Consider the following 72,089-nt stretch of genomic DNA (forward strand, 5'->3'; position numbering starts at 1 on the left):
TAAAATACAACATTAAGTGACGGTAGAAGTGTTGAATTTCAAAATGGCTAAAACTGAACAGTAAAAAATTGAAAATTTCTCTTCATACATCAAATTACATTTTTCATCTATTTGGAAAAATCAAATGGCAATTTTTATAATGACCTGCAAACATTTAATGTGGATAGGAAAGAAGGACTAAACAGAGTTTGAAATATAAAGAATAAATTTGATTGCAGAGGTTGATTACTAATGCTAGTCAAAGAAATGCATGTTATACGATATTAAGTAGCTGCAACTGCTCAGGAAACCTGTATTACTGTGACAATGAAAAATTTAATGTAAAGCTCTGCATAGCACAATCAAAGAATATATGAGATCTAATTTCTGCCTTTCTTTATTCAGACAAATCTAGAAATATTTTGTTTCATTGATAGGTAAAGTATAGCATAGAAAACAATACTAAATATGGTAATGTGCACCTTCTCCAGCTATGATAATTTGCCACTGCTTTTGTAAATTCTGAATTCTTTAGAAGCAGTGTGTTCAGCTTTTCCATATTTTATCCAGCTGAATGAAGGGGGTACTTCAATAGATTGGAAAACAAGACACTAAAAACTAAAGTCCAGATTTTTAAAGAACTTTTTGTATATGTTATTTCAATAATTTAAACAGAATTGGGCATATAATAAAAGCCTGAAGCAATTGATAACATTGGGCACACGGAAAGCCAGGCTAATTTAAAAAAAAAAAATTATGTAGATTTATCTTTATGTTAGGTGAACATACAGGGCTGTTTAGCTGTATCATCTTGCCATAGTCATTTCTATCATGGTATCTATTAGACATTCACTCTTACTTGTTTAATTTGATGAATAATAAAGACAGTTCATGTAATGGATCAGTCCTTCATTCAATTGCAAGTTTTGGTATAAGCACACAAACACATTTGCTACAGTTTAAGGAGGTTTGGTGATGGGTTCTGTTTGGGGTTTTTTTCATATTCTACAATTGTCTGTCTTGGTGCTCTGAGAAACACCTCTTTGTATCTCACCTTGAGAATACATCAGCTAATTCTTTTTCCCTACTAGTTCCTCTTGAAAGCAGAGTTCTGTGAAAAAAAAAATATTCTGGAGAGGGCAGAAATAGTAAAATCCCAATTTTCCATAATATTCTGAACTATTTTATCTGTCTTTACTCCTACAGACTGGAAAACAGTGTGAGGATAAGACCATCGCCTTTCTGAATTTCTGTTGTCGTACCATTCTTTGTCCCAGTTCTCAACTTAGTCACGAGGTGGCACTAGAGCTCAAAGTTTTGTAAACACCATGGGGAAACTGAGTCTGCCTTCTGCTACACTCCAGCCAATTCATTATTCGTTTTGCCAGGGTAAAGCCAAAAGGGTCAGAAAACCATTTACAGTGAAAGAGAACTGGAAGAATCTGTTCAGCTCATGCAGGAGATGGCTGACCAGAAAGCAATAATAAGTTAAATGTGACAAATCTAGTGCATTTTATCAAAGAGTAGTGACTTAGTGTTATTTGAGGCAATGGTTTTCCAACACTTTCTAATTGATTTCAAAATCACTATTCCTTAAGAAACCTTTTTCTGATGAAAATTCAGGGTAATTCCTTAGTTTACATGGTTACTTTGAAGTTACGACCTCACGGAGTATTTTTCTGCTTATAGACTACAAGTGTATAATGGTGAAAAAAACCCCTCATATTTCAATCTTATTTTTGCTTTTCTTGTGATCCCTTGGTCCTCTCCTCAGCCACCAACTTTCATGAATTTCCCTATGGCCTTTTTTGTAACGTATTTACTGACATTTCCTTTCCTCTTGATTTCATCACTTACCTCCTCTTCATCAGCTTTAAGTGGCTGGATGACCGTTCCCGTTAAGTGAATGAGTCACTATTCCTCACAACTCTGAATGCAATAATCCCCACCCTGCTCAGACTCTAGTATATGATTTCCAATAATATCATATCTGTCTTTAAAACATGACAGGCTACTTTCCTCCTATCCCACAATGACACTTAGTTAAAGTTGTCTTCATTTTTGTAAGTTGCTACCAAAATACTTTCCCCAACTCTGAAGAGGCATTATAAAATTCATTAAAATAATAAAAAATAATATAAAATTCTTTGTGTTTCATTAAAATTGTGGTGAAAATTCCACCACTTTGACTATGCCCAAGCAAACTTTCCTTTGGAGAGCCTGAGTAAGCACCAAGCAGATCTTTTCAGAACTTTACTGTGGTAGACTTTTTTGTTCAATTTTGACAAGTTTAGAAAAATACTTAAAAATACCTATCTTTTTATTATTTTATCTCTCTTATTTTTCCAAATACTGGTGATTAATTTCCAATGTTTATTTGGAAAACAGCTGCAGGGAATATGTAAACATCCTTCTTTGGTACAAATCTGTGGACTCTTCCCATGCCTGCAGCTCAGCATAGAGAAAGGCATGCTGTTGAATGGAGTCCTTAGGGACTTTGATTTCAAACTTATTTGCAGTGATTTTATGTGACATTTTATCCTTTGATGCAAAAAGATCAGTGCAAACAAGACCTGAACAAGCTTTACTTACTTGTCTTCTGTGGCAATTCAGCTTTTCTTAACAATATTCTGACCAGAGTCAGACTACTTAGACCTTCACTTTCATTTTGCTGCTGATGCTTCTATTAATTTGCATAAGAAAAAAAAAGACCATTTCTACTGGTCCATTTAATTTTGTGTCTCTCCCCTTTACTGTTGCAGCATTGTCCTTTAGGACAAGGATTGCCCTTTCTTAATGCCATGAAATCACCTTTCCACTTGGGTGTCAGCATAACAGAAAAACTTTTTTTTTAACTTTAGAAACATCCCTCACCTCTGCTCAGATCATCATGGGGCTTTCTGACAGTGAAATAGATGGTGCAATCACTCTGTTTCACAAGATTTAACCTCAGTCCTATTTTTTGCATTACAAAACTTTCTGGATTGTTGGTCATTGTTTCAAACAATAGTTGGTTGCATATTTCCCATGAAAATAACAAATTGTAATAAATATATCGTAACACTGAAAACACTTGTGAAATAGCCATATGAGCAGAATTTTTAAAAAAGCTTCTTGTTTTTTTTTGTCGTGTATGGAAGTAGTTCCCTCATCATACAGAAATGTGGGCCTCTCAGACAGGAATGCATTCCTAGGGAGTTTTAGCTGGCTTGCTGCAGTAGTAAAATTATGACTTCTTGATACACCATTACACAGACCAACCCTTCCTCTTCAAAGCAAGCAGCATTTGTAGAAATAGACACAAATAAAATACAATCAAAATGCAACTCCTCTTGCCTCCAGCAAAGATGCATACATACAATACTCTAAAATAGAGTGAAATGTCTTAAAATGAGGAGAGTTGCTTATAATGCAACAATGTAATAGTTTCCTTTGTTGTATGGTCCTGCAAAATTCCAATTAGATAACAACTGTTTTTCTATTAATAGTATGATTATACCACCTCCTTCTCTACTCAAAATGAAAATTCTAATTGATCACTTGTTCACATTTTGAATAGTTAAGCTGGGCTGTCACAAAGAACATGCTGCTGCTGACACCCTCTTGAACTCAGCCAGAAAAAAACTCCTTCAAATAAATTTAAATTTTAAATCATTACTTCAGCCTTAATTAGTAGTTTTTAAAGCTTGTTATACCTTTTTTTAAACTAATTTTTGGTGGATATACCTCTAGAAAATATTCTAGCTTATGATGATGAAATCAGATTCTTTCCTTTTGCATAGCTGTAGCACCTCTCAATTTCACAAGGACTGAAATGTTGAAACAAGAGTTTCACCACTAGGCCTAATAATATATTGATTACCAGTTAATGAGTTATGAGCCATTTCTCTAAGGGTCCAGACAGCAATACAGATAGCATCCATTCATTCAAGTTTCTTAAACTGTATTTGGTTGTTACCTATGTCTAAGAGGTTGTTACAGTATGTATGCCTTATATACCTGTTGGTAACAGTGTTCCTCAGGACTCAGGTTTGTGGCCAGTACATCTTTATTGATGGTCTTGACATGGGGATTCAGTGCATGCTCAGTAAATTTGCAGTTGATTACAAGTTGGATGAGAGTGTTTGAGGGTATGAGGGCTCTGCAGAGAGACCTGGACAGACTTGATCAGCTGAGGACAGCTGCAAGAGGTTCAACAAGGCAAAGTGCCAGGTCCTGCACATGGGTTGCAGCAAGCCCATGCAGCGCTACAGGTTTAGGGAGTAGTGTTTTGAGATCTGTTCGACACAAAGGAACTTGGCATGCTGTTTGACAGCCAGCTGAACATGAGCCAGCAGTGTGTCCAGGTGGCCAAGAAGGCCAATGGCATCTTGGCCTGTTGGGTTTGACAGTGGGTCTACCAGTCCCCTGACTCCTGAACCAATCAATCTTGAGCAATTTAAAGTGTACCCTTGAGACAGAGGAAGGCAAGTAGGCAAAGTAAGAGATAAACAAGTTAGAGGATGTATCAACCACAGAACAGGATGTGTAGAAATAGCAGTATGTGCAAACCTTGCAGCCAGTGATATGTTTGTATCTATGCTTGAAGGAATTGAATAAACAATTGTGAATAGACTCTATGTTGTAGTAAGGATATAAAAAGAAACCTGTAACCCAGAATAAAGGCTTTTAGTACTGTTGCAACTTTGATTTGCTTTTGCTTTCTTGGCTGTCACGACCGCCAGCGTTGGCCTGTATCAAGAACAGCATAGCCAGCAGGACCAGGCCAGTGATCATCGTCCTGTACTCAGCACTGGAGAGGCCACACCTCAAGTGCTGTTTTCAGTTTTGGGCTACTCGCTTTAAAAAGGACACTGAAGTGCCAGAGCATGTCCAGCGAAGGGCAGCAAGGCTCATGAAGGGTCTAGAAAACATGTCTTAGGAGGAATGACTTGAGGGACCTGGGTTTCTGTAGTCTCAAGAAGAGGAGGCTCAAGGAGGGTCTTATCACTCTCTACCTGAAAGGAGGTTGTAGTGGAGTGGGGCCAGTCTTTTCTACTGCACCTGCAGTGAGAGGACAAGAGGAAATGGTCTTAAGCTGGGAGAAGGGAGATTCAGATTAGGTATTAGAAAAAAAATTCCCTATTGGTGTGGTGAGGCATTGGAATAGGTTCTCCAGAAGTCAGCATCCATGAATGTGTTCAAGTTGTGGTATCTGGTTCTGGCACTGGGTGATATGGCTTAGAGGTTTAGGGGTTACTGTGATGCGGCTGGGAGGAGAGTTGGACTGGTCTATCTTGTAGGCCTCTTCCACCTTTGATGTTCTATATTTATATATATACATATATATTCATATATGTACAATCAAACACATGTTATTATCATCACAAATTCAAAAGGAAAGTACAGCTGCATCTACTCATTTCCTTCCATGCATTTTCTTTAGTGAGAAGAGGCTAGGGGATTCTGGTAAGAATCGAGATACCGTCCTTATTTCATATTCAGGAAATTTAGGACTTCCAATCACAAACAACTTTTGCAACTCTATATAAATTGAAGAATTGGGTAACTGCATTCTCTTGACACCTGCTCCTGAAGAAAATGAACCTTTTGCTAATGCCACACTCAAAAAGAACACGAAGGTTTGGTTTTGTTTTCCCTGAAACTTGTAATTTGATCAAATGGATCCTTCAGTTCTTGATCTCTGTGCATGCATCTGTTTGGTTTTCCCATTTAATTCATGACTACTATGTTTTTATTTCTTAAACTTCTCTCTCTCTTCCACTTGCCCTGTAAGGACAATTAGGAAGACCCATGAAATAAATTGTGGGTAGAATGAGAACTATAGATTTTGGAAAATAATTGGGGTAGATCAAAACTAAGCCCTATGGAAGGCATATGTTAATTTTCTCTCCAGCTCTAGCAGTGCTAATGTTTCTTCTAAAATAAGACTCCTCCTTTTTCAGAAATCTTGTTCTGTTGTCCTTTGTGATGCCAATATGAATTTCAGAGGGCCTGCAAGTGAGTAATCAGAGGCCATCATAACAAATATCAACAGTTGTTGGGATACAAATAGATTATGACACTTCACAGACAAGAAGAAATTACAGTAAGAAGCCATAGGATCTGTCTTCATTCAACATCTGATGTTTTGACATACCAGTGATCAGCAAGATAAGCTAATGGACCTGCAAAACACTGTTGATAACCTCTTTTTAATGGTTTTGTTCAGCTCCCTAATTAGCTGTCCTTACAGATAAAATCCAAATTTACCCTCCTCCCCAGACCCTATATATACTGAAGTTTGATTCTGTTTGTTCACAGCTTACCAAGTCCATGTACTAATCATTCATTGCTATGTGATAGAAAAATTAGCTGTTATAAACAGTGTTTTCATGTAGTGAAGTACCCAAAGGTAATGTTTAATTCCACCAGTGCACCTGAGACCTATAATTAACTCATTTGTACAGCATCTGGCACAACCAGGAGCTTGTCCAAGCATGACATTTGTACAAAATACAGGTAGTAAGGAGTAGTTTTTTCACTTCAGCAATAACATTAAAAATTTACCCAGCTCATAGTAAAAAGGATGAAAGTCCTGCATGGGTCTCAACAACCCCTCAGAGAGATGGGGTTGTTGAGACGAGGTTCTTGTTAATAGATCCTTTGGGGTGGATTAGAGTGAAACAACACTGAGGGACCAATGTTTTCAAATCTATCTATCTATCTATCTATCTATCTATCTATCTATCTATCTATATATATTTACATATAGGTATAGATAGATATACATAGATATACATATATATATGCATACTTTTATATGTGTGTGTGTGTGTGTGTATAATATGGCAGGTTTATTTTAGAATAATTTGGTTGCAAAGGAAAGGAGGTATGTAGCAGATTTAGTTATTATTTGTAGAAATATAGCAATTCCAAAGCATAAAGATAAAACTTAAGAAAAAATATAAAGAGAATAAAGAATTGAAGGGTAAGAGTAGATAGTGAAGAGGAAGGAGATTACCACCTGTGGATCCAGACTTCATTGACAGAATTTAGATGTACACTGTTTTAAGTGATGGCTGCAGTCTTAATTCATTGGAGCTAGGGGAAACCGGCACAGTATAGAATTGAATTGTTTCATATATGTTCATGTTCAGGTGAGAACGACCAGGTGCCTTCCCTGGGGGAGCAGTTTTACACCGTTTGATGCAACTCTGGATTATGCACAGTGTCCTGGTGGAAGACCCCAGAAATAAGTCTGGGAGCACTTCAGGGAGGTTTTGATGGTTTATGATCCCTTCTGAGACATGACCACTGTTTCTCATTCTATTGTAGTTAAGACATTTATGCCCCATCAGAAGAGAGCAATGCCTTCAGGCCTACATGTTGAATGCCCTGATACCTGCCCCAGGGGGAAAGTTTACGCCTTGAGCCAGTTGTGTGAGGGAGGACAATACCAGATAAAAACATTATCCTACTTTGCAGGATCTGCTCCTTATTGGTTTTTTCCTGTATATGTTTCAAAAACAGCTTGTTGCTGAGCAAGTTCAGTTTCTCATTGTCATCCCTGGCAGGTTTTGTTTGCTGCTCCTTCAGCTACCAGCAGGTGACCCAGAGGGGAGTTGGAGGCGTGGCTTTCTCGTTAGCAAGAGAGTGAGAGGCTTTAAAGAGAGGGAAGGGAGCTGCTTGGCTCATTCCCTGGCAGGCTTTGTTTGCTGCTCCTTCAGCTACCAGCGGGTGACTCAGAGGGGAGTTGGAGGCGTGGCTTGCTTGTTAGCAGGAGAGTGAGAAGGCTTTAAAAACATCTCTAGGGAGCGCGGCGAACAGGAGCGGGCAAACAGGGGCGTGGCACGTCAGTGAGGCGTGGCACGGCCGTTCGCACAGGCAGGGCGAACAGGCAGGGCAGAAGCCTAGGTATTTCTGTGGCCCCTTTTTTTTTTTTCTGTCTGTTTGTTTGTTTCCCTTTTCTACCTTTCCCCACAGCTCAAGGCAGTCATGCCTCCCAAAAAAATGAAAGCTGTTGCTCCTGTTACCAGTAGAGGGGTGTCAATACAGACAGAACCCTCTAAGAAGGATGCAGCCACTCGGGCCTCTGACTACATAGACTATTTGAGCCTGGACCTACTACAGAGGACAGTGTGAGAAGCACCTGCATACAATGTGAGCAGGTGAACGATTTGCTGGGTGTGGTGGCAGAGCTAAAGGAAGAGGTGGATAGGCTCAGAAACATAAGGGAGAGTGAAAGGGAAATTGACTGGTGGAGTCACACCCTTTCCACTCCTAAGGAAGCCCAGCAGGAGGTGGTGAAGCCCAGCCCCTCCTGCCATCAGGCAGACAGAACGGACCATATGGATGGGGACGAATGGAAACAGGTGCCTGGTCGTAGAGGCAAAAACCCCCCCTCTTGACCCCTTTCACCTGCCAGGGTGCCCTTAAAAAACAGGCATATAGCCCTGGACTCAGACAGTCTGTTGGAGGACAGTCAGGAGGAAGACCTATCTACAAGGTCGTCTGGTTCCCCCCGGTCTACCAGACGGGTTACAACTACAGGTAAGAGGAAAAAGAGAAGGGTTGTTGTAATCGGTGACTCCCTTTTGAGGGGAACTGAGGGCCCTCTATGTCGGCCAGACCCATCCCACAGGGAAGTTTGCTGCCTTCCTGGGGCCGGGGTGAGGGATATTACCAAAAGACTTCCTAAACTTATCCAACCCTCAGACTATTACCCGCTGTTGGTGTCTTGGTTTGAGATAAGCAACTACCAACCTCCCCCAAGCACAGAGAGAAAAGCCCCCCTCCTAACACCAGGGAAAGGGAGGAAAAGAGAGGGGAAAGAAAAAAAACATTTCAAACCACGTTTATACTAAAACTACATATATTTTTCACAGAAAGAAAGAGACAATTAGAAGACAGTGCAAATATACACTCACACAAGTCTGCAACAACAAGTTCCCCACCTCAACTTCTTAACAAACACACAAATTCTACTGTCTTAACTACACATTACTTAAGAAAACACTTATTCTCCAGGGAGACAAACTCAAGCAGAAAGGAGAGACCCAGAACAACACAATTTACTTTCCTGAGATACCCTGTGAGCCAGTCCTCTCTATCCCCCCTGGGACAGCATCGTGTGTCCTCCCAAGAGGAGGGCTGAGAAGCGACTGCCTTAACCACTCCCACACTGGTTCCTACTTCCCTGGAGATGATGTCATAATGTGGTATGGAATACAAAATTACTGGCTAGAAGAGGTCAGCTGTTAGCTCAGCCCAGCTCAAGTCACCTGACAGCTTTGGCCTAGTCCACACTTCAGAGCCCAAATCTAGGTCCACCTAGGTGAACCCATAACAGTTGGTTGTCCAGGTTGGAAGTAATGACATTAATAAAAGGAGTACCAGAGTAATTAAAAAAGATTTCAAGGCACTGACCTGATCTCTTCATGGGACAGGAGCACAGGTAGTAATTGCCTCAGTTCCTGTGCTAGCTGGGATGAATGAGGAGAGGTTTAGGAAAGCCCAGCTTACCAATAGGTGGCTTAGGGGATGGTGGTATCATCAAAATTTTGGGTTTTTTGATCGTGGGGCAAACTCCATGTTGCCCAGTCTCGTCAAAGCAGATGGGCTTCATTTATCTAGGAAGGGCAAAAGAACTGTAGCCCATAAGTTGGCAGGGTTGGTTAGGAAGGCTTTAAACTAGGTTTGAAGGGGGAAGGGATGGCAACTGGGCTCTCCAGAGATAAGCCTAAGGGCATAGAGCCCGAGTTGAGAATGAAAGCAATGGCCCAGCTGAAGTGCAGGTACACCAATGCACGCAATATGGGAAACAAACAAGAAGAGCTGGAAGCCATAGTGCAACAGGAAAACTGTGACATAGTTGCTGTCACAGAAACGTGGTGGGGTGACTCACACGACTGGAGTGCTGCTATGGGAGGCTACGAGCTCTTCAGAAAGGACAGGCAGGAAAGGAGAGGTGGAGGGGTGACTTTATATTTTAGAGAGTCTCTTGACGCTGTTGAAGTTGAGGTCAGCAGTGACACGGTTGAGTGCCTGTGGGCCAGAATCAGGGGCAAGCCCAAAAAGGCTGACACCCTTGTGGGTGTCTGTTACAGACCGCCCAGTCAGGATGATGAAGGGGATGAATTATTCTACAAGCAGCTGGCGGATGTCTCAAAATCTCCAGCCCTTGTTCTTGTGGGTGACTTCAACCTGCCAGATATCTGCTGGGAGCTTCATACTGCAGAGAAGAGGCAGTCAAGGAGATTCCTGGAGTGTATGGAGGACAATTTCCTTCATCAACTGGTAAATGAGCCTACCAGGGGGAAGGCCCTGCTAGACCTACTGTTTACAAACAGAGAGGGGCTGGTAGATGATGTAGTGGTTGGAGGCCGCCTCTGGCATAGTGACCATGAAATAATAGAATTTTCAGTCTTCAGGGATGTAAGGAGAGCCACCATTAAAACCTCTTCTCTGGACTTCCGGAGTGCAGATTTTGGCCTATTCAAAAAACTGATTCAGAGCATACCCTGGGAAAAAACCCTTAAAGGCAAGGGGGTCCAGGAGGGATGGACATGTTTTAAGAAGGAAATTTTGAGTGCACAGTAACAGGCTATACCAGTGTGCCGAAAAGCCAGCCGGAGGGGAAGACGGCCAGCTTGGTTAAATAGGGAGATTCTGAAAGAAATCAGGGATAAAAAGAAAGTTTACAGACTATGGAAAAAAGGGCTGGCTACTTACGAAGAATTTACAGATAGAGCTAGGTCATGCAGAAAAAAGATCAGGGAAAGAAAAGTGGAATTTGAACTAAATTTGGCTAATTCAGTTAGGGATAACAAAAAGCCCTTTTATAAATACATTAATAACAAAAGGAGGGGCAAGGAAAACCTCCATTCTCTGTTGGACTTGGAGGGAAATATAGTTAAGGAAGATGAGGAGAAGGCTGAGGTACTTAACACCTACTTTGCCTCAGTTTTCACCAGTAAGACAGGTGGCCCTCAAGACAACTGGCCTCTGGAGCTGGTAGACAGGGAGAGGGAGCTGAATAGCCCTCTTGTATTCTAGAAGGATATAGTTACTGACTTACTGAGCCAGCTGGATCCTAACAAGTCTATGGAACCAGACGGGATCCATCCCAGGGTGATGAAGGAGCTGGCAGAAGAGCTTGCCAAACCACTCTCCATCATCTTCTAACAGTCCTGGCTCTCTGGGGAGGTCCCAGATGATTGGAGGTTGGCGAATGTCACCCCAATCCACAAAAAGGGCTGCAAGCAGAACCCTGGCAACTACAGGCCTGTCAGCCTGACCTCCGTGCCTGGCAGGGTTATGGAGCAGTTCCTCCTGAGTGCAATCACACAGCACCTTCAGGGTGGACAAGGGATTAGACCCAGCTAGCATGGGTTTAGGAGGGGCAGGTCCTGTCTGACCAACCTGATCTCTTTTTATGATCAAGTGACCCACCTGGTGGATGAGGGGAAGGCTGTGGATGTGGTCTATCTGGACTTCAGCAAGGCCTTTGACACTGTCTCCCATAATATACTCCTGGAAAAGCTGGTAGCCCATGGCCTGGACAAGTGTACCCTCTCCTTGATTAAGAGCTGGCTGTAGGGTCGGGCCCAGAGAGTGCTGGTGAATGGAGCTGCATCCAGCTGGCGGCCAGTCACCAGTGGTGTTCCCCAGGGGTCTGTGTTGGGTCCAGTGCTGTTTAACATCTTTATTGATGATTTAGATGAGGAGATTGAGACCATCATCAGCAAATTTGCTGATGACACCAAGTTAGGAGGGAGTGTCGACCTGCTGGAAGGCAGGAGGGCTCTGCAGAGGAATCTGGATAGACTTGAGAGATGGGCTGATTCCAATGGGATGAAGTTCAATAAGGCCAAGTGCCGGGTCCTGCACCTTGGCCACACAACCCCCCTGCAGCGCTACAGGCTGGACACAGAGTGGCTGGAGAGCAGCCAGGCGGAAAGGGATCTTGGGGTACTAATTGACAGGAAGCTCAACATGAGCCAACAGTGTGCCCAGGCGGCAAAGAAGGCCAATGGGATCCTGGCCTGTATCAAAAATAGTGTGGTCAGCAGAACCAGGGAAGTGATCCTTCCCCTGTACTTTGCGTTGGTGAGGCCATACCTTGAGTATTGTGTTCAGTTCTGGGCCCCTCAGTTCAGAAAGGATATTGAGGTGCTGGAGTGGGTCCAGAGAAGAGCAACAAGGCTGGTGAAGGGACTGGAGCACAAGCCCTATGGGGAGAGGCTGAGGGAGCTGGGGTTGTTTAGCCTGGAGAAGAGGAGGCTCAGAGATGACCTCATCACTGTCTAGAACTACCTGAAGGGAAGTTATAGCCAGGTGGGGGCTGGTCTCTTCTCCCAGGCACTCAGCAATAGGACATGGGGGCACAGGCTTAAGCTCTGCCACGGGAAATTTAAGTTGGAGATCAGAAAACAATTCTTTCCAGAGAGAGTAATCAGGCATTGGAATGGGCTGCCCGGATAGGTGGTGGATTCACCATCCCTGGAGATTTTAAAACGCAGATTGGACGTGGCACTGAGTGCCATGATCTAGTAAATGGACTAGAGTTGGACCAAGGGTTGGACTCGATGATCTTGGAGGTCTTTTCCAACCCAATCGATTCTATGATTCTGTGATTGTATGATCTTCTGGTGGTGTATGATCTGCCTGCACCTGGCTGTTCTTATGCAGACCAGAGGTTTTGTCACCACATATCCAAAACCTCTCCTCCTCCCTTTTGGCTGGCAGGTGCAAAACTGGCCTCAGTAAAGCACCTGCTGCTTTTGCAAATGGACAATTGTTTGCATCATTAACTGGGAACATTTCAGTCTCTCACAATGAGCTATGAAGAATTTTTCTTTGTTTTTTCTTTTTTTCCCAGTGTACAAAACACAAGTTTATTTACTCCTCAATTTAAATGAGAAAGAACAAGACAGAGATAGTGTTGGCTTTTTTATATTGTTAATTTTTTAACAGGTTATTCTTAGGTTTTTTTCTTGTACCTGGTTTACATAAACCCTAGTTGAATTTAACTGAAAAGGTACAAATGCAGCTATATTGTGTGATATTGCTACATTCTTTAATTCAATTGTTTACTGATTTTTCTCTCACTTGAAGTGAAATGCAGAATTGTAATGAAGGACATACAAAGTTCCATGTGGGTTAATTATATTTTTAAAAGTTTATTTGCTTAGAATAAATGAAAACTTTACAATTTTCACAAATAAGAAATAGAAATTTGAGGGCATTCTCTGGATAAATGATGAAACAAGAGATATTAATGCAATGCAGGATAAGGATACTGAAAAAAGTACATTCTGGGTTATGTTTGCAACATAATACATATGGACTAAGAAACATTCCACAGAAACCTCACTGTATAAAGGCTGTCTTTTATATAGACAGGCAAATACAAAAACCTTCAGTGCATTTCAGGAACATGAAACTTAGTTATCACCTCCACATAAAGCCACCAGGATGTTTTCATAATTGCCTTTGAGTTCATCCTGTTAATTTAAGCACACCCCCACCCCCACCCCCAGATGTTAGAATACAGGTCATAATTGAAATAAATTTCAATAAGCATTCAATATACATTTGCTAAACATCAGCACTTCACCTAACTAAATGAATCCCTTGATAGCACATGTGTTAACCACAGACTGAGCTGCAACCAAGTACCCTCAGTGAATTTATTTATAGGACCTAGAAATAAACGCATGCATTTCTAGAATGGTGCAGATATAGACAAAGCCAGAAGGTTTAATTGTGTAAATAAAGAGGAGAAGTAGAAGATTTCTATCCATCCAAGAACTTAAGCTTTTCTTTCCTAAAGTGAAAATTTCTTCCTTGACCAGAGATGTCCAATGGTTGTTAATAATAAAACACTATCCACATGGTGTTTAGAAGATCTCAAACAAAGTATATTAGTACAGCAATAATATATTTAACATGGGATTGCTTATTCAGCTTGATAAAAATGGATAATGTTCATTAAGTATGCAGTGTAATTACCACATGCTTTGTTTTCTCTAATTTGAATCTACTTTTCAGAGACATATGAAATGTTCATTGTAGCCAAGCTATGCCTCAAGACATTTGAATGGAATTGCCACTTTGGAACATGATGAGGTGATGTAATAGCATACCAAATTACAGATCACACGTACTCATGGAGGAGGAGTAAAAATCATATTTGGCACCTAACTGAAAAAGTAAGAGACACCAATAGAAATCAAAAAGACATTTTGATACATGTGAGGAGTACATTTCTACTCCAATCAAGACTTTTTACACTACTAGGTAGATGTTCTAGCTTTATTCAAGTCTCTAACTGGTTAAATTTTCTAGAAAATATATTGGGTAGTTAGACTCATTTGAGAAAATAATTTTGTAAGTTAACTCATTTACTTAGGTCACTTGGAAAGTCAGACAAATAAATATTAGTAGAAGTTAACATGCATTTGCAGGAGTATCTCAAATGTCAAAAACCAATAGCCAGTTTTGTCAAGTATCTCCCATAGAGCTGTCAGGGAAATTATTTCCACTCTCCTGCCAGGGTACTCTTCATGTCTGCCTAAATACAGGAACTTGGGGATACTGTAATCCCCATTCAGCTCTTGGCTTATACTGTAAAATGATATCCTGAGATATGTATCATTACTGAAAAATTAATATAGCTTTTTTTGACAAGAACATTAACCCAGAAAAGGAATTAGTTCTACCAGCATGTGGACCATTGGAAATATGGGTTACTCAGCTACAATGAGATACTCAGTTTAAAATACTGACTGAAGAGCAGAAATGTTAACAAATCTTTACCGGACTTCAAAAATAATTTGGTTGTTTTGCATTTCATACATCACCAGAGAGAAAACCTACCATAATGGCTTGGTGGAGAGAGATGCCATACATCCTCTTGTAATAGCCTTTTATCTCATTCATATCCACTTCATGGCGTGAAACCATGATTCTGATGAGGTCTTTGTGCTGTGTCCCAACACCCTGTTAAAATTAAAAAAAAAAGAAAAATAAAGGGGATGGGGGGGCGGGGCAAGGGGAGGGAAGAAAAATAATACTACTTATGTCATTGAAATATCTGTAATCAAGTTCTGTGTGTTAATCCATTAGACTTCTTTGTGGGTGAACAGATCCTACGTTCTTTTCCTTTAATCATAATGTGGACCTCTCATATCTGCCTTCTGTTCCCTATGAGCACAATTCACTTCTGACAGGTTACCTCAACCCAAAATTTTTTTTACACATTTCTTCTGTTTTCTGAAAGCAGGTATCTTCATTACAGTGTTTGCTAGACACCGGAGACAACCTAGACTTCACTGTGGGTTTGGTTTTTTTTTTTCAATAGTGCAATAATCTGTATTTTCATAATGTTTCACTCAATTTTCAACTACTGCTCCTAAACAAGTCACAGGACTTATGGCAATATCTGCACAGTAGACTCTTTTATGATCTCCAGCTGCCTCACTCAACCTAACTGAATCTCACTCAACTCACTTCCAAACTTGCCAGAAGAATCATTAGGGTCTCATCAAATATTAGGCTTTCACAAGATTCTTGCTCTATAATTGTTCTCCTATTTCTTTTCACTCATATTTTTGTGGTTTCATAAGAAAAGTTTCAGTTAGCTATCTGTTACTGTTGACAGTGGATGGGCAGATAGCCTCCTGAACACACTGTAGCACACAGGTAACTCCTCCTATGGAAAGTCTCTCAGGCTTCCAAGGAAGCAACAGTAGGAGTGAGCAAAATACACTGAATTTCCTTCATCAGTCTTTTTCTACCACACAAGGGGCTTAGAGAGCTCTAGGTAGCTTGCTATTTTTCAGCTTATAAAGCACCTCATGTTTACAAAGAGAAGTACTTTCTTTAGGTTACTTTCATCGCCAAATGGAGATTTTCAGCAAAGAAAGCTGGCTTGCTTGTGGAACACTTCACTGTAATGAAGCAGTGAGATAATGTCACTTTTGCTGTAAAACTAAAAAGTAACAAGAGACAAAAGTCTGGCAAGAGAACACTTTAAAACCAGTTTCATAGTTCCTACCAGCAAATCCCCTTTATGTAGTTCTTTGTTACCTGTCTTGAAAATATAGAAGAAGAAGCAGTTTCTTTCCTCTGTCTATTCAGAAAGCAATTCAGTCAGGGAAAAATAGTTACTATAAAGACAAAATTGTTCTCCCTAGTTTACTGCCACAAAATCGAGGATGGTGTTGCAGTTCCCAAGAAGAAAAAGATGAAAGCGTTTATGTCTTTTACATCAAAGCTGGAGGTTTGATCTGATGTTTTGCAAACAATGTTATCATAAGTACTTGCCTTTCACTTTTGATATTAAGAGGAATCAGATGGGAACCATTCTTTTATTCAAAATACGCTTGATAAAAAGTATCCTGTGATATATAAGCTGAGAACAAGATGGGTGTCTGGCTCCTGAATCCATCCCTGGTCCATTAGTAAGAGCGAGCCTTTGTCTCACCTTATTGTTCATGAAGAACGGTCACAAGCTTATTATGAATATTTTATTGAACACAGCCTCAGAAGGAAATTAGTTATATTTTTAATAATCATATTTGTTTTCATGAAACTTGGATAAGATTGGGTTTGGTTGAAGACAGGTCTAAAAACTATTGCACTTTTGATACAAATTTTGCTTGTTCTGATAAGTCTTTTTGGCATATTGACTTCTTATAAAGGTTTTTCTATTTGACAACTCATCTGTTCCTCTTAAAGGACCTTTTCACATATCCGGAGAGATATGTCTACTCATTCATCAGCTTTAACTACTTTTAGAGAAGTCAATTAAATCACTATGATTGGATTAGAATTTTTTTCATTTAGGAGGTTTCTCAATGAAGGAGATTAAGTTCAGAAGATTTTTCAATCAGCGCAAGTATGGCAAAAGTAGAAGTTAAATTTTCAGTCAGTAGATACGGCATGTTGCAATCTACAAAACTACTTACCAAGGGCAGTGAGGCAGTTCTCAATGTCACCTTTCAGCTCCAAAACCAGTACCTTGTTCATGTCATGCTTGCTGTATTTGCGATTCTTCTGAAAGACTGAATAAGGGAAGAAAACACAGTGAATAGAAATGAAAATACAATATTGTCCCTGTGTTGCCTCTGGTTTATTCTGTTCCCACTGCTGCAGTAGAGGACTATTCTTATTTCATCTTTTTCATTTTCTTCAGGCAGCATAGTGTTAAAGAACAGTGCTACTGCATGGAGTGTTGGAGTCAGCATACAGAAGGGGATTTGTTAGGATAGAAGGGCTCATGTTCCCATTGAGGTGTTACACTGACTACCAGAGCCTGTGACACTGTGTGATAGCCCTCTATCTAGGGCAAATTGGCTGAGGAACAAAACTATGTGAGGAGCATTCAGAACTTATGCCACATTGATTGCTTGGCTAGCCATTTGACGCTCCATGGTAACAGCCTAGATGATATTGCTCATCTCTAACATGGAAAGAACAGCCAAGTTGCCAACTGCACCCTTAGTCAGCAAGAATGCTTCCAGCTACAAAGATCTTTGTAGCAGACAGAGTCACATCTTGATAATCTATATCCTCTCTGAATTCATGAGCAAGCCAAGAAGCACAAAGTTTCATTCAACATACCACTTCGAAGATGTGGGTAGCTTCTTGTAGTAAGAACATTAATAAACACATTAATATCTGTTCCTTTCCTTTTCTCTCCTGCTTCATACAAGGCCTGTCATAAAGAAAATAGTAAAGTCAACATCAGAATAGTAAAAATCAAATCTCAAACTGCACTGCTGAGGATCATTGCTTGTCAGCAATGAATCCCAGTCCCTGACACAATCTATAGTAAAACTCTACCCTACCTCAGACTAACTCTAGCTCTGTCAAGTAATACCTCCTACTTCACTTATAATAGTACCTAGAGAAAACATTGCAGCTAGAAAACCTATTTTCAGACAGCTTACAATCACCATCTAGCTCTTCTAGATATACTACCTTCTTGAATGAAGTTATTTTTCAGTTATCATGATATGATAGCATTCTGTATGGGAGTTTAGGACTAGTAGGCTTTCCTAGGACCAACAAAATTAACTCTGCTATTAACTGGTCCAGTGTGCAGGAGAAGCCTATGCACCAAGTACTCCTTGTCTTTCCAGGAGTGGCTATTACTTCCAGTAAAGTAAGAAACAAGCCATCTTCTTCATTTTCCTCACCTTCTCAAAGCTTTCAAAAAGTAATTATTAAAGACCTTTAAACAGCACAAAAAGATCCAACAACAACCTACATCAAGATAAATAGTACCGAACTTGAGCTTAGACAGAATACTGATTTACTTTCCATATCTGGGGAGATGACAGAAGTAAACTCCTAATATAGCAGGAATAAAAGCAATTTTTCTCAATGACCTTTTTTCAGCTGATTAAAAAAAAAAACAGTTTAAAATCTATCTACATTTAAATTCCTACCATTATGTCAGACTTTATAGGTGAAAACTAAGGAAAGACTGTGAAGTTTTACAAAGATTTTAACAAAAATACTTCTACTAATGGTAGAAGAAATAAGGAAAAGAACAGATGTTTATTTTAGAATTATTGAGAAAATTGCTGTGAGGTTTACCCAATAATCTTGAAAGGTTTATCACTGTAAAGTAATAGCTATAGCTAACACACTGCAGAGTTGTTCTAGTTACAGTGGTCAGGACCAGTTTAGCACTTTCTGGTGTAACTAAAACTGTGTATTCTACAACCTCTATGTCATTTCTCATGCACTGTAAATAATAGATTGTTGACAGCAGCTACCTAGGGCACACCTGACATCTCAGGCTACAAGCTGGGTATTAGAGAACCAGAGAAGTGTTTCTGTTTTCACATCAATGACTCAGCCATGATAAGGCCCCTTCAGGAAGACATCAGCACCATCAAACCCAGCCAAAGGCATCATCTCTGGTAATGGGCCAGCAAAGATTCAAAAAATATTTGAAACTCCCCACCCTGAGGGGGATACGAGGCATTCCCATCTGAACCTGAGCATATATAATCTTTGGGGTTGGGGACTTCTGGTACCACTTGTCAAGACATGAGAAGGACCAAAACCTCAACAGGATTGCAACTGTCACTCTCAGCCAGACTGAGACCATCATCCTCACCAACAGGATTCTTTTCCTTTTCCTTTTCCTTTTCCTTTTCCTTTTCCTTTTCCTTTTCCTTTTCCTTTTCCTTTTCCTTTTCCTTTTCCTTTTCCTTTTCCTTTTCCTTTTCCTTTTCCTTTTCCTTTTCCTTTTCCTTTTCCTTTTCCTTTTCCTTTTCCTTTTCCTTTTCCTTTTCCTTTTCCTTTTCCTTTTTCCTTTTCCTCTCCTCTCCTCTCCTCTCCTCTCCTCTCCTCTCCTCTCCTCTCCTCTCCTCTCCTCTCCTCTCCTCTCCTCTCCTCTCCTCTCCTCTCCTCTCCTCTCCTCTCCTCTCCTCTCCTCTCCTCTCCTCTCCTCTCCTCTCCTCTCCTCTCCTCTCCTCTCCTCTCCTCTCCTCTCCTCTCCTCTCCTTGAATCTCCTTGAATCTCCTTGAATCTCCTTGAATCTCCTTGAATCTCCTTGAATCTCCTTGAATCTCCTCTCCTTGAATCTCCTCTCCTCTCCTCTCCTCTCCTCTCCTTGAATCTCCTTGAATCTCCTCTCCTCTCCTTGAATCTCCTCTCCTCTCCTCTCCTTGAATCTCCTTGAATCTCCTTGAATCTCCTTGAATCTCCTCTCCTTGAATCTCCTCTCCTCTCCTTGAATCTCCTCTCCTTGAATTTCCTCTCCTTGAATCTCCTCTCCTTGAATCTCCTCTCCTTGAATCTCCTCTCCTCTCCTTGAATCTCCTCTCCTCTCCTTGAATCTCCTCTCCTCTCCTCTCCTTCCCCTTCCCCTTCCCCTTCCCCTTCCCCTTCCCCTTCCCCTTCCCCTTCCCCTTCCCCTTCCCCTTCCCCTTTTCCCTTTCCCTTTTCCTTTCACTTTCTCTTTTCCCTTTCGCTTTCCCTTTCCTTACCCTTTTCTTTCCCTTTCTTTTCATACTTTGTACTTCGGCAGACCACATTGTGCTCAGCACAGAGGCTAATGAACACCATTCTGTTCACATCCCCGGGTGCTGGGTTATACATCTGTTTTTTGTGGGTGAAAAATGATTTTGCTATCATTGTATTTATTTTAATAATTTTATTAAATTGTAACTCTGACTAGGATTCTTTTTTGGGGCTGGGTTCATTTGTCCTGCTGGTTTACCTTTAAAACAGCACAAGATTTCACACAGGTCAAGGTATGCTACCTAGTTACAAACATCACCCTTGTCCCTCAATTCAAGAACTGTTTCATAAACAGCAGGAATATTGAGTCTAATTTCCTGACTTTTTGACCTTAAAATGGTCTTCACACTTTACATGAACTAGAAGAAGCCTTGCAGACACATTTCTGAAGCTAGATATTAGGGTAAAGATCAAATTTCCTTCCAATAATGAGCTTACATGATCATCATGTAGGTGAAAATATTACTTCATGTAAATACTATACCCTCAGAAAAGACTGCTGTATAACATTCTGTATTAGGTCTACAATGTTTAGGATTCAGGCTGAACATATGCAGCTGGTGTAATCTCAAGTCGAAAGAAGTTCTGCAGAGTGCCAAGTATGATCTTACCCTGGCATCATTGTCAGAAATCTCATCATTCACATGAGGATCTTCACATCGGTCAGCCTACATAAAGAAATAAAAAAATGACACTGGTACTAACATTCATTCACTTCACTAAAGCTCAACATTTTAGAGTTCTACAGAACCATTCTCATACCAATATATACTGGAAATAGGTACAACTATGTCAATTATTCTATGAATAAAGCTGTTTTCTTTGTAATCAATCGGAATTCACACTTCTAAGGCCTTGAGGCATTTCTGAACACCTACATAAAAATCCACAAGAAGTATTCTTTCTTGATTTAAAATTGAAGAATTAGAACCAGTGATCTTCTCCCTGATGATCATTCAATAAACTTCTTTCAAGTTCATTTGAAAGCAAAAACTGAAAATCCAAGCCATGCACATGGACGTATCAAAAATTAATCCTGTGTGCATGTACAAGCTTCATGTACTATTACTCAAAAATCAAATGTTTATACATTTTAATGGGAAGCCCCAGTGTTTAAACTCATCTTTTGAACATAAATTTGAAAAACCCTTTGTCCACTTGTTAATTCCCTGCCTTTGTCCCATTATCTAACTACTGGAAACATACCTTAACAGCAGGATAAAAGGTTTATTTCTCTATTTGTAAGTATTTCTTAGGTTTTTATTTCTAGCCAATTGACATAACATTATGCTTGTTGTCTTTTCAAGTGTTTAAAGACAGAACAAAAAAACCACTAAAAGATAAACAATAAATATGTTTTACCATAAAGAGTAGTGGTTTTTGAAATGCAATTTAGATAAAATCTCATTATAGTTTGAGTAAGGAAAATTACAGCTGGGCTAGAATATGAAATAAAAAACAATTCAAGGAAGTAAATATTACCCAGATCTTTCTTTATTGTATGTCTCTCTAAAATAGTCTTGATAATATTGATTTTTTTAAATAACAGATGAGTCACTCAAAATGCTTAAGCACAGCATACCTTGGCTAGAGCAACCAAAGCCTTCTGAAAGTCACCAGATGTGTCAGAGATAATGTCTTGTATCAGATCTCTCTTCAGCACTGAAATCAAATTGTAGTTTGATTGGCCATCTGAAGTTGCCATCTGAGTTCACCAGATAATTTTTAAAGGTCCTTTCCAAACCGTTCCATGATCTTTGTTGGTTTTCCTTAGTTCCCCACTAAAATATGCCCACTAGAAATGCCATTTTCTTACTTTCTCTCATTTAGCTTCTAGTGAAGGAGTATATTTTTAAGGTATCCTATAAATCCTGAGATGTGCTGTAAAATTGGAGGTTAAATCTAAAATCTGATAAAAAATATCCTTCTCTAAGGTCTTGTGGGTAGCATTGTCTTGGATTCTGCTTGTGAAATACAAAAGCTTTTTTCTGAGCAACTTTTGTTTCATTCTTATTTCTGGCTGTTCTTACCAGGTACTGTACTCAATCACAATACTCTCCTGAAAAATCACATTATTAATTTGGGCTTGTAAGATTATATGAATGGAGATGTCTTAGAAAAATTGGCTCATAATCTCTGAAAACATGATTTAGTTAGACAACACAGTCATCATCATGGCTAGGCTTCGCAAATGAAGATTTGGGAAGGGCTCTACACACATGGGTGTATCCTTTAAGCCTGGGCAGTGGAATTGTTAGGTGAGGCACAAAGTGTGCGAAACTGGCCCCACCCTTTAACTCCTAAGGTTCACCTGCCATGGCTGAGCAAGCTTGGATGGTGACAGTGAAGTCCTCAGGACTAGAACCTACAGTACCCAGTATTCCCAGGAGGTCTCTCATCCATGTACTAACCAAGCCTGACCCTGCTTAGCTTCTGAAATCTGACAGGACTGGGTGTCAGGGAGGCATTTAAATGCAGACAACACAGTAAATTTGACATATATGACTGATGCCACATTACATTTTAGTAATTTCTTCAAATATTTTCCTCCTGTAGTTCACTGGATGCTCCTACTGTTAACATTGCCCATGTTTCTAAATCAGCAAGTTTTTTCAAGCCTAGTGATATCTTAAAATGTCAGCCAAGGTTTAGTTACAAGGGAAGAAAAACAGATGACTTTTACATGCATTTTAGAAAGCATTAAAAGATCTCTTTCCATGAGACACCCACAGCTTTGGCAGTGATGGTGTTGTATTGGGAACCACTTAAGTCAGAAAAAGTCAGCATGACCTCCCTCCCCCAGAACTTCTTCAAAATTTTTGTGAAGTTTCATTTGACTCCCATAATATTCTCAGCCTCTCATACTAAGAAATGAGGCTGTGACTCTAATTTGCCTGCTACAGAGCTATGCCATTAGTACTTTTTCTTGCTTTGGATTACCTTCTTTGTAGAATCTGTTGGCTTCTTTGATCTCTTCGTTGTTTCTTGAGACCAGAATCTCAATTAGGGTATTTTCATCAGTTCCAAGCCTCTGATAAAAGTGGTTGAATTTTTAGAAATGTTATTCGATAGAGCAAACTTAAAATTTAAAAGACAAATTATATGTAAACCATTGACTTGACTTCGAAGGCACCCCATGGAATAGGAAATAAAAATTAAAGACATTGTGCTGCCATGCAATATTTTTATTTCAGCTGTTTTGTAATTATTTTTTATCACATTAAATACCCTGGTATCCAAAAGCTACTCAAGGGACCAAATGGTGCATAAAAAAGATAGTAATGTAAAATCTAAGAAGAATAATACCTTCTAGTCTTTCTGTTTTATGTTATGTAAACATGTATGTAAACACTGTGGGTCTCTATCTCTACATTAGCAACTAGTTTTCAGAAGGCAGAGAGAGTTCATGCTCACAAAAGAATCTCCTTTGCCCCTGAAGTTCAGCAGAGATTACTGGGTCTTGCTCCATAACTAGAATTAGCAGTATAGATTTATTTTACACAATGGGGTTAAAAAAAACAATACACAAGTTTGGAAATCAAACTCCAGTGTAACTTACAGGGCCTAGTAATTACTTGTGCTCTTAAAGAAAGTTTTCCTCTGAAGATTTTGCCTTACCTTCATAGAGGCTCTTAATTCTTCAGCATCAAATTGAGCTGGAGTTTTGAGGAAGGCCACAACAACATCTTCTAAGTGGCTTTTCAGTTCATATACTTAAGGAACAGTGTTATGGTCAGCATTCTTTTTAGTTTCATATATAACATCTGACACAGGAGAAACATTGATTTTCTGGGTGTAAATTTAAGCTTGGTTTGAATACTTTACCTTTCCTTTAGTCTGCTTATAGGCAGCTTTGATCAGTTGACGCTGAGTATTTGTTCTTTTAGTCAAGATGTCAATGATGGTAGATTCATCCACACCTATGAATCACCAAACAACAAAATTCCAAATATATTCAAAATATATGCATAATTTAGCCAATTATAGTTTTTAATCATTATTTACTTTGTGTTGTATTTTGATTTCTTGAAACATTCAAGTTTAACTGAAAGTGTGATCATCTACTGACTCACAATTAGTGACTTAGCAAAGAAATCAAATAAATAAATTCCCATAGAACTTAAAAACCATGCAATTTCATACAGAAATTCTTAAACTCCTCTAATTGCAGAACTTTCTCTAAACTGAAAACAAAAACAACAAAACTGAAAAAAACAATAAAAAATAGATGGCATATTTAATCTCAGTTAGACAAACTGAAAAAGGTTTCAAAGTATAGAGAAAGCACCAAATGTGAATTTCATTGAAAGAGAGAAGCACAAGAAAAGCATGCACCACACTGTCAGCATAGGCACTGCCTCTTGAAGGAATTGTATCGAAATCTAGTCAAAAAGTATGGTATGTTATAATATTTTTTCCTTCTCTAGAAATTAAATTTTTACAACCCTTCCTTCATCATATTCAAGAACTTTAATGCAGCATTAAGGTTTGAAACTGTAATACAACATCAGGCTATCAAAGAGTTGAGATGCTTTACCATATTGCATAATTTAATGTATTGCCAGGCTTTTAAAAGAAGAAACTCCTCTCCTACTTGTCATTGCCTCTTGCTCTGCTATTTTCTTCAGTGTTATCCTCAAAATTTCCTAAGGAATAGTCCTACTGTAGTAAGTTAATAATTCTCTTACCTTTTACCGTAATATGTCTGTCCAAAGCAGCAACATCAACTGATGGATCAAAATCAGGGTAAGACTCTACTCCATGGATACCTTTTGAACTTTCCTGCACAGGGAAAATAAAAAATAAAATTAAAAATGAAATAAAAATTGCTTATTGCAAAGGATATTTTTGCAAAGAAACAATTTTGGATGCCTAAATAAAGTATGCAATTAGAATTACCTATTATAGGAGTATCAAGGAATACAGTTTTGTATCTTCATAGAATTAAACAGATTCAGTAATGGATATGCATTGGATTTATTCCTTTCACACCTCGTATACAGAAAGCACTTCATATACTGTATTAGATAGCTGAAGAATTGTTTCTCAGAGTAACTTGGATTGCATAGAAAAACACTTAACTCTCATATTAGGAAATGGTATCCAAATTTTTAAGGCTCTAAATCCACAATTAAATCCTACAGGCACTGCCATTTAAGTGCTAGTAATTCATTTGCTCGTTGTAGGCAAACTGTGTGTCTCATTAAGGGTCTTCTCAGCTGTCTCATATCTAAGGCTACACACTCTTCTTGTACTCAAACTCTTGGAGGAGAGTTCAGACCAAATCCTATAAGAAAATGGAGACCTGTTGCCCAACTTCTTCAAACTTTAGATATAAACCACACTCTTCACTAAGCATTATCTACTTCTGTCTTTGGTGAATCTATTCCTAGGTGACGACTCCCTAGTAAATGTCTAAAGGCCTCTGGAAACTATACAACAGATTGCATGGGTTGTCCTAAGTCAGAAACATGACAAATTAAATTAACAATAGCATCTACAACTCAACAGCACTACTTGACTGATGTCTACTTCTTTTACACCAGTTATAAGATGCCCCAGGATTCTTGGATGAAATGTTTATATGAAATCACCATTATTCTGATGTATGGAGATGTTTGCGTTTCTGGGTTCCAGCTCATGTCTTTTTGCATCTCAGCCTGAAAGTCCCTGTTTTTCCATGTACATCATCTGGACATGTTCATGCACATTCACACACCTCAACGTCAGATTACTACTTTAAAGAGGCCAATTTGAGTGAATTGGTGACTGGTCACTGGGAATTATAGTTTCATTACAGTAATCAGTTCTGCCTAGGAATTGATAACTAGATGATAAGTGCAGATAAGAGTAATTATTCTAATGATCTAATAGCAGACTTCCTAGATTATTTGATTATATTAGATTATACATTGCCTTTAAATCACTTGTAAGAGTATAGGAAAATACTCTTGAAAGCTGTTAATACTTACAATACATTCCTGCTCCTGATTTTCCATGAACCATGCCTGCTTCAGAAATTCTGATACCATAGCCATGTTGACAGTTTCTGGGAAGAGACACATCAAGTTACTGTTTTTTATCATTTTCAGCACTAGTGCAAACCAAGATTTCCCATGCTCAAAATTCTTTCTCTAGAACTATGACATGCATCATATTAGTTTTCCAAGTGGTAACTGGCCTGTGGTATTGGAAACAGGCAACTTTGATGTTTAACAGGTGATAGGATGCTCCACAACTGCTTGCTCACCACTACACTCTTAGCTACTTGCAGAAGTTTTGGATTAGGACAGTAAAGAAGCTGGACCATTTCTTACTGCAATACCTTAGGATTAATGTTGATTTACAAAGGTTAGTTACCAGAAAAAAAAAAGGCTGTTTTTCTCCATCAGCTGTGCCCATTAACTTACTATTTGAATATTTTCAGATTCAGTAGTAAACAAGTATTCTTGTCTGAAAATTTACTGAGGCTAGAGTTCTTGTGTATTATGTTAGGGAAAAGATATTCCCTTGTTAAATCTATTGTCTTGTAATTTCTTTGACTAGACCCTTTCTAAGGAAGACCTGCAAAACTGGATATTTTCACATACATTATTCTCTATTTCTTACATATTTCCTACAATTTCTACATAATAATAGAGCATTTTCCATATAAGAAGAGGAAAAAAAGCATAATTTTTGAGTTTTACTACTCAAAAGGAAAATCCATAGAGCTTTTTCACAAGGTACTATGCAGAATGGGAAAAAAAATGAGTGGTGATGTGACACTGAGCACTCAAAAATAATTTATAGGTTGCTTCATAACAACTTATGTTGTCAGTGTGAGAAATACTTTGCTAACTGAAATAATGAATGAACAGAAAGGAGGAATCAATGGCTTATTAAATAAAGTTATTCAAAAGAAATAATTTTTTTCAAAACTCTTCCACAGCAGACTCTAGGGTAGGCTTAGTTTTAAGGCATACATATAAACAATAAAATAATGTTGCTGAGTAAGCCAGACTGACTTTGAATCTAGTGTGAAGAGACAAAATTCTGTTTCTAGTCTTGGGATACAGGTCATATAATGTAGATCTTACACACAATTATAAATAATGGTGTTGCTTATGCTGCTAACACATGATGTAGGTCCTACAGGAAATGTAGAGACCAGTCTTTTAAAGTGGCGCACATTTAGCACCAAGCAGTGTAGCTGCAGTCCAGCTGTTCCCTTCCTTCCCAGAAAAACTTCCATTTTCAGCAACCAACAAAGTGACAATGGCCTCCTACATTCTGCCTCTGGCTCTCTTTACCACCCCCTTCCAAGGCAGGAGCCACCTATATTCCAGCGTCCCTTGAAAACTCTTGGTTTTGTGCCCTTCCACCAGCTCCAAGGCCACAAAATTCAGCTGTGCCTGTGTTGCCAGGAAAACTGAAAACTAATTCCAAATATGTATTTGTGTATTATTTAGAGAAGGTCTCAGCTGGATAAATAATGTTCAGAATATTGTGCAAAATTTAAAGAGCAGAATATTCAGGATCAGAAATGCATCCTTACATCACTATAACTACCAACACTTTTGTCAAGCTTGTATCAAGCTCCTGCATCCTTCTTGTATTGGCAGAACTTAATGAGGGCAGATGAAGTGGTACTGTACCTGAAGCTCTGCTGCCTGCATTTTATAACAGCCCACATGAAGGCCATATACAGCAGGATGAAACCACTTAAAAGTCTCCATACTGGGTGCACTGAGTCACCAACACTGACATGTACTGATATGTCTGTTGACTAACTGATTTACAGAGTAATTAAGAAAAAAATTCATTCTCACAGCACCTCTAAGAAAAGGGGGGACAAATACTGTGCTTTGGTTGATACAGTAGCCCTTCTCAGGGAGTCCTGGTTTCAGGAACATATCCATTTCTTCTGCATATCCCCAAACCCACCCCTCACATTCAGCTCTTGGAAGTTTTGCTGATCTTGGGGTTAGCTGAAACAGAAGGGTGATAGACCACACTAAATTGTATTTATGAAGCCTCTAAACCTTTATATATTTTCTAATTTTAATTATACATTTTAAAAAATCTGTCTTAAAATCAGGTAATGTTTCTTTTTAAATAAAGACATTTTGACATGTAGATAGTTGTATTTCCATCTAGTAAACCATTTTAATAGAAGACAAAGTAGACAATGGCTCTTGAAAGGAGCTAAAGATCTTAGTCTGCTTGAATGGGCTTAGAAAGATAAGAAACTAATGTACATATAAAAATCTTCTTCTGCTTTATATAGCTAATAAAATAAGGACTCAAATCTAGGAAGACAGCCAGATCCCTGATGGAGACATGGTTTTTCCCAATACTTTCGCTCATGCCACTCTAAAATACAAAAGCTCATGTAAACAGTACCTAGATCCGGGATGGATACATTCAGTCCAAATATATTTTAATTTAGTATCAAAAGGACTGTCAGAACTTATGGATGTCATACATTTTTGTCTACTTTTATGCTCCAGGCATAGGCTATGAACAGGCAGATGTAGAAAACCATGTGCCTACTGAGTGGTACAAACAGAATTTACAATATAAAAGTGTGACACTCATTTCTGATTGTTTCATACCAGATATATTTTTGAGAGTTATTCATTTAATAAAATATTGTCCTGGCCATGTGTCCTGCTTCTCAATCTGGAATCTGTAGATGTTCTGTTTAAAAGGAAAGATGACCATGAACTTAGAATATCTCAGTTTGAAAAATGTGATTTTTAAGGCCTTTTATCATTCCCAGCTGGAATTATCAACATGGCAACTGGATTGAAAAATCAAACACACATCCAGACTGAAAGCCCTATGTGTTGTTTCACAAAAACTATCACAGTTCTGCTTTCTATCTGGCTCTTAGTCCCTAGAAGATACACCCTTGAACTGGACAAATACAAATTAATGAAAGCTTTGAGGAGGTACTGTGTTGTAAATTAAATTTAAAGACACAACCCAGACTTTCACACTACAATCTGTGTCAAACAACAGTTTATTTAACCATATCATGAAACATGTCAGATACATCATCTCTGGTTATTGTCCAAGCCTAGATACCAGGATATTCATGTATATTACGGTCATGACACTCTATCAGAAAATCAGGCAGAAGATCTAACACTGTAATTCATTTTGCATTGGAAATTCTGCTGAATATGAAAATATCAGAGAGAAAAATAATAATTTTAATTCACTTTATTTAATTACATTCAATAAAAACAATAATTGCCAAGCCCTGTCATAAAATGCTTCAAAACCAAAAGAATTTTTCCTCCTCACACCCATTTTTTTCCTTGTCAGCAAATCCAACACACAGAAAACTTGCACCAGGTCATTTGACAAATTCAACATAGAATTATTAAAGTGTGCTTGGTCTACAGAAATAATAATGAAACCTACCTTCCTCCTCACAAACACTGCCTTACAGGGCTGCACAGTCAGGAACAAAGGAACAGAGGGTTCTCAATGCCTTTATATCCTGTGAGGGAGACTCCACCCAGCAACCAGAGTGTTTCCATAGCTCAAGAAATCATCTGCAGCAGCTATATCTGGGTACTCCCCAAAACAGAGAACCACATAAAAAGTCATTGCAAAATGATATGCTGGAGAAAGCATGTGCAGATTTCAGAAAGGAAAAGATAATGAATGAGCATGCCATGGTAGCTCTCCTCCCTTGCTGCGGTCCTATTCCTTGCTCTAATAAATTGCCATAAATCTTTCAGGATCATATGATTAAATGTTAAGCAAACCAAACTTGAGTTACTGCCTTTGCATTTTGACATGTCTGATATCAATTCAAAGTGAATATATTAAGATACATATTTGCTTAGTGAAACTTTGAGATGAAAAAATAGTGAAGAGTCAATGCAAATTCCTCAATTCACTGAGCTCTGGTGGCTATTAGCTCTGCTTTGTCTGTGTATGGGCCCATGGCAGAAACGGCCCAGGGAAAAAACCAGGGCTAATAATTAATAAAAATCCTTTTTTTGTGTGGTTTTGGTTTGGTTTGGTTTGGTTTGGTTTGGTTTGTTTGGTTTTTTTTTTGGGGGGGGCGGGGGTGTTCTTTGTTTGTTTGATTTGGTTTGGTTTGGTTTTAGTTTGTGGGGGTTTTGTTTGCTTTGTGTTTGGTTGGTTAGTTTGGTTTTGATTTTTATTTTTGTTTTGTTTTGGGTTTTTTTCCTTGAAAAGAAACACCTGGAAAATTACAGGTTTAATAGAAACAGCAATAACTGGCAACTGCATAGTTAGAAAGAGGTTGTAAGATTCAGATTAAGCTCTGAAGTTCAAAGTGACAGTGGTTTGCACAAGATGAGGGTATACCTCAGTCTCTTAGAAGAGCTTTTCTGCAAGCACTTCCTTGCCAAGCCAGCGAAACATATTTTTCTGAATGTGTCCACCACAGCACCATGCATATCACTGAGATCTCACATTGGCCTGGAATTTTGATGCCCAGTCAAGAAGTATCTCTTCCTGAACCAGAAGTGCTTGCAATTGGCAGATAGACCTCCCAGCAGATTTCATTCTCCTTTCTACTGACCTGGACTTGCTTGCACACTTGGTTGATCTGCCCTCAGTGAACATACATGAAATGCAATCTGCCCTTGCAACCCAGGTCAACCAGTTAATAAGATGAGGAGGAAGAGGAACAGATTGATGCTGATTATTATTAGAGGAGAGCCTTACAAATTTCTCAAACGTAACATATCATTGCATATACATTCCAGTATGGCTTACCCCTTCTGTTTAAAATACCTCTTTTGAAACACCTGAGCCCTAAGCATGTACCCCTAATAAGATTTGCTTGCGATCAGGCCACCCCAGCCCTAGACCTGCCCTCTGGCCTTTGTTCCATCTTGAGTCACTGCCTTGCTGCCTTACAGCCAGGCTGGGACTGACAGTGGAACCTGGGCTGGGTGCACCCTGTGGACTGTTGTCCTGTTCCGTCCCCATCAAGGTGCCAAATGCCTGTAGCAGGGACTGCCTGTAGTGATCCCTAGCTGTCCTGCTTCTGGCTAAGATGATGGGATATAAGGGGCCTTCCCCATGGGAACCCCTCCTGGTCCCCAGGGAACATTCAGCCCATCTGGTTCTCTGACAGCAGTTTTCCCCTATACTCTGTTATTTCCTTTTTCCCTGTACATTTCATGTATTATTTGAGAAAGGTATTTCAGATATTTTCATAAGGTGAATAATTGAAGGGGCCTACCAGCTGACAGTGATACTGTGAGAAAGCTGTCAGGTTGTATTTGGGTTTGTTTAATTATGATGTGTGATGTTCAGATTACTCCTCCACTCCTAACATCCATGTCAGAATGACATTACCAATTGTACTTCACTTGTGTCAGGTGCCAAAATCTCTGTTTATACTCTTTTTCTGGAACTGTTTCCCTCATCTATTAATGAGGTAGTAGTCACTGTGCTACAACTAAGACATGTTGACTCTTTTTTCTGCTTAGTTTCTCCATAATTGGACTATTATTGCATTTTCATCATAGTAGTTTTTCACCTCTGGGGTTTTGTTTTGTTCGGTTTGTGTTTTATTTTTTAAATTCACTGTATTGCCTTTGAGGCCTGTGTTTCTATCTTCAGGGTGATCTGACAGGAAAGCATTGTGCTACAACCCATTGCAAAAGCTGTTTGCATTTGCTTGTTCTCTTTCTTAATGGGTGGGCAGATGTTGACTTATCGTTTTCCTGGAGCTGAACTGAATCACCAATCTTGTGCTGGTTTCAAGGTAAACCAGCAGGAGAAATGGACCCGATTCAAGAGAGATTACAAGTAAAAAATACAATTTAATAAAATTATTACAATAAATACAATGATACAGAGAAAAATAATTGGTTTTAATCCACAAAAAACAGATGCATAACCCGGCACCCTGGGGCATGAACAGAATGATATTCATTAGCCCCTGTGCTGAGCACTACATGGCCTCCTGAGTACAAAGAAAAAAGAAAAATCTGTTAGTGAGGATGATGGTCTCAGTCTGGCTGAGAGTGGCAGTTGCAGTCCTGTTGAGGTTGTGGTCCTACTCTGGATCTGATGAGTGGTACCAGAAGTCCCAAACACCAAAGATTATATCTGCTCAGGTTCAGGTGGGAATTCCTGGTACCTTCCCCAGGGCTGGGACTTAAGTCTGTGACTCAAGGGATATTTTTGAAACCTTTGATGGCCCATTAGCGGACATGACCCCTCAGGCTGAGTCATTGGTGCGAAGACAGGAACACTCTCCTCTCTCACAGGGTTCTCTAACACCCAGTTTGTAGCCTGAGGAGTCAGATGTACCCTGGGAAACTGGTGCAAATGGTCCATTATTAACAATTCATGAGAAATTACATAAGAGTGTACAGAATGTAGTTTTAGTTACACCCACACGGTGATAAGTTGGTCCTGGCCACTGTAACTAGGATGTATTTCTCTTAAGATTTTAAAAGAACTGAAGGCTCTTCTGAAAAATTTGTTGTGTGAATTTTTGGAGTCTTGTATATTTTTAAAGTAAAACCCCTTTGATGAGCTTGTATCTCGTAGCCTGAGGCCTTACAGATAAAAACTGAGAAACACTTCCAGACACTTTTCAACTTCTTAGACTGCCTTCCAGACATAAATCCTCATTCCTCTATGATTGTGTGCCAAAGTACTTTATATGTAGAAAATCTGTGCTTTCTAGGCAGCCTCTAAGAAAAAACTTGACAAACCCTAGCTACACAGCAGAGCAAAACAGACCTGTATGATGATGAAGATGTGACAAAAACAATAAATCACTATGTAAGGCACAACTCTGTGTATATTCAGGGTAAAGTACTGAGGAGGCAAGACAAATTTGGAATGCATAAGTTTATTACTGTCTATGAACTGTATAATGATAATCAGAGGGTGCAAATAGTAACAGAGGTGTCATTCAAGAGCAGGAAAAACAAATAACAGAGTTTTGCATTAAACAATTGAACTGTATATTAATGCTGTGGAAAGGTCTGTGTCTTTGACAAGAAAAGTCTTGTGAAACAAACAAAAAAAACCAAAATGAAAACAAAAACAGACAAACCAACCCTCATCTAAACAAAAACAAAAAACCAAAGCCCTCCCCAAAAACCCCAAAACCAACCAAACAAAAATGAAACCAAACCAAAACAACCAACCAAAAAAACCTCCCAAAACCCCACAACAAAAAGCCTCAACCAAATAAAAACCAAGAGAGGTGCTGGGTCATCTTAGAAGGAGTGGAACTGGGGAGTCTTTTCCAGTGAGACCAAAAAGCAAGGTGAGCAGTCCTGTGATTTACAAGAGAATGAACCCTGTTACATAATTATGTGGTTTCAACTTCAAAGAAAAAAGAGACTTTAATTAGCAAGAAGTTAATCAGCAGATGAATACCTATGTCATTGCAATAGGCAGGGTAAATTTAGCCTTCTCGGATTTCCCAGTTTATTTGACATTCTAAAATTTATTTGATTCTTCAAAGAATCTTTACATCCACTATCATTTCTTGTGTGTGCCTTTTTCTTTTAAAGGAAATCAATATTATAAATATATAAACACGTATTATAAGTATGTATTTACAAGTATCTGCTGCTTTGGTAGTATTTGTATATTGAAATATATACTAGTGAGCAGATCTATTAGCAAAAAACATCCAGGTTAAAACAATAAAGCATCTTACTCCTTACTTACAATGAAGAGCAAGTATTGTACTGTGAAGCTTCAGAATCCCTTCAGTCAATCTGATTTTTTCAGAGTGGCAAAACCCATGTGTTGGGTCCCACTACCGTGCAAACACAGGAATCACATTACAAGTGAATAATAGTGAATCACGTTTTGCTCATTGCCTACATTCAGGCTGTGGCAAGAACAGTCATTAAAAAGGGAGGAAACTGTACACTCCATTTGTTCTTGTAATACCTTGTTTCCTTTACCAGTAAGAGGGCTTTGTGGTTAGAAAACATTGTTTTGAGTCAGCTTGGCTGCTACTATTCCACTCAATACCTCACGTGAAAAATTAGGATACAAAACTTATTCATAATTAGTCAGTGATTGCAAAAGTGATTTACTTATATTTACATTAGAATAGTTTCAGTCCAGAAAAAAATGAAACCCTTCATGTGCTCTTCCCTCAAACCTTCACAAAAACAAAGTACAGATAGCAAAAATATCTAAACTGCTGTTTTGCTTTTGAAAATGTACTTTTTTTTTTACCTCCTTCATTTTATGTGGTTTTCCCCCTCTCTTTAGACATAAGTTTATTGTTGACTTTCAGTGAAATAAGTTGTATCCAGAAGACTTTTTACGGACGTCAGTGTTGCAATGTTGAATAAGAATTCCTTGTTGCATTTCCAGCTAAAACTCCAGAAAACTCCCATTCTTCTGTTTCAGTTTTACCCTAGATTGCCTCAAGACTATTGCTGATCAGGAAGAAATATAACTAGAACCTATTGGGTGACATGGTGCAAGTCAAAATTATTAATGGGAAATTTTAAAGAATTTAAGCATGTTTCAGTTTCAAAGAGATGAAACTTCAAGTCATGTTTGTATTTGTTGTAATTTATTCCATTACAGAACTACCTAAATGTACATAACTCTGAGCTTGGTTTACATCTGTGGTTCCTCAAAGGAGAAAGCTGCAGATGCAGCATTTCAAATGTGGCCGAATTCTATGTTACAATAAATTATTTATCCCTGTAACTGCTACATGTTTCTCAATAGAATCAAAGAATTCGGAATATGCAAAGAGGAGCATTAGCTTCCTAGCCTTAGAAATTGGTCTTCACATAATTACCCATGAAATATTATGGGTAACAAAATACCTGAGACGGGAATGGAATAGTGAGTTCAAATGACATTGAATTAAGAAAAAAAACATACCTTGTAATTGTAGGGGTTTTTTGAAGAACAATTTAAGTAAAAACTAAGATTAAGATTTTTCTTGATGTAAAATTAACAAGAGAATCAACCAGAACAAAAGTACTGAAAGGAATGACTTTAAGGTATCTCTGGCATTACCAATCTCTTTTATTGTGCTTGTTTAATAGCTAGCACAGTCACCAAGCCTAGGACTACTACACATCCCCTTAAAAGATTAAACAAGGAAAGAAACATTACCATGAATTAAAAAAATGAAGTAGGAACCTAAAAAAGCCTTGAAATCCAGTAATTACTTGTTTTGTTTCTTTTGCCAGTTTCTCTTTTTAGCATTAGTTGTAGTGCTAATCATATGTCATACATAATTTTATTACTGTAAAAAAATTTGGAAACATAATCTGTCAAATAAGAGTTTTTTAATAAAACAAAAGATTGTGAATATTTAAAAGCCAATACCCTCAGTTGCTCAGATGGTTGATTTTCTCATTTCTTTTTCTCCTTTTCTATTCCTTATTCTTTTTTCCCCACCATGGTAAGAGTAAAGGAGGGGGTAAGAAAAAGAGCCCCTTTTTATTTTGATTATCATAAAAAGAAAACCCATAAACCAGTTCCTTTTTTATAAGAAAAGTACTCTCTCAAAGAAGCCTTTTATCTAGCTCTCATATCATGCTATATTCTTTACATCTCAGTGAAGCTGACCAGAGAAAACAGTCATCAAAATTAAATTAGTTGTAAATTATTTGTACAGTTTCATAATGAAGCTGCTTCCTATAAACCCACAGTGAAACTGCTTATTGAGTTAGTGATACCAAAAGGTGTCCTGCTGGACTACAAACTAAAGGCAAGTTCCTGTTTTTAATGCTTTTTGACATAAAGGTGGGGTGCAGAACAACAGCAATGAGGTAGGAACTGCTCTCATCTGCGTATGGTGGATCACACAATCCTCTGAATACTTTATTTTATATTTGCTTTTGAAACTGCTGAATAGTACTTGCTTCTCCCAGTTTCTGATGCTGTATTTTTTATGTTAATATAGGAATATATCAGAAGTTTTGTGCCTGGAGTTATTCCAAGAGAGCAGTATATTTGATTTACAGTTCAGAATAACCTGCCTATGTCAGCTGAGTACAGTCACAGCCAAATGGTACTGGCAATGATGAAAATGTAGGCTTTTTACCTTTAGTTAAGCAAGAAGGAGTTACAGAAGGAAAATGGCAATACACTTACATGAAACCATCATAAAAAGCAGAGCAAACTTTGCCCTAATGTCATAATAGTTTCATATGCAACCATAGCATAACTCAGTTTATATGAAATTAGGACTGAAATTGCATAAAATACCACTTACACCTTTACCAGTTTCACCACTACTGGAAATGTAAGAAGAGAATCTTATTTCACTTCTTTCTGCTGAAACATGGAAGTGTGGAGGTTAGTAAAATATTCTAATGGAACCCTTCTAAAATACCCCTTGTGGGTATTTTTGCTTTCAGATACACAACATCAGCCTGTATTTGGGGATTTCTAGTTATAATTATGCTTCCTACAGCTTTCAGTTTCATTTAGTAAATTCTAATCTGCTGGTGAAACCAACAATGCCTGACAAAAGAACCAGTGAGAAGAAATCTGATCCATGTCTCCTATTTTACTTCCTGCAGGTATCTTGTTGCCTAGTGAAACACTTGCATTTTTTGCAAATTAAATATTTATATACACAGTGTGGGAGGCTTTCAGAAAATACCAGAAGTTAATCTCATCTCTGTGGAAACACTGGCCCTGAGAAACAGACTGATTACCATGGATAAAGGTAATTTTTAGGATACAATATTCATTTAGCTAAAAACCAAAAATGTTCACATATGTTACGTTATGGTACATGCTGCTGAGAGTGGAAAGGTGGAGCCAGGCCACTATTCTATTCAATAAGCTGAGTGAAAAATCAAGACAACAACCCTGTTTTCAGCTTCTAAGTTCTAAAAAAGTTGAGGAGGAAAAGGGACCTACAGATATGAAAGACATATTAGAAGAGCTAAGTTACTTATATAGCAGAAAGACAACAAAAAATGAATGAGTATAGTTTTAAATAAAGCTAATTATTTTTCGAAAACTGCCTTGCTTGCCTAGCAAAATGTGTGTTCAAATGCTACAGACTAATAGGAAAGTTGTGTGCATGTCTTCATAAGCATGTAGAAAAGTGTGACAAGTTTTACAAATAGTTTGTGAACTTTTAGAAAAAAAGGATTGAGTTGCCACAGATCAACAAACTAATGAGCATTTCAGGCATGACGCTCCTTTCATTTCAATGGTAGAAGATGAGTAAGAGAGATTGTACAGGAGAATGGTTAAAGGGATGATGAATATGGCTTTTGGAGCAAGACTGAAAAGTAAGTTTGGTGGTCTAATAATGTAAGAACCTTGAGTTCTTTCTCAGGAGACTGAGTTCAGAAATCTTCAAAAGTCATCAATTTGGTTGTAGGACAGGAAGCAATAAACTTAAGGGGAGGGAGTCTCAGTTGGACTTTAAACATAAGCCATTCTAACTAATAAGTGACTAAAAATGGGTTAAGTCCTATTTTCTTTTCTACTGTTTTTTTTTTTAGTTTTGTTTTTTTTTTTTTTTAATTTAGAACTTTCTTCAAATTCTCATGTCCCTTTTACTTATTTCTTCCTTGAAATTTTAACCCCTGTTCACTGAAAAAAAAAAAAAACAAAAAACCAAACTTGCAAGGCAAATAAATTGGCCAGAGGATTTTTCCTCAAAGAAGAGATCATGATGTCAAAACAAAAGACAAAAAAAAATTACATTGGCAAAAATTGTAGGTTTCCTACTAGATTTGCCACAGAGATAGTAAGTATTCTAGTCATGACATCTTAAAATTGTCTTTAAATTGCACCTGTACTCTTAAAACAATTTTTATTATATAGAATAAGTCTTACAAAATATTATTAGGAGTGTTTAGACTTAGGTTTTTTTTCTGATACACAGTCTGATATGGCCATACTTGAGGCCCAGCAAGTAATCAATGTTGGTGTCTCAAAAACTAAAACATGCATCATCTACAGTAATTTATAGTTTGAGAATTTTATTGAATATGCAGTCAGAGGCTAAGATAAGTGGAAGCAGAAGACCAGATGCTATGACTGCTTTTCAAGGGTGTGTAATTAAACAATAAATGACCAGTTATGTGAAGCCTATAATGAAAAAGCAGGATGGTTTGCCTTGCCCCATCTTAGGGAGCAGGCTACTGAAAAGGGGTGTGAGGGAAAGATAAGGAATATTTGTAGATTTTGCTATGGAACCTGCAGATCCTGTCCATTAATCATGAGGGAACAGTCTTCTCTTACCTAATAATAGTAATGAACCAATTTGAGGCCTCTCTACACATATTTGTAAAAGTAAGTTTTTCTCAGATGTCAACTATACTTCTCAAAAATTATGCTTAAAATTTAAATGTAATAGTCAAGGTTAATATTAAATTGTCATGTCTGATTTAGAGATGAATAGCACTCCATTAGTGGGGCATTGTGGGTTGCTTGTATTCTGAGGCAGCTGACTAATGAATGAGCTAAGACTATGGAATCTCAGGTCTAGGCAATATGAATGGAATAGCTATGTCTATCAATAGACATAGAGACACACATAATTTTTCAAGGAAAGTTAAATCTAGATTCCTGTATTTGTCTTCAGCATTTCTGTAGCTTATCGTATGAAATATATGCCTTTGTTTTTATTTGTAAGGGGAAAGTGATAAGATTAAAAAAATACAGCAAGGAAAAGCTTTGCTGCCTATGGTAGCAAGCTGGAAAATCGGTTGTTGGCATTGGTGTATTGTTCCATGTCAACAACTTATAAATTGATAGCTTCAATCTATATATTCTCTTCTTCTTGCCAATATAATAAATTAGGATAATTAATCTGACTCACTGTTTAACCTTCCTTCACACCAGAACTGAAGAATAACAAGTTAAACAATACCTTTGAATGACAGCTCTGCTAGGCAATATCATTGAGCAAGGCTATTTACAGCAGTGTAATCTGAGAATCTTAGAGGTAAAAATATGGTCTGACTAGACTGAGTAAGAGGAAAATGTTTGCATAATTTATTTCCACCTGGAAAAAAACTGAGTTGTAGCTTGTAACAATATAAACAAACACACCTTTAACACACTGAGTTCATTCTTAAGCACTTCCAGACAATAAGATGGAACTATGAGAGCTATTCTTGTATGAATCTTCATAGTTCAGCTGATATCAATGTGACACAGTGCCAATGAGGAAGGAGCAGACTTCTTAAACCATCCAGAGTAGGTAAATATCAGAGTAAGATACTATTCCATCACAAGCACAAGCTGAAGCACAAGAAGGCTCATAGCCCAATCACTCAGCTAAACTGAATATTGCAACTTCATTGCTACTTGCTTTCTTCTCTGAGTGATGAGCGAAAATATATATAATATAAACAAAAAATACTACCAATGTGGTCTTGGTTATCAATGCCCATTTGTCTAGGACATTGTGTGACAATTAGTACATTTTTCATGTGATGAGGAAGGAAACACTCTGTACATGTCCCCAGGACACAGAAGCAAAGGTCTTCTCTTTCACTCCAGCTGTTCTAATGTACCATACTTTAAGGATTCTCTCACACTGCCACTCCTTGTCTTGCATTAGTCCTCAGAGGGTGAGACAGGCTCCATTCAGTCCATTGATGTTTTTAAATGAAAGCCTAGTGCATTCATTTGCACTATGGCTAGTATTGAATAGCAGACATACACTGATAGAACAGTGCTGCAACCAGGAGCAATAAAGAAGGTTACTCTTTGACAGCCATTCTATACGAAGTTATTAAAAGAACATTTAACTTACGTATTATACATACTCTTCTGTCATTTCCAACAACCTTTTTGTGAGATACAGCTAGGTTCCTAAAAATGTGTGGGTATTAGTAACAACACAGGGGTGGGGCCAAGACCAAGCACTAAGTTAATTCACCCTAACAGCTTCTCAGAAATCATAGATTTCAACAAATTTCTGCCATGGCAAGATATGAGAAATTGATGTGAATATTTAAAGTCACTCCACTATTTTGCCATGTTGATGCAAATTGCAGTGTTTTATATCTTGGGGTACCATGAGTCATACAACAGACACAAAATATTAAATGCTATTACAAAGATTTCTTTTCTCTTTTTTTTCTGCCATAGTCTTGAGATTTTATTGCATGGAAAAATTAATCTATATGGAGTTCATCATGCTTCTATAGTGAGATGCCTGAATATTTAACTGTGTACATTATTGATTTAAGTACTGTATTTGCAGAGTTAAGGAAAGATATCACAGAAACCTAACTGATTTCTCCACCCTTTAACAGCACCCTTTCTGTGATGTCTAGAGAACTTCTCAGTAGAATAAGCTGTGCCTTGTGTTTCTGAAGTTCCCAGACATGTACAACACTTGCAAAATTTGCCATTTGAAAGAATTATATATGTGAATGATTTGCAGAAATTCTCAGAGCCTCAGAATCAGAGCTATTCTAGGTTGGCTTTAAGTGCAACTAAAAGCTAAAGGAAAGCTCAATATGATTTTGAAGCACAGGACTGTTTTAGTTGCTTCCCTGCACTTTACAGGACACTTAGCATACTACACTGGTATTGTAGTTACCATTAAAATACCAAGATTCATTACCATTTGCTGTGCAGTGAATCTCCGGTGGAGCAATCCTATACATCTGTGAGATGACTCTTAGTCCCTAATACACTAAGATTTTCTGTGGTGATTTTTTTTCATCTGAAAAGGTGTTAAATAGACTAATGCTGTATTTCGCAATACTATATATAAAATATCTCACACTGGGGACTATATACTGAGATATTATATTAAAACTAGCTCAGAGATATAAACCTCTGTGTAAGGTTATATTACTGTTTTTGTCTTGGCCACATGCAGAACATGAACATACTAAGAATAAAATGATTGATTTAATCTGTCACCATGAAGATTTTTTTTAGATAAAAATAGCAGAGTGTGGCTTTCTACTTTTACTGTAACATATGACAAAGAGGCATGCCTGATGAAGTTTTCTAAGTTGTTCTAGATGCATAGCTGTCTGTACTATGCATATTAATGGGATAATTTGGTTTGGGTTTTTGTTTGTTTGTATCTTTTGTTTGTGCTGATTTTTTTTTAGTTTTGTTTTATAACAAAACCCCACAAAACTCCATTAACCACTGAAATAAGAATTAGAATCATAGAATCGATTGATTTGGAAAAGACATCCAAGATCATCAAGTCCAACCCTTGGTCTAGCTCTAGTCCATTTACTAGATCATGGCACTCAGCGCCACGTCCAATCTGCGTTTAAAAATCTCTAGGGATGGTGAATCCACCACCTCTCTGGGCAGCCCATTCCAATGCCTGATTACTCTCTCTGTAAAGAATTGTTTTCTGATATCCAACTTAAATTTCCCCTGGCAGAGCTTAAGCCCGTGTCCCCTTGTTCTATTGCTGAGTGCCTGGGAGAAGAGACCAGCCCCCACCTGGCTATAACTTCCCTTCAGGTAGTTCTAGACAGTGATGAGGTCACCTCTAAGCTTCCTCTTCTCCAGGCTAAACAACCCCAGCTCCCTCAGCCTCTCCCCATAGGGCTTGTGCTCCAGTCCCTTCACCAGCCTTGTTGCTCTTCTCTGGACTCGCTCCAGCACCACAATATCCTTTCTGAACTGAGGGACCCACAACTGAACACAGTACTCAAGGTGTGGCCTCACCAATGCAGAGTACAGGGGAAGGATCACTTCCCTGGTTCAGCTGGCCACGCTATTTTTGATACAGGCCAGGATCCCATTGGCCTTCTTGGCCACCTGGGCACACTGTTGGCTCATGTTGAGCTTCCTGTCAATTCGTACTCCAAGGTCCCTTTCCGCCTGGCTGCTCTCCAGCCACTCTGTGCCCTGCCTGCAGCGCTGCATGGGGTTATTTTGGCCAAAGTGCAGGACCCGGCACTTGGCCTTATTGAACTTCATCCCATTGGAATCAGCCCATCTCTCAAGTCTATCCAGATTCCTCTGCAGAGCCCTCCTGCCTTCCAGCAGGTCGACACTCCCTCCTAACTTGGTGTCATCAGCAAATTTGCTGATGATGGTCTCAATCCCCTCATCTAAATCATCAATAAAGATGTTAAACAGAACTGGACCCAACACAGACCCCTGGAGAACACCACTGGTGACCGGCCACCAGCTGGATGCAGCTCCATTCACCAGCACTCTCTGGGCCCGACCCTACAGCCAGCTCTTAATCAAGGAGAGGGTACACTTGTCCAGGCCATGGGCTACCAGCTTTTCCAGGAGTATATTATGGGAGACAGTGTCAAAGGCCTTGCTGAAGTCCAGATAGGCCACATCCACAGCCTTCCCCTCATCCACCAGGTGGGTCACTTGATCATAAAAAGAGATCAGGTTGGTCAGACAGAACCTGCCCCTCCTAAACCCATGCTAGCTGGGTCTAATCCCTTGTCCACCCTGAAGGTGCTGTGTGATTGCACTCAGGATGAACTGCTCCATAACCTGCTTGCAGCCCTTTTTGTGGATTGGGGTGACATTGGCCAACCTCCAATCATCTGGGACCTCCCCAGAGAGCCAGGACTATTGGAAGATGATGGAGAGCGGTTTGGCACGCTCTTCTGCCAGCTCCCTCATCACCCTGGGATGGATCCCATCTGGTCTCATAGACTTGTTAGGATCCAGCTGGCTCAGTAAGTCAGTAATTACATCCTCCTAGAATACAGGGGGGCTAATTCAGCTCCCTCTCCCTGTCTACCAGCTCCAGAGGCCAGTTGTCTTGAGGGCCACCTGTCTTACTGGTGAAAACTGAGGCAAAGTAGGTGTTAAGTATCTCAGCCTTCTCCTCATCTTCCTTAACTATATTTCCCTCCAAGTCCAACAGAGAATGGAGGTTTTCCTTGCCCCTCCTTTTGTTATTAATGTATTTATAGAAGGACTTTTTGTTATCCCTAACTGAATTAGCCAAATTTAATTCAAATTCCACTTTTCTTTCCCTAATATTTTTCCTGCATGACTAGCTCTATCTGTAAATTCTTCTAAGTAGACAGCCCTTTTTTCCACAGTCCTGTAAACTTTCTTTTTATCCCTGATTTCTTTCAGAATCTTCAGAATTTAACCAAGCCAGCCGTCTTCCCCTCTGGCTGGCCTTTCAGCACACTGGTATAGCCTGTTACTGTGCACTCAAAATTTCCTTCTTAAAACATGTCCATCCCTCCTGGACCCCCTTGCCTTTAAGGGTTTTTTCCCAGGGTATGCTCTGAATCAGTTTTTTTGAATAGGCCAAAATCTGCCCTCTGGAAGTCCAGAGAAGAGGTTTTAATGGTGGCTCTCCTTACATCCCTGAGGACTGAAAATTCTATTATTTCATGGTCACTATGCCAGAGGCGGCCTCCAACCACTACATCATCTACCAGCCCCTCTCTGTTTGTAAACAGTAGGTCTAGCAGGGCCTTCCCCCTGGTAGGCTCATTTACCAGTTGATGAAGGAAATTGTCCTCTATACACTCCAGGAACCTCCTTGACTGCCTCTTCTCTGCAGTATGAAGCTCCCAGCAGATATCTGGCAGGTTAAAGTCACCCACAAGAACAAGGGCTGGAGATTTTGAGACACCCACCAGCTGCTTGTAGAACAATTCATCTCCTTCATCATCCTGTTTGAGCAATCTGTAACTGACACCCACAAGGGTGTCAGCCTTGTTGGCCTACCCCCTGATTCTGCCCCACAGGCACTCAACCTTGTCACTGCTGACCTCAACTTCAACAGAGTCAAGAGACTCTCTAACATATAAAGCTACCCCTCCACCTCTCCTTTCCTGCCTGTCCTTTCTGAACAGCTTGTAGCCTCCCATAGCAGCACTCCAGTCGTGTGAGTCATCCCACCACGTTTCTGTGACAGCAACTATGTCATAGTTTTCCTGTTGCACTATGGCTTCCAGCTCCTCTTGTTTGTTTCCCATACTGCGTGCATTGGTGTACCTGCACTTCAGCTGGGCCACTGATTTCATTCTCAACTCGGGCTCTATGCCCTTAGGCTTATCTCTGGAGAGCCCAGTTGCCATCCCTTCCCCCTTCAAACCTAGTTTAAAGCCCTCCTAACCTACCCTGCCAACTTATGGGCTACAGTTCTTTTGCCCTTGCTAGATAAATGAAGCCCATGTGCTTTGACAAGACTGGGCAACACGGAGTTTGCCCCATGATCAAAAGACCCAAAATTTTGATGATAGCACCATCCCCTAAGCCACCTATTGATAAGCTGGGCTTTCCTAAACCTCTCCTCATTCATCCCGGCTAGCATAGGAACTGAGGTAATTACTACCTGTGTTCCTGTCCCATGAAGTGATTGGGTCAGTGCCTTAAAACCTTTTCTACTTACCCTGGTACTCCTTTTATTAATGTCATCACTTCCAACCTGGACAAGCAACAGTGGGTAATAGTCTGAGGGTTGGATAAGTTTAGGAAGTCTTTTGGTAATATCCCTCACCGTGGCCCCGGGAAGGCAGCAAACTTCCCTGTGGGATGGGTCTGGCCGACATAGAGGGCCCTCAGTTCCCCTCAAAAGGGAGTCACCGATTACAACAACCCTTCTCTTTTTCCTCTTACCTGTGGTTGTAACCCGTCTGGTAGACTGGGGGGAACCAGAAGACCTTGTAGATAGGTCTTCCTCCTGACTGTCCTCCAACAGACTGTCTGAGTCCAAGGCTATATACCTGTTTTTTAAGGGCACCCTGGCAGGTGAAAGGGGTCGAGAGGGGGTATTTTTGCCTCTACGACCAGGCACCTGTTTCCATTCGTCCCCATCCATATGGTCCGTTCTGTCTGCCTGATGGCAGGAGGGGCTGGGCTTCACCACCTCCTGCTGGGCTTCCTTAGGAGTGGAAAGGGTGTGACTCCACCAGTCAATTTCCCTTTCACTCTCCCTTATGTTTCTGAGCCTATCCACCTCTTCCTTTAGCTTTGCCACCACACCCAGCAAAACATTCACCTGCTCACATTGTATGCAGGTGTTTCTCACACTGTCCTCTGGTAGTAGGTCCAGGCTCAAACAGTCTATGCAGCCAGAGGCCTGAGTGGCTGCATCCTTTTTAGAGGGTTCTGTCTGTATTGACACCCCTCTACTGGTAACAGGAACAACAGCTTTCATTTTTTTGGGAGGCATGACTGCCTTGAGCTGTGGGGAAAGGTAGAAAAGAGAAACAAACAAACACACAAACAAACAAAAAACAAAGCTGCAAAAATACCTAGGCTTCTGCCCTGCCTTTTTGCCCTGCCTGTGCAAAGTGCCATGCCATGCCCTCACTGACGTGCCACGCCCCTCTTTGCCCGCTCCTGTTCGCCACGCTCTAGGTCGCTTGCGCTCCCTAGAGATGTTTTTAAAGTCTTCTCACTCTCCTGCTAACGAGCAAGCCACACCTCCAACTCCCCTCTGAGTCACCTGCTGATAGCTGAAGGAGCAGCAAACAAACCCTGGCAGGAAATGGTGATTCCAATGGTGCTTCTCTGTGTGAGTCAAAGTGCTTCTCAGTCTCTCTGTCATAGTGAGTACTATCAAACAATACTGTATTTTTGTGCCGCCTTCACCAAACCTTTCTATTCAGCACAGGAACCTACAGCAGTTTGTTTCCTGCATAGTTTTTATGCTTCAACTTTCTTACTGCATAGGTTCAAATGCTTCAATTAATTTTCACTCAACTACCAGCCTAATATCACCTACCCTTCAGGCTCCTTGGAAGATCCATTAGTTTGCTTTGGATGGAGTTAATTTTCTTCATAGCAACTTGTGTGGTGCTATGGATTTGTGACCAAAATGCTGTTGATTACAGTGTTAGTGCTGAGCAGTACTTACACAGAATCCAGGCCTTTTCTGTTCCTCATACTACTGCATCACTGACCAAGCAGTACACAGAGTTGACCCCAACTGGTTCTAGCTAGGACAGGGTTAATTTTTTGCAGTAGCCAGGAGGGGAAAGGCCAGGACTACCAGAGGTTATTCAATTCCATCTTACATCATTACTGGGTGCAGGGGAAAGGGACTCTCTCTCTTAAGGGGAGAAGCAATTCCATCTGGTCAAGAAAACATGGCAGGGCAGGAGCCATCCCCAGTTGTTGGGGTCCACGGTGGGCAGTTTTGCATGTGAATCACTCACTCTTTTGTATACTTATGTTATTAATATTGTTGTCCTTTTGTATACTTATGTTATTAATATTGTTACTGTTACAGTCCATATTCTTGTCTCATTGTTGTTTCCACTAAATTGTTCTTATCTCAACCCATGATCCTCGCCTTTTATACCTCCAATTCTCAACTTCATTCCACCACAGAAGGAAGTGAGGGAGAAGGGGAAGTGAGAGAAAGTGACTGTGGTTTAGGAGAGTCTCTGTGGGGGCACTGAACTGGGGAGTACCATTCCTAAACCACACCACCATCTAAGGGAATATCACATGCCATACAATATTGTGCACCACAATAAAATCTTAAAGAAACGAGAAGAAAGGGGGTTTGGAGTTAAAACATTTTTCTTTTAAGTAACAATTACACTTGATGGAGTTCTACTTTCCTGTAGATGACTAAACATCAGCAGTGAATTTTTTTTTGCTTGCATTTAGAGCTTTGCTTTACCTATTAAGCTGTCGTTAACTCAAGATGGGAGTTTTCTTGCTTCTGTTCTTCTGAGTCCCCCACCCATCACTGTGAGGGAATGAGCAAGCAGCTGTGTAGGGCTGAGCTGCCAGACAGGATTAAAACACAGCAGAAGTTGGTAGAGAAATATAGGAACTTATTCTTGTCCTGTTTCTTTGGCTAATATTACTTACCAAACTGATTGGGGAAACAAAAAATAATTCCCAGCTGTGGTGATGGTAGGAGGGAAGGATTAGCTAAACTAGTTTGATCTTTGTTATACTCCATTTCTGAGCTGAATTTTTCAATTTGCCATATGAAAACATTCTGTCAGCTTCATTAGCAGTATATAACTTGAACAAATCCATCTTCATTTTGTTATTACTTTGCTGTCATCATAATTCTTTATGACCACTGTTACTTCTGGAAGTGTAATTTTTGGGCCTTTTCAGTGAGCTCAAGTGAAATTTTTAAGGGCTTTAGGATTTTTTGTGCTATGTTCACAGGCAGCAAGCAAGTACCAATGCTGAGAACCATAGCCAGACAGTGGGAAATTCTGTAATACCGTGAATTCTGTTGATGAACTTAGAGTCACTTAAATTTTAATTCCTGTGCATGGGCTCTGATTGCTTCCAAAAAAGCCTACAATTTGTATTTCATGTTCAGAATCGAGTGTTCAGTTTCTTCCTGCACCACAAAGAACTAGAAAAGCACCATGTTTCTCTATGGAACTTACAGGATTGACAAGGAACTAAAAAGAAATCACCACAAAAAGCCCCAAAATCTTTTCACTCGTAGATATCTTTTTCTTATTGGAAAGTAAACTTAACAAGAGAGCAAATATCTTAGAAATATCCAGAGGCAAAATTTGTACAAGAGTTATTAACTGAGGAATGTGTTTGAGATGTGCGTTTGGGTAGAAGTTGCATTGGACTGGATAGGTGTTATTAAGGATAGATGGTGAATTCTGGTAACTTTATTCCCTGGACCTTGATGTGTTTGCTAATTCAGCTAAATCTGACAGTCAAACCAATATTAAACCACCAAATAATATTGGCTTTCAAGAGACAGAAAGAAGACACCCAAAACTAAATGTTTGAGATGATCAATTTCTAAGAAACTTACTCAGGCTTAATTAAATTGACTGACAATTTGTAATATTTTTATCTTAAATCCATTTTGTGGTGTGATCTTACAAGTCTGGTCTTGTTTCATGTTACTTTTTCTTAAGACTCTCAGATGAATATCTTGCCCTACCTAGTACTGCATTATAAACAATTATGTTGCTTGTTTTTCCAGAAGCATTGGTGCAAACAGTTAACTCTTCAGGCTGGAAAGTCCCTGAAGATTCAATAAGAATTGATGCTGAAATTAAATCACAGATCGCCATTCACTCATCTCTTCTACCAGGCACTGTTATTGATTATTCAGAGGACATACAGGAACATCCTTCATGTGTGATTAAAAGTGTTATGGTGGAAGACATACCTGAGGAGGGTAAGTAATAGTTTGTGCCTCAGATGTTCAGAATGAGATTGTACTATATGGTAGTTTTGGCTTTAGGCCTCAGTTAGGCCTAAATTTAACAGACCCAAAGGATGACATAGCTCAGAAGAGGCAATCATCGCCTGACTTAAGCAACCAAAGAGGTATTTCATACATCTGACATCATCAAGAAATGTCAAGAGGTATAAAAAGAGAGAGAGGAGGAGCTACTGTCTCTTTTGGGGTTTGCCTCAGACCTGTAAAGATGCATTGCCTGCCTCTGCCGAGATTAGACCTTGCCGCCATCCATGCTGCTGTTATCTAGGGAGGTGAACATTTTGTTGTTAATTTTCTCTTCTCCTGTTGGGAGGTTTCTCTGGAAGAGGTTTTGGGAGGTTTTGTGGTGTTTGGGTGGTTGGAATCTGTATTATTTAGTTGGGTGACTCGGTAGCTGTGGTTAGTTTGTGGGGGTTTTCCTCACATTTGTATAAATATGTATTATATCATATTCTGGTTTTAATTATCTTTCTTTTGTATAATCTAAGAAGCTTGGTACTTCAGGTTTTGGGGTTTTTTCCATTCCCTCCTTTTCCCTTGGGTGAGGGGGGCACCCTTTCTTTCTGTGTTGGGCAGTTGGCATTTTGCCAGCTCAAACCAAGACATACTACAAAAGGTATTACTGTATTCTAGTGTCACAGAAGCAGAACTGCATGTAGTCCACAGTGCTAATATAGCTTGAATACAGATGAACACTAGTATAGACTAAATAGAAGAGTTCCTATTATGATTCAACATATAGATTATGGATGTGATAATCAATTTCCTTGTGTACAAGAAATGCATATTGGCTTTGTACATGCTAAAACTAAGGTCTTGTCTGAGGGCTGAGCTGGCAAAATGCCAACTGCCCAAAGAAAAGAGTTAGCCTCTGGCTGAGAAAAGGGAGAAAGGGAAAAAAAAACCCTCTAAACTAGGTTTATGCTGAAACTAACTATATGTATTAATACAGAACAGAGAAAATTAAGAGAAAATTACAGTATAACACACACTTCCACAAGTTAGGTATAACAACAATTTTCTACTTCTCACCAATACCAGATTCTATCACTCTGGATCTATAAGCACCCCAAAAGACACTCAGCAAGAAACAGAAAGAGTAACAACAAAATATTTCTACTTCCCTGAACTCAAACAAAATGGAAGCAGCGGCAGCAGTAGGTGCAAGGCCCAGCACCGCAAAACAACTCTAACACATCTTGCTTGTACTTCGGCCATGGTGGAACTGACTAAGCCACTCCCACACACTAGCTTTTACTCCTTTTGAGATGATGTTGTAATATGGTATGGAATACAGCACTACTGGCTAGAAGAAGTCAGCTGTTAGCTAGCCCAGCCCAGCTCAAGTCAGCTGACAATTCCAGGCCTAGTCTGAACTTTAAAACCTAAATTTTAGGCCTACCTGGCTAAACCCATAACAGGTCACCAGAACAGTACTAAATTTTTTATATGTTCTGTATCTATAACTTCTAAAACAAAATGTGCAACCTCTCTAAAAACTGTCCAAAAGTACAGTGGTAATTATTCAGAAACAGTAATGTGGCTGCCTAATTTGTGCTGGATGCTTTCGTTCTGGTTGCAACCTGAGAAAGGAGAAACACCTGATTTGAATACCCTTACATTTTAAAGGAGTTAAATTGCAAAGACCTGTGGTACTCAGAGAGCCTTTTTTGTAGCAATCTGACTGATGGCATTGAAAAGAAACAGAAAAGAACTGTTACAGATGTCTTATCCTGCCATACTACAGAGTTCTGTGAGTGTTAACTCACAAGAGTGGTGTGAAAAGTTATGTTCAGTAGTTTCGAGTGTGACATGCTCTACAAGACGCCAAGTTAAAGAGAAGACATGAAAACTGATTTTTAGCATTCATGAATTAGCTGGTAGGAGTTTCAAATATTTTTCTTCTCAAGGGTGCATACAGATTGAAGACAAACTTTGTAGTCATTTCAGCAGATGATTTAGTAAAGCCTTTTTTCTAGTTGGAAATGAAATCTGTAGTTGATTTTCATTAGGGATTTAAGATTAGTCTTTATCCTAGAGGGAAGGATAGACTCTACACTCTTGGGCTGCAAGCCCTGATAGATTAGTAGCTAATTTACCCTAAAGTAGGTATATGTGAAGCAAAAGGCTAGTAAAAGTCTCCAAGGCAGCTGAAAGAAAGCAAAATGTGAACCAAAAGGATACAGATGTGAAAGGTCAAGTCTTTTAAGAAATAGTTGTTCTATATAGAAGTTAATATGTGTCCTTCAGTGACATAATTCACAGAACAAAAGTTGATATACTTATATATGTATGTAATGTAGAGTGATGAAAATAACTAATTCAGAAAAAAATACTAGATTGAGACGAGGGTACTCTTTTCAACATGTCTTTGTTCAGTTATGGATTTTATAAGTCATCAAAACTGGATTTTGAAAAACAAGACTTCCAGAGCTGTATCTGAACAAAATCTGGTGACTCCATGTAGTAGCTGGACAGACTGGGCATCCTCTTACAATACATCTAGTAAAAGCCATGTGAAGAGACAGATATTGGGTTGTAAAAAATCACTGCACTATGTAAGTAAATGAGTATTGCTTGAGGAACTCCAGAAAGGTATCTATACATTTAGATTTCCCCAGCAGACAAAATTTCTTAGTTTCTGATAATTGTTTTGGCCAATTCAAACAGTCAGAAGACTTCTTTCAAACAGTTTTTGACTTCACACCAGAACACTTGAAGGTGGTCTGGTTTGGTTTTCTCTCAGCAGAAGTGTCATATGTATCCAGAGTGCTCATAAATAAACCTGGGTGAGACACACTTCATGAAACAAAGCAATACAGTCCCACCTCTTAACACATACACGCACACACGTACACTCACACATAACATACACGTGTTTTCTAAGATATTGGGCAAAATTCAATTTATTTTGTAGTTTTTCCAAATAACATTTTGAAAACATTTTCACAGAAGATGAGAAACAAGTCCAGAATATAGCCTTTGGATTCACTGAAACTCTATTTTCAGAATCATGTGGAACCATTCAAGTCTCACACAAGTATTAAAACCTTCATATGTTGAAGCTCTCTCAATCACTTCCCAATCTCTCATAATTTTGTAACCCTTTGGTAATTAAAAAAATCTTTTAGTCCAGAGAGAATTAATGCAAATATTTCCATGATTTTCACAAGATTTTAGTACCTAAATTTTGTTAACAGAGGGAGAGGGAAACTCATGGCTGCATAAGCTTGGAATGAATATAAGCAAGTGGTCATTTCTGAAGTCCCTGATTGGATGGAGTGAAAACAGAACGCAAGAAAAAGGTATATTTACATAGTAAATATTATTCTTGTTTTCTGGAAAATGTAATACATTAAAAAAATTAGGAGGGTTCTTTTTATATGTATGTGAGCTCTAATTGAATGCAGTTGCTAGCTTGGATATAGACAAGTCACTATTCTAAGTAATTAGATCAGTCTTTTTTAACCTTTTAACACTTGTTAGTTCATTATGACATTTGCTTGAGGATTATGATACTTAAAGTAATTTTCCAATGGCATATCAGCTACTTTGTTAAGACAGTGAGACCAGGGTGGGGAGACGAAGAAAAAGAAAGTGATTTTTTGTTCTTACTTAACAAAAATAAAGATTAGGAAAAATGTTAAAATTCTCTGTTATAGACTGGGTCTATCACATAACTTGTAAGTGGCAATTTTATAAGGGTTTAAAGTGTCCTCTTAGCTGTAATAAAAGGTAGTTTTCCTAAGATGAAACATATTTCTACATGACTTTATTAACCTAAATTTTAATTTTTAATTTAAATTATGTAAATGTGTGTAAGTAATTAATATCAGAGTAGTCAGGGACAAGTGATTGTCAGACTATATAACTAGGTGTAATCGTGTCCAGAGATCAAAGATGACAGCCCAGAGTTGTTATAATGCTCCTTCCAAAATCCTATTTTATTTGTTATTAGGAAAAGAAAATATTCTTGATGCCTCTAATAAAAATTTTAAAACATGACTCTGAAGTTGCTGTGCCTTTTAGTTGATAATTATTTTTTTTTCGGTGCAATAGGTCATTTTATCACATCTGGAGTTTGTTCTGATTCTGATCACAAAGCAACTGAGCTGGAGAAATGTACAACCAAAGAACTGCCATATATTCCCTACAATTTAGCTACAATGCATATCATCAAGGTAAAAATATCTGCACAAAAAATAACCTCTTCCTTCCAAAAAAGCTCCACCATGACAGAGCGCTTTACAATACAATCAATATTGCCAATTGAATTGTGTCTTTTTTCCTAGGATAAATTAAATTAATTATTATAATCATTGTCATCATATAAATTCAATTCACACAATCCTATTTCTTAGTGGGTTGCTTTTCTCATAACATTTGGAAGCCTGTGTTAAAATTTTTAAAATCTATATAAAAATGTAAACATTAAAATGGACTTGCCATCATCACTTAGATGATATTTTGAATTGCTTAAATGCCTTTTCCATGTAGGTGTCTAAAGATAAAATCCTCCCTTGTAACTGTGTTTGGAGGAAACCCTTGCTTTCTTATATATTTCTCATGTTTCTTGATTGCTAGAAGTGGCATTTCACCTGCAGTCTGAGGTTTTTTGCTATTGCCATACTTTTGGTACCAGAAATTAGCTTAATTCTGAATTATCTTCTTAGCCAGTGTATGCTGGCAACATCATATATGTGCATTTGTACGTGTGTATATCTATCTATCAATCTATCTATCATCTATCTATCTATCTATCTATCTATCTATCTATCTATCTATCTATCTATCTATCTATCTCATGGTTTACTGTTTTCATTGCTTTATATATTCCTCTAAATATGGTCTTTTACGCATTCTCTTGTTATGAGTCAAAGAGTTCAGTGGCGACTTCTTTCGTACAGACTACAGACCTCTGATCTAGCTGTAAGAAATGAGTTCAAATACCTGAAGCAAATTATTAAGATGACTCAGAGCTCTGTGGGTTATAAGACAGATAAACCCATCTTGATCTTTTCAATCTTCTCCTCTAAGTGAATGTTCTTTTGTCTTAAATTTTTAATTGTTTCTCTTTAAAAATCTTCTACTTCTACAGTAGTTTTTTAAAGAGGGATAAATAGAACAGTGTATTTCAAGACCGCATTGCCGCTTTGCTACTTTTATGTCATTTGAGCTGTGATAGTGTTAGATGGTAGACATTTTTCAGTCCCAAATCAACTGCTTGTAAATAATCACAGAGATTTTATTTGTTAACCTAGATACATGCTAACAACCACAACTATTTAAAAATAATGCACCAGCCACAAGAAGTATCTGAGATTTTATTCTTTTTCAGTAATATTTTGGCTGAGCTGCTCACTGTCGGCAGGTGCTTAAATGAAGAACTGAAGCCACAGAAATAACTGGAAAAGTTGTAGATATTTAGAGTTTACATATAATCATATTCATTACTGCTGTTATTGACCCGGCAGTACCTGTTAGCCTCATTTAAGATAGGTTCATTGTTGTAGATGACATTGTGCCTACCAGACAAATATGTCAAAAAATAAGTGGACCTCAGAGACTGGGATGGGAGCTAGTGGAATTTTCCTTTTGTGACTGTGAAGAATTGGATTAGAGACAAAATGAATAAACAGATTCACTAAGGATGTTGATGCAATTTTAAGTTTAAATGATTCATCTTGAAACATGAAAAATGTTAACTAGTCAATCCTTTATGTATATATCTGTTTATATTAGTCATGAATACCTGTTGAACACCTCCAAGTTATATCAATTTTGCAGGATTTAAAATTATTTTAAGGAAGTACAATATAAAAGTGTGTGCAACTATTTTTCATTATCTAACTCTTAAATACAAAAATGCAATCTTCCCCACTGCTTTCCTTTTTTTCCCAGTAATAAATTTCATATAATAAACCTTTCTAAAAACTTTAGAATAAATTGTAATGACTATGTCTTCCATATCAATTTCAATCACTACAGTAAAAAGTAGATATGCAACACTAGGATCAGAAAAGGAATTCTATTTCAAGGTATCTACAGATTTTTATTCAATAGCATTACATATTTTCTACTTATTGAAGCCTGAAAGTTTTGGCCTGTAGTCCTTTACCTATTTTCAAGATCAAACTTTTTACTGTATTGTATCTGTCATTTTGAGAAATGTACCTCAACTTTGTTTGATGGTTCATTATATCTAGTGTTGCTTATGCTCTGAGTTGATAATTTCCTTCATCCTTTACAGATTGTAAAAGACATGCAGCAAATGAAAAACAAACACATGAAAATAATCAGAAAACTAGACAATAGAAGGAAAGAAAACCAGGTAAATATTCCAGAGCATTAGCATTGTTGTGTTGTACCATTAATCAAAATGATACAGAGGGATAAAATCTACTTCATTCACAATTACATCTCCATACATGTAACATTTTAAGTGTCTGTAAACAATGTCAGTGTATCTTGAGGTGTATTTGATCTTACAACTTTGTGAAATCTAATTTTACTTGTTGTCTAGCACAATGGCCGAGATTTTTCTAAATTTGATTTGCTACTAAAATATTCTTTTAAATAAACTCTTCTTTTCATGACTGGCACCATGGTTAGAATATTTACATTTATGTAGGCTGTGTCTCTTAGTATGACTGTATTGTAAAGGACTGTGTCAAACTGTATTGACATTATGTTTTTTTCCTTCTGTGAGTACTCTTTTGTTTACTTTGTATTTACCTTTGCAATGTTTTGTCAATATAGTTTACAGAATATCAGAATCTCTTCACTGGTAAATCTTGCAAGGTTACATTGAGGATCCAGAGATGCCATTCCTGTGACCATAACTCCAAATGCCTCGCTTTCCTTAGTGGAAGCATTTCTGCATTCTGATAGTCAATAATTCTCCCCAAAGACAAGATTACCCACATAATTTTGGGCACATTGTTCTGGAATCTTTTCTTACAGCTACTGCTTTATCTATTTGTCACATCATTCTCCTTTTCTGATCCAGAATAGAATGGGCACTTAGTCCCTATGATGGTGTATGTTTTCCACACAATTAAGGTTTATTCCAGGTGCACAGACAGAAGACATTCAGAAATTCCTCTAGACCCTCCAAGGAGAAGCAAACAAACTCTTCAGACTGTCAAGTCAACTTGAGAGAGTTTCCTGTATGTAGTGTGCAAAGGCTAGAAACCTTTTCGTAGGACAGAGGATTTATTCTCAGGTTGTCACACCTGCACAAGAGTTGTAATACCTGCGTAAGTCCATTTCTGTGGTTCAGTAGGAATGAAACCCTGGCACAGTCCTATCTCACACTTTCAACTGACTCCAGATGACTAAGAGAAGAGAAAGAAAATCAGGAAGAACACTGGGCACTGATGCAAACACAGGGTCTGTAATGATATTTCTTCACAGAATATCTTTCATTTTGGTCTCTGTATGGATTCCTTTTATGCTACTTCCAGACTTTTGTTTTCTGAGATAAGTTTAATTTCTTTAAAATTGTTTAGCTATGCTTGGAGATAATTCATTCTGGTCTACTCTCAGAAAGGGTTTGGGTTTTACATCTGCAGAAAATGACATAAAATATAAATCAGTTAACAGTAATTTTTGTTCAAAATCTACAGCAAATGAAAGTACAAACCTTCTGTGATCAATAAGAAATGTTTGCAGAAGACAAAAAACATTCAATAAAGAGAACCAAACATTAACTGTTGTGGAAACAATTTTTTTTAGTCATGCTTAGCTTTCTGTTCTCACTCACTATTAATTTTCTCAATATTTTTTTGTACTACAGGAACAGACTATAACTACTGTAAAGAAACATTATGGGGAGAAAATGAGGTGTCTGAAATCCCAGTTAGAAGCTTACCAAGAGCTGATGAACAAGAGCAACACACACTGGCAAGATACAGTTAAGGTAACCCAGTATTGCAATTTTTACATGAGGATAAGCATGGCAGGTACTTACAGAAGTTGCTTTTTTCTTGTCAGTAAAGACATATAGTTTGTAAAATTGATACAAAACTCTCTGTCTCCATCTGGAGACAAGTAAAGCCTTGCACACTATACCTCCAAACTAGTTTGTATAGCTTGGCCTAACTGTGCTTATGCACTTGGAAACAGCTTTGTTTTCATGCAAATAAATGTGAATGCATTCTAGAATATACAACAGGATGTGTGCTGCTTTTCTGGTGAAACATATATTAAAGTTTATCCTGTTTCTCCTTCTGTTCTGCTACAGAGGAAAAGGTTCAGAGTGTTCAAGTCTATAGAAAGGGTCTTAAGAATCAGACTATCTCTGACTACATGTGGTCATCACAAAATTGGGATTTTTAATTATTTTTATACAAGATATGCGAGTCTTGGCAGTCTGAGCCAAATGTTATGGCCTTTCAACGTCTGTGGAACAAAACCACTTCAAACCGTGGGCCTTTCTGAAAAATAGTGCCAAAATTGTAATCCCTTTTGCCATATTTTACTGTCTTCAGAGCCTGAGGGAAAGAAACAGACAACTGATTCAAGAAAAGGAAGATCTTCTTCACCAAATGAAAAAACAAACAGAGAACTGGGAGGAAGAAAAGATAAACAAAGCAAGTTTGTCTTTTCTTTTTGGAATCTAACGGTGTTTTTGTTACCACCTCTAGCATATGCTGTTTGCCTGCCTGTCTGCCTTTAGATGTCTACACCTAAATCAGCTGAGATTGAACTGTTATGCAGTTGCCTTCTTTTTTTTTTCTTTTTTCTTTTTTTTTTTTGTTAAGGAAATCTATCTAGGTTTCACCCTTTATAAAGCAAGAAGATGACATATGCCTTTTTGTCTTACTAGATTATTCTTTCCATTAAAAACTAATGGATTGTCATTTCTCTCTCACATACACACATTACATGTTTTTCTGTAGATTTTTAAAATCACACTAGAGCACATTAGTTCTTTATTATTTAGCAATTAGCATGAAAATTCATCATCTCATCATCTAAGGAATTGAAATGCTACAATTCACCTGGCTGACATAGCAACAATACTACTTCATTTGGTAGTTCCCAGGGAAAACTACTTAAAGTTCCTCAAGTTTTCCAAGTTTTTCTGTAATAATGCAACTTCAGATTACCAAAGATTTGAGATGATTTCACTGGTGTAAAAAAACCAACAAAACAACAGAGATTTGTTGTTTTTTTTCATGGATACCATCTGCGAGCATGGTCTGGTAATTGTTATTTTCTGCATAGTGTTCTATGTAGGATTTCTGAGTGAAGAACTCAGGCAAGTTTTTAGTTGCTTTTTCAAATGATGTGTCACCACCTTCTGTTAAGTTTTGATAGCACCATTATTTAAGGTTTTCACTTTTCAAACACTTTGAGCCATGTCTACTGCTATAAAACCCTATGCCTTATTGATTAACTGTGAAAAATTGTAGGGTTCACAAATCCTTTGATCTAATTATTACATATAAAGGAAATGTAGCAAAAATATTAAAGTGAAGCACAAGAAGTGATGAGGATACAATGCTCTAAGGATTGTAGGAAGAAGGAATACTTTTTATTAGGCCAAATAATGCTGGTAAGATTTGGTGCACACAATCTTTCCTTCAGGGCTGACTTAGAAATGCTTCCAAAACCTTTTGTTTTTCAAAACACTTTAAATGTTTCAGGAGCATCTACAGGTTCTGTCTCTAATAATTTTGTCTCCAGAAATGTGGACAAATGCTTTAGAAAGTACAAGCATAGGGCAGTTTGTTTCAGGCTCCTGTGAAAACACTGGAGTCTGAGCAGTATCTGGTTTATTTCAATATTTTCTTTTCAAGTAACAGCCAAATACAGTTCAGTAGCCCATTTGTGTAGCTTGTACTTGTAAGTGGCAACAACCTTATTTCCCTATTGTTGACTATTGCCCCCAAGGAAATAGGATGAAACATGGTATAGCATTGATTTTCTGCTATCTTCTTTTCTTCCCTTGCAGGTCCGGATTCTAGAAAATTTGTGTAAAAACGTAGATTATCTTTATACCCAGCATACACTGAGTGAGTTTTGTATTTCAGATGCAGTTTCCTGATCTATTTTCTTTCCTGTTTGCTTTTTTACTGCATACCAACTGAAGTCAATATAAGCCATTACATTGCAATACTGTGTGTGTAGACGGAATAATAAAAGAATGTTAAAGCTACAAATAATGACTGTCATGACTCCAAACTCCTTAGCACAACTGGCTTATTAGAGTCGGCATCATTTTTCAGTATGTTTGTTTCAGCACTTTTAGTTCTCCCTTTAGAAATTTAAAACACAACAAACCATGACTCCTTTATAATAATTTGAGTTTAAATAAATAGAAATGAATTATGGTTTATTAAAAATTATTAGTTCTTGATAAGTTATTGATTTCTAAAGGGAGATAATTTGGCATAGACAGTAGTGTGACAACAGCAGATTAGAAGTACTTAAATTGTTCTTACCTGATTTTCTATTGGTTTTGATTCAGCTTTGCAGGAACTACACAACATCAGTCTACATGTGGAAAGATTGCATGACCTCATGAATTTCCAGATAAAAATCCTTCAGCCAAAGTCTGAAAAGGTAGAAGGAAAAAAAATCAGATGTTTTAGAGTTCTTTATTAAAAACAAAACAACTAAGCACAAAAATGGAAATATAATTTGGTTTTTATGGGATTATTGCAGGTATTTCAAAGGCAATCAGGCTAACTCTAGCAAAAGCTGAAGTCAACCATGGGACTAAGTGATAGTAAAAATAGTGTGCAAATATGTATGACTGGACAATGATAATTTTGTGATGAATGATTAAAATATCACAGTAAAAAATAAATTCATTGGTTCAGGACTCCCTAATAGTGTTCTGTTGCTTTCTTTATGTTATTTGATAGTCGAAACTTTGCAACAAAAATCTTTTAAATATCTACTTCTTTGAATTATAAAAAACTGTATTCTGAATGTTGTAACCAAACAGACCTTCTTAATTAACATTTCCTTTTCTCCATTTTGCTCTGCCTTGCTTATTAAGATCTTGCTAATTTCATGTGAAAGCAATGAAAATCTAGATCATGGCTTAGTATATAAGAGTTGTCTTTGTTGTCCTTAGATAGCTAATGAAGAAGAGAAGACTGAATGGTCAGTGGGAAAGGGATATCTTTTTCATGGACAAATCATCCTTCAAAAGATACAAGAATCTTTGCAGAAGAGACAGAAGGAAGTCACTGAGCTCCTACAATGTGAAAGAAGATTTAACAAGACATTGAAACCTCAAATGACTACGCTAGTATTCTTGAAATCTCTTGTCAAGAAGGTAAGAACACAGTTACTGCAAAGATGAAAATTTATTTAATGGGTTTCTAAACAGTACGGTAAGAAAAAAAAGTGCAGTTTTGTTTATTATTGCTATAATCTTAAAAATTGCAAGATGTTATTTTGTGTGCATTGATTTTCAGAATAACACACAATTAAAGAGTCATAAGTACCCACTGAAGTTCAGCCTACAGAAAAATGATTAGACGAACTCAAAGAATCATTAATTGATATTACTTTAAAAGATAAATTAGTGAAGCATGAGGATGGTGTGATGGAAAACCCCCATGTTTTTCTATCCTCACTGTTATGTGGACTGCATGAATTGCAAACAGATGTGCCAGCTTTACAGGAAATGTGATCTGATTTTTGATCCACGGTAGGTTCACACTATATATTGTGATGTTCCTGGGGCACAACAATACATCAGTCAGCTTATCAAGAAGAACGAGGATGAAACAGCTGTTTGGAAAGAAGCCTTTAAAAAAGCTCAGGCTGACATTTTTTCCTATGGAGTATTTTATGGAAATGAACCTATGGATGACAGAAGGTACACTGAGTAGTTAATAAAGATAGACATAATATAAAAAATAATCAAATAACATAGAAAAATAATCTCTTTTCAGAAAGGGAAAATACATTTTGAAGGATGTTATTATAATTTTCATGGTTAGTTATGGGGCAGTGGGGAAATATCAATGTAGAGTCTACATTTATATTATGAAAAAATCAAGTAACTCTAGAAACACCATCTATAAAAAGCAGAAAAACTTTTCATCTAAACTGACTTATTGTATTATGAAAATATGCTGAAATAAGCTTATTTGGCAGCCTTTCCTTCCTCTTTTTATCCTGCCCTTTCTACAGCAAATTCCCTACAAACTTCTCTCTTTCTCTCTTTTTTTTTTTTTTTAATGATAGGACATACCTCCCTGCAAAGCTTTTCAGAAACATTGGGAAAGCAAAGTCTAATTTAGAATATGCTGAAACAGAGAAAATTGTGTTTGATTGTATTCAGACGGGGGACATTCCCAACTGGATTAAAAGAGATTGTCTTTATGTAGCCTGGAAAGGTGAGAAATCCTCTTGTCAATTCATAGAAGCCTAACTATCCTCAGCCAATTCACTTTTGAATATAAGAAACAATAATACAGTACTTAGGCACATGTTACTGCCATGCCATGTTTTCCACAACACCTCTTCCATTATTCTGTGCATTGTAGTGAATTATTGTATGAATTTTAATAGTGGGTCAAGGATTGTAAACATTTGGTTTTCAAATTTATACCCCACTGTTTATCTTTTCTTTAGTATCTTTATTGTTTTGAAAATAGATATCTTTTCTATATTATATCTAAATATCTCAGTGTATGTCCATGATAGATGTGCTCAGAATCTCCCCAGATTTGTCAGCCATGCACTGATTGCAATAACAAATGCAGAATTCTGAAGGAAGTAACCCCTTTTTAAGGAAACTTTAAAATATCCATTGCATAAGTTTAACACACTATGCTATTCTAAGGGGACTGGTAGAAGACCTTTCTTCAAATACTTGGTTTGATTTTTCTATGATTTGGCAACACAAAGCCTAGTTGTTTTGGGTTTAAGTCAGGGAAATAAAGGTGAATGTTTACTTCGGTTTGAGAGAATGACTATTTCTAGTTTATAGGATTTACTGAGTTATGTATTGATGATATGTAACTATATAATTATTGGAACTCCCCAGAAGACCCTGCAACATGTTCTAAGGAGACAGAGTCACCATCTCAAGGTGCTCGTCCAGAAATTTGAAATGGAAATCAAGGTAAAACATTACAATGTATCACCCCACATAGTTTCAAAGAAATTAATAAAATGCACTTGTTTTGCTAAGTATTCTTGAGGGATTTTAGATTTACTGTTATATTCTGTGTGTTACAGTTTCAGAAATCTTCATTGAATTTCCTTCTCCCAACACAGAAGTTTGAGCATTGATGCCCAACCCCCCCATGCCACCAGATAACAAAGAAGTGGCTAACTGTTTTGAAGTCCACCTTGATGGCTGGGGGAAATCCTTTCCAGCTTGGCTCTCCCTGTGTGTTTTCTTTCCTGTCCCACCTGTGGGCATCCTGAGCTTCAGAGGGAGAGAGAGACAGGGAAGAAGTAGGGAGAGAGAAAGGGAGGGAGGGAGGAAGGAAGGTGCGGAAGGAAGGTGCGGAAGGAAGGTGCGGAAGGTGCGGAAGGAAGGTGCGGAAGGAAGGTGTGGAAGGTGCGGAAGGAAGGTGCGGAAGGTGCGGAAGGAAGGTGCGGAAGGAAGGTGCGGAAGGAAGGTGCGGAAGGAAGGAAGGTGCGGAAGGAAGGAAGGTGCGGAAGGAAGGTGCGGAAGGAAGGTGCGGAAGGTGCGGAAGGAAGGTGCGGAAGGTGCGGAAGGAAGGTGCGGAAGGTGCGGAAGGAAGGAAGGAAGGAAGGAAGGAAGGAAGGAAGGTGCGGAAGGAAGGTGCGGAAGGAAGGTGCGGAAGGAAGGAAGGTGCGGAAGGAAGGAAGGAAGGTGCGGAAGGAAGGAAGGAAGGTGTGGAAGGAAGGTGCGGAAGGAAGGTGCGGAAGGTGCGGAAGGAAGGTGCGGAAGGAAGGAAGGAAGGTGCGGAAGGAAGGTGCGGAAGGAAGGAAGCTGCGGAAGGAAGGAAGGTGCGGAAGGAAGGAAGGTGCGGAAGGTGCGGAAGGAAGGTGCGGAAGGAAGGTGCGGAAGGAAGGTGCGGAAGGTGCGGAAGGTGCGGAAGGAAGGAAGGAAGGAAGGTGCGGAAGGTGCGGAAGGTGCGGAAGGAAGGTGCGGAAGGTGCGGAAGGTGCGGAAGGTGCGGAAGGTGCGGAAGGAAGGTGCGGAAGGAAGGTGCGGAAGGAAGGTGCGGAAGGTGCGGAAGGTGCGGAAGGTGCGGAAGGAAGGTGCGGAAGGTGCGGAAGGTGCGGAAGGAAAGTGCGGAAGGAAGGTGCGGAAGGTGCGGAAGGTGCGGAAGGTGCGGAAGGAAGGAAGGAAGGTGCGGAAGGAAGGAAGGTGCGGAAGGAAGGAAGGTGCGGAAGGAAGGAAGGTGCGGAAGGAAGGAAGGTGCGGAAGGAAGGAAGGAAGGAGGGAGGGAAGGAGGGAGGGAGGGAAGGAGGGAGGGAGGGAGGGAGGGAGGGAGGGAGGGAGGGAGGGAGGGAGGGAAGGAAGGAGGGAGGGAAGGAAGGAAGGAGGGAAGGAAGGAAGGAAGGAGGGAAGGAAGGAAGGAGGGAAGGAAGGAAGGAAGGAAGGAAGGAAGGAAGGAAGGAAGGAAGGAAGGAAGGAAGGAAGGAAGGAAGGAAGGAAGGAAGGAAGGAAGGAAGGAAGGAAGGAAGGAAGGAAGGAAGGAAGGAAGGAAGGAAGGAAGGAAGGAAGGAAGGAAGGAAGGAAGGAAGGAAGGAAGGAAGGAAGGAAGGAAGGAAGGAAGGAAGGAAGGAAGGAAGGAAGGAAGGAAGGAAGGAAGGAAGGAAGGAAGGAAGGAAGGAAGGAAGGAAGGAAGGAAGGAAGGAAGGAAGGAAGGAAGGAAGGAAGGAAGGAAGGAAGGAAGGAAGGAAGGAAGGAAGGAAGGAAGGAAGGAAGGAAGGAAGGAAGGAAGGAAGGAAGGAAGGAAGGAAGGAAGGAAGGAAGGAAGGAAGGAAGGAAGGAAGGAAGGAAGGAAGGAAGGAAGGAAGGAAAGTGCGGAAGGAAGGAAGGAAGGAAGGAAGGAAGGAAGGAAGGAAGGAAGGAAGGAAGGAAGGAAGGAAGGAAGGAAGGAAGGAAGGAAGGAAGGAAGGAAGGAAGGAAGGAAGGAAGGAAGGAAGGAAGGAAGGAAGGAAGGAAGGAAGGAAGGAAGGAAGGAAGGAGGGAAGGAGGGAAGGAGGGAAGGAGGGAAGGAGGGAAGGAGGGAGGGAAGGAGGGAGGGAGGGAAGGAGGGAGGGAGGGAGGGAGGGAGGGAAGGAAGGAGGGAGGGAAGGAAGGAAGGAGGGAAGGAAGGAAGGAGGGAAGGAAGGAAGGAGGGAAGGAAGGAGGGAGGGAAGGAAGGAGGGAGGGAAGGAGGGAGGGAAGGAGGGAAGGAAGGAGGGAAGGAAGGAGGAAGGAAGGAAGGAAGGAAGGAAGGAAGGAAGGAAGGAAGGAAGGAAGGAAGGAAGGAAGGAAGGAAGGAAGGAAGGAAGGAAGGAAGGAAGGAAGGAAGGAAGGAAGGAAGGAAGGAAGGAAGGAAGGAAGGAAGGAAGGAAGGAAGGAAGGAAGGAAGGAAGGAAGGAAGGAAGGAAGGAAGGAAGGAAGGAAGGAAGGAAGGAAGGAAGGAAGGAAGGAAGGAAGGACGGACGGGGGAGAGGAATAAGCTGCAAACCTTTTCTTTTCCTTAGGACAGCTGCACCAGAATCGCTGAAAACCACCAGCACCTAATTTCCAGTATTTTTCCTTCTTTGAATAAAAGACAAGGATGTGAGAAATATCTCTGTTTCTCAGGTAATTCTAGGGGATGGAATCAATTTTAAGTGAAATAAAGAATTTATTTCAGCATGTGTTGTGTGCCTCGACCAGTGAATGGAGATGGAGCCCACTCAGGGAGGGGAGGGATTGCTCTTTTAGAACCCACTAGTCACTCCCATTCCCTTCCACCCTCTTTCTCCTTACATGATTGAACCATCCCTCTTCAGTCCTTGATTGCTAGTTTACTAGATGGCCTTGCCCACAGTTCCTATGCCTTCATTGGTTATCTTTATTTGGGCAATTTTAACTGTGCAATTCTTCCTTATTCATCCCTTCTTCCACCTATCTGCCCCCTGTTTTTGGCTGCCTGTTACCCTGGCAATAAGTCCTAATTGGCCATGTTGCCTTGCATGTTTTCTGATTCGCCTAAATCCTCACTGTCTATAGATCTCAATTATACACCTTAACACAAACTACAAAACCAACATCAATGAACAATTAGCATTCAACAATTAACTTAATTAACCTCTTATCAATTAGTATAATTAACATATCCTTCTTTACAATAAAACCTTAACATATCATATCTCACAAGGAGAAGGAGTCTGCTCTTCCCCACAGAAGAAGTTCCATCTTGCCCTCATGTGACTCTTACAGTCCCCTTGTCTCCGCCTTGCAGGGAAAAGATTGTGAACCTGCCTCACGGCCAGTCGAGGTGTGACTCTCCCACCTGCTGTTTGCAAATATAATTGCATCAAGTGAATAGAGACAAAAAAATTCAATTTCATTTAAAGGGTTTGTTTATTCCCTTGGGGATACAGTGTAGTTTTTTGTTCTGCCATAATTTTGGTCTTTTATATATATATATATATATATATATATATATATATATATATATATCTGCTGTTATCCTTTGTTTCTATACATTTTTCTGATTAAAACTCCTAATTTTCAAAGCTGTGGTAATTTGTGGCAGAGGGGGATGGGGTGGTGGTGGGGGAGTTATGTGGGTGTGGTTGAGAGGACCCTTTTTTTCTGGTCCATATAAATATCTCTTAGTTTTCTTCTAAACTAAGACACTGTGATATGTGGTATTTGCATAAATTTCAAATTATGTACAGAGACGTGCAGTTCTTTATCTGTATCCCATAAGCACATTTGCACCCAAGAATAGCACAGCTTTCCCAACTAGTGAATTACATTGTCATATGTTTCTTTGTATGAAAGGTTCCCATGTTCCATTTTTCAGCTGTATACATGCTTTACATTCAAATCTTTATGCATCTTGGTGGCCCTTGATGTTGTTACAAATAAAAGTGTATTACCATCATAGAATACTTTAAGTGGGAAAAGACCGTTAAGATCACTCAGTCCAAACATTAACCCAGCTACTAAACCATGCACTTAAGTGTCACATTGTCTCGGTTTGAGGGGAAAAAACCAAAATGTTTTACCCACAAGCAGGGGAGGGGCCTCCTCCATGATAATCACACCACTCTATCAAATTTAAGAAAAGGAATTTTAATACAAGAAAGATAACTGATATATATATATATATATATATATACGTAAACAGACTAGTGCAACCCACTTCCACAACACCACAAGAGAAAGAAAAAAAACAAAACAACAACAAAACCAAGCAGGTTTTCCTCCAGGAGGAAAGGTTATACTTAAGTGTCCGTGTCACAGCCCGGCTGACTGCAGAGTGAGTTTCAGTCCCTCTCCAGCAAGACAGACGAGCAGTGAGCTTTTCAGATGGACTCAGTCTCTTCCCCCTGTGTTCCCCATCCAAGAAGCAGAAAGATACGAACAACCAGAAGCAAATCCAAGGCAGGCAGCAGCAGCAGCACAGCACGAAAAGTAGTCCGGGGTAGGCAGCAGCGAGACAGCCAGGAAAACCCCAGCAGTACCCAGCAGGGCAGCCTGCCTCCTTGGAGCCCCCACTCCTGCTTTCCGTCGAGCCAAGACTGGGAAGAATATCCAAAAAAAAAAACCAAAAGAGACAAACCTGCCCCCACCCAAGCGATCAACAGTTAACTGCTCCTTTTGTTAACTGCTGGCATGGGCAGTTAAGTGGCAGGGGATAGAATTTACATAATAATCCCAAACTACAACATTATCCACCCCTAAATTCTCTTCCATGCCGATACTCTACATTAAACTTAAATTTTCTTTCAAATAATTAAGTGTTTACAAATACAGTAATATGAGTCGTTTACCCAGAGATAAGTTCCCCTTGAGGTACACATCGTGTCTCTCCATCTTCCTGCATCACCCACCAGGTGGAACCAGATCCTTGAGCAAAGACAACCCCACGAATGTGTTTGCCTTTGCCTGAGGCAGGGTTGATCCAGACTGTTTTCCCTAGCATACCTCTCAGGTGTATTACAGGGACTTTGTCTCCATCTACAGTGTGAAGGGGTTCTGATTGGGCAGGACCGGCTCGATTGACAGAGCCTCTAGTGTTGACTAGCCATGTAGCCTTTGCTAAGTGTTGATCCCAGTGTTTGAAAGTCCCTCCACCCAACGCCTTCAAAGTGGTTTTCAACAGTCCATTACACCGTTCAACTTTCCTGGCAGCTGGTGCATGGTAGGGGATATGATACACCCACTCAATGTCGTGCTCTCTCGCCCAGGTAGCAACTAAGCTGTTCTTGAAATGAGTTCCATTATCTGACTCAATTCGTTCTGGGGTGCCATGTCACCAAAGGACTTGTTTTTCCAGGCCTAGGATGGTGTTCCGAGCAGTGGTGTGAGGCACTGGGTGTGTCTCCAGCCACCCTGTGGTTGCTTCCACCATGGTGAGCATATAGCGCTTGCCTTGGCGGGTCTGTGGCAGTGTGATGTAGTCAACCTGCCAGGCTTCCCCGTACTTATACTTATCCCAGCGTCCACCATACCACAGGGGCTTCACTCTCTTAGCCTGCTTAATGGCAGCACATGTCTCACAGTCATGGATAACCTGAGAGATAATGTCCATGGTGAAATCCACCCCTCGGTCTCGTGCCCATTTATAAGTGGCATCTCTGCCCTGATGGCTCTCCCTTGAGCTGCCAGTCCAGATCTGTCTGTGATACTTTCACTTGCGCAGCTCAGTCTACCTGTTGGTTGTTGAGATGTTTCCTCATTGGCCTGATTTTTGGGCACGTGTGCATCTACGTGGCAGACTCTCACAATCAGCTTCTCTACTTGGTGGCGATGTCTTGCCATATATCGGCAGCCCAGATGGGTTTCCCTCTGCGTTTCCAATTGGTTTTCTTCCATCGGTCTAACCATCCCCAGAGAGCATTGGCCACCATCCATGAGTCGGTGTAGAGGTAAAGCTTTGGCCATTTCTCTCGTTCAGCAATGTCCAGGGCCACCTGCACGGCTTTAAGCTCTGCAAACTGACTCGACCCACCTTCTCCTTCAGTAGCTTCTGCAACTTGTCGGGTGGGACTCCATACAGCTGCTTTCCATTTGCGATTAGTCCCTACAATGCGACAGGAGCCATCGGTGAAGAGGGCGTAGCATATTTCTTCTTCTGGCCATTGATTGTATGGTGGAGCTTCTTCCGCACGTGTCACCTGCTCTTCCTCTTCATCTGCTAGACCAAAATTTTCACCTTCAGGCCAGCTTGTGATGATTTCCAGGATCCCAGGGCGATTTGATTTTCCTATACGGGCGCGCTGCGTAATCAGGGCAATCCACTTGCTCCAGGTAGCATCAGTGGCGTGATGTGTAGAGGCAGCCTGTCCTGACAACATCCACTTCAGCACTGGTAGTCGAGGTGCCAGCAAGAGCTGTGCTTCTGTGCCAATCACCTCTGAGGCGGCTTGAACTCCTTCATAGGCGGCTAGGATCTCTTTCTCTGTTGGGGTAAAGTTGGCTTCAGATCCTCTGTAGCCTTGGCTCCAGAATCCAAGTTGTCGGCCTCGAGTCTCACCAGGCACCTTCTGCCAAAGGCTCCAAGCCAGGCCATTATTCCCGGCAGTGGAGTAGAGCATGTTCTGTATGTCTGGTCCTGTCCTGACTGGTCCAAGGGCTACAGCCTGAGCAATCTCATGCTTGATCTAGTCAAAGGCTTGTTGCTGCTCAGGGCCCCAGTGGAAATCATTCTTCTTATGGGTTACCAAGTAGAGAGGGCTTACGATCTGACTGTATGCTGGGATATGTATCCTCCAGAAGCCTATGGCACCCAGGAAGGCTTGTGTTTCCTTTTTGCTGGTAGGTGGAGACATTGCTGTGATCTTATTGATGACTTCTGTTGGAATCTGATGGCTTCCATCCTTCCACTTCACTCCCAGGAACTGGATCTCTTGGGCTGGTCCCTTAACCTTACTCCATTTGATGGCAAAGCCAGCTCCCAAAAGGATCTGGATGATTTTCTCTCCTTTCTGAAAAACCTCTTCTGCTGTGTCCCCACACACAATGATGTCATCAATGTATTGCAGGTGTTCTGGAGCCTCACCCTTCTCCAGTGCAGTCTGGATCAGTCCATGACAGATGGTGGGACTGTGTTTCCACCCCTGGGGTAGTCGGTTCCAGGTGTACTGCACGCCCCTCCAGGTAAAAGCAAACTGTGGCCTGCACTCTGGTGCCAGAGGAATGGAGAAGAACGCATTAGCAATGTCAATAGCGGCATACCACTTTGCTGCCCTGGACTCCAGTTCATACTGGAGCTCCAGCATGTCCAGCACAGCGGCACTCAGTGGTGGGGTAACTTCATTCAAGCCACGATAGTCCACAGTCAATCTCCATTCTCCATCAGACTTACGCATAGGCCAGATGGGGCTGTTGAAGGGTGAGTGGGTTTTGCTGACCACCCCTTGGCTCTCCAGTTCACGGATCATCTTAGGGATGGGAATCACAGCATTGCGGTTCGTTCGGTATTGCCGACGGTTCACTGTTGTGGTGGCAATTGGCACTTGCTGTTCCTCAAATTTCAACAGTCCAACAGCAGAAGGACTTTCTGAGAGACCTGGCAATGAGTTCAATTGTTCAATCCCTTCTTTCTGTACAGTGGCTATTCCAAAAGCCCATCTATGTCCCTTTGGGTCCTTAAAATATCCATTCCTGAGGTAGTCAATGCCCAGGATACATGGGGCGGCTGGACCAGTCACAATGGGGTGTTTCTGCCAATCTCTCCCTGTCAAGCTCACTTCAGCTTCTAGCACAGTCAACTCTTGAGATCCCCCTGTCACCCCAGAAATAGAAATAGTTTCTGAGCCCACATGTCCTGATGGCATTAATGTGCATTGAGCGCCAGTATCAACCAAAGCCTTATACTTCTGTGGGTCTGATGTACCAGGCCATCAAATCCACACAGTCCAATAGACACAGTTGTCCCGTGCCTCTACCTGGCTAGAGGCAGGGCCCCTCTAACACTGATCCTGGTCATAGCAGTCAGAACCTTTTCTCAATGCGTACACCTGGGAGGTGCCCTCCTGTGGGTCAGATTCTTGTCCGTGGGAAACTGGGACTGCACTTACTCTCACTGACCTTCTTCCATTCTCCTTCAGTTCTTGTATTCGGGCTGCAAGGGCACGGGTGGGTTTCCCATCCCACCATCCCATGTCTTCTCCATGTTTGGCCAGGAAGTACCACATCTCAGTTCGTGAGGTCTGTCCACTTCCTCTGGCTGGGGGGCATCTGGCTCTTACTTCAGAGGTTCTCATTCCCACTGGTGCCACTTGGAGACTTTCCCTAATTTCCTCTCTGATCGCTTTTACCTCTGCAGGCAGTGTCTTGAGACTCTCAACCAATGTCTCTACAGCAGAAATATGGGCCTGCATTGGGCTGTGGGTCATGCCTTCATATATCCGCAGCTTATTTGCTACAGCGCCCACTGTTTCTTGGTTCTCTTCCCTATATAGGGATGCCCGGAAATCGGTGTATTCCGCTGGCCCCCGAGTGTGAGAGGTTCCACCACATATGTGGTGTGCATCTGACCTTGTCAGGGTCATTATTGGTTTGCCCACCCCTTCCAAAAAGCACTTCCATCATTGCCATCTCCCTCAGATGTAAAATTCCTTCTTCCATCGTCTTCCAAGTCTTCCTAATATGATGTTCCTGCAGGATTTCTCTATAAACAAACTTCTCTCTTACACTCATTAGAAGTCGTGCCCACAGTGAAAGGGGCTTTGATTCCCTCATGAACACCTGTTCAATAGCCACATCCTGGGCCAGAGCCCCCAAAAACCTGGCTTCAGCACCATCTAGTTGTAAGGTTTCACCCCTAAGGTCTCAAACTCGGATCAACCAAGTCAGGATGGGCTCACCCGGGTGTCGAGCAATGTCTTTCCGCAAACTACGGAGACTATCAAATGACAATGACTCAGTGATGATCTCAGGCTCTGGGTCTGCTTGCTGTGGAGGTGCAGCAGCCCCCTCATCGTCCGCTGGACGGTCTAATTTGGTCTTATATTTCCTTTTCTGGATAGGGCCAACTTCCATAGGCTTGGCCTGTCCTCCTGGTTTAGCCTCGTCCTGCATCACTGTAACATCAGAGGTTTTACCCTCTTCCCCTTTTTTAGCCCCATCCTGCCTCACTGTAATGTCAGGGGTTTTACCCTCTTCCTTCTCCCTCTTCACTGTAACGTCAGGGGTTTTACCCTCTTCCTTCTCCCTCTTCACTGTAACGTCAGGGGTTTTATTCTCTTCCTTTTCCCCCTTCACTGTGGCATCAGGGGTTTTATTCTCTTGCTTTCCCCCATTCACTGTGGCATCAGGGGTTTTATTCTCTTGCTTTTCCCCCTTCACTGGGCTAGGCTTCTGAATGCATTCTCAAAAAACCCTGGCCCTACCTTCAAACATTCTGTAAGCCGCAGGGATACAACATTGCAGAAAAACCATAAAGAGCAAGATATCTCTGGCATCCAGGGAGAATTTAAACATCTCAAAAGCTGTTGTAGCAGACTTGAATGGGGAATGGACAAAGGGTTGGGAGAAAAGATTCCCCTTTGTTCCTTCCCAAAGGTCCGTACTATTATCACTGAATCCCCAGAGGTAGCAGCTTAGGTTGCGGCAGAAAAACAGTGTGGAGAACACCACCCACATGACATCCAAAGGCAGCAAATTCATGGCACCATAAATCCAGAGTAAGAACTAAATAATAATTGCGGCTATTTGACTTTTACTATTGATTTGTTGATAAGACTTAAACATGCCGCTCCTTTTGGCATGAATTTGTACCAACAAAAAGCCAATATATTATACAAGATGGTCCTGATGAACCCTAAGCTCAAGACCCACATGGTGCCACAAAATAGCAGTTATCCCTCTTTGTTTACAAGCCGCTCCACGTTGGGCGCCAAGAAATGTCTCGGTTTGAGGGGAAAAAAACAAAATGTTTTACCCACAAGCAGGGGAGGGGCCTCCTCCACAATAATCACAGCACTCTTTATCAAATTTAAGAAAAGGAATTTTAATACAAGAAGGATAACTGATATATATATATATATATATATATATATATATATATATATATATAAACAGACTAGTGCAACCCACTTCCCCAACACCACAAGAGAAAGAAAAAAAACCAAAACAACAACAAAACCCAGTAGGTTTTCCTCCGGGAGGAAAAGTTATACTTAAGTGTCCATGTCACAGCCCGGCTGACTGCAGAGTGAGTTTCAGTCCCTCTCCAGTGAGACAGACGAGCAGTGAGCTTTCAGATGGACTCAGTCTCTTCCCCCTGTGTTCCCCATCCAAGAAGCAGAAAGGTACGAGCAACCAGAAGCAAATCCAAGGCAGGCAGCAGCAGCAGCGCGGCACGAAAAGTAGTCCGGGGTAGGCAGCAGCGAGACAGCCAGGAAAATCCCAGCAGTACCCAGCAGGGCAGCCTGCCTCCTTGAAGTTCCCACTCCCGCGTTCCATCGAGCCAAGACTGGGAAGAATATCCAAAAAAAAAAACCAAAAGAGACAAACCTGCCCCCACCCAAGCGATCAACAGTTAACTGCTTCTTTTGTTAACTGCTGGCCTGGGCAGTTAAGTGGCAGGGGATAGAATTTACATAATAATCCCAAACTACAACACACATCTACACATTTTTCTAAATAACTCTAGCTATAGCAACCCAACCACTTCCCTGGGCAACCTTTCCAGTGTTCAGCAGCCCTCCATGTGTAGAATTTTTCCCAATATGCAATCCAAACCTTCCCTGGCTCAACCTGAAGCCATTCCTCTGGTCCTGTTACTTGTTACCTTAGAGAACAGAGTGACCCCCATCACTCTCCATTCCCCTTTCTTGTAGTTACAGCCATCAATAAGGTCCCCACTGAGTCCCCTTT

The 72,089-nt window shown here is 39.8% G+C and overlaps 1 protein-coding gene across 1 annotated transcript; it reads right to left on the minus strand.

Moving 5' to 3' along the window:
- Nucleotides 1-13,140: 13,140 nt before the first annotated feature.
- On the minus strand, nt 13,141-29,454 carry ANXA1 (annexin A1). The gene is given in 13 exon segments (XM_071580476.1): nt 13,141-13,466; nt 14,842-14,964; nt 15,856-15,914; nt 16,935-17,030; nt 17,590-17,683; nt 20,620-20,676; nt 21,591-21,670; nt 22,949-23,039; nt 23,627-23,749; nt 23,834-23,928; nt 24,697-24,790; nt 25,981-26,057; nt 29,423-29,454. Coding segments are annotated over 12 exon segments (1,038 nt in total). The 5' UTR covers nt 26,047-26,057; nt 29,423-29,454; the 3' UTR covers nt 13,141-13,406.
- Between the last annotated feature and the right edge of the window lie 42,635 nt (nt 29,455-72,089).

The sequence above is a fragment of the Pithys albifrons genome, chromosome Z (genome assembly GCF_047495875.1).
Source record: "Pithys albifrons albifrons isolate INPA30051 chromosome Z, PitAlb_v1, whole genome shotgun sequence".
NCBI classification, from domain to species: Eukaryota; Metazoa; Chordata; class Aves; order Passeriformes; family Thamnophilidae; genus Pithys; species Pithys albifrons.